This window comes from Anser anser (genome assembly GCF_964211835.1).
Source record: "Anser anser genome assembly, chromosome: 2".
Taxonomy (NCBI): Eukaryota; Metazoa; Chordata; class Aves; order Anseriformes; family Anatidae; genus Anser; species Anser anser.
Genome location: NC_139721.1, coordinates 34,721,204 through 34,780,616, shown reverse-complemented (window position 1 = coordinate 34,780,616; position 59,413 = coordinate 34,721,204). Strand labels below are relative to the sequence as shown.

Here is a 59,413-nt window from a genome sequence, read left to right as displayed (position 1 = left end):
TCTCCAGTGCTGCAAGGAACATGCAAAAGTATTACCTCAAATGGGTTCATTCATGGACAGGCAGTGATACCTGTTTATAACAAGTGCAAATAATTATAGATGACAAAAACAGAAGGGAAGGGTAAAAATCATTGAAAAATCATGTCCTATATTCGTTTTTTTCTTCTGAAGAGCTTTACTTGCAGATGGGCATTCCCAAGGAAGGCTGTGATGGTTTACAGCTAAAAAAATGCTCAGTTCACAGAATCACAGAATCACAGAATCGTCTAGGTTGGAAGAGACCTCCAAGATCATCTAGTTCAACCTCAGCCCTAACACTAACAAGTCCTACACTAAACCATATCGCTAAGGGCTACATCTACGTCTTTTAAAGACCTCCAGGGATGGTGACTCAACCACTTCCCTGGGCAGCCCATTCCAGTGCCTAACAACCCTTTCAGTAAAGAAGTTCTTCCTAACATCCAAACTAAACCTCCCCTGGCGCAAGTTTAGCCCATTCCCCCTCGTCCTGTCACCAGGCACGTGGGAGAATAGATCAACCCCCACCTCTCTACAGCCTCCTTTAAGGTACCTATAGAGAGCGATGAGGTCTCCCCTGAGCCTCCTCTTCTCGAGGCTAAACAACCCCAGCTCCCTCAGCCGCTCCTTGTAAGACTTGTTCTCCAGACCCCTCACCAGCTTCGTCGCCCTTCTCTGGACTCGCTCGAGCACGTCCATATCCTTCCTGTAGCGAGGGGCCCAAAACTGAACACAGTACTCGAGGTGCGGCCTCACCAGAGCCGAGTACAGGGGGACAATCACCTCCCTAGACCTGCTGGCCACACTGCTTCTTATGCAAGCCAGGATGCTGTTGGCCTTCTTGGCCACCTGAGCACACTGCTAGCTCATATTCAGCTGACTATCAACCAATACTCCCAGGTCCTTCTCGGCCAGGCAGCTTTCCAGCATCTCATCTCCCAGCCTGTAGCTCTGCTTGGGGTTGTTGCGCCCCAGGTGCAGGACCCGGCACTTGGCCTTGTTGAACTTCATGCAGTTGACCTCAGCCCATCGCTCCAGCCTATCCAGATCCTCCTGCAGAGCCTTCCTGCCCTCGAGCAGATCGACACACGCACTTAGCTTGGTGTCATCTGCAAACTTACTGCGGGTGCACTCGATCCCCTCATCCAGGTCATCGATAAAGATATTAAAGAGGACCGGCCCCAGCACTGAGCCCTGGGCTAATTCTTTGTTAGCTTTTTTGCATTTGATGAGATTTACAATATACTTACATGTAACATCAAAGAATGAGTCAGACCTTGCATTAAGCTTGTTCCCACACTTAAAATGAATACCTCTTGAAGAAAATTACATTTCCCTCCTGCCAAAAGATCCAACCCACTAAAACAGACATGACTCCACTGCAGATAAACATGTGGTCAAGACCCAGCACTGTTTTCCAATTAATCTACAGGGATTGTAAGTTCTAAACACCACTAGGTATTATCTATCCTCAGTATGTCCTGATTTCTTCTATGCTGAAATCCAAGTCAGTTGATCATCAGCTCAAGTGGAGGAAAGTCTCTGTCTCTGAGCATTCTTTTTTGGAGGAGGACAATGATAGAAAAATAAGGGAAGCTTTTAGGCTTTGTTCATTTTTTGGATGCTAACCATTTTTGTTTTTTTTTTTTTTTTTTTTTTGGTCATGTATTTCTGCAAGGACTGCAAAGCTGCTAGGAGTACTGAAAAGACATTTTAACAAGGGAAAATAAAATAACAAAAATGTAAACTGTAAATTGACCAACATTAAAGTTAAAGATGTACTTTATACAGAGTACTCAGTACTTTATACAAAGATTATAAATGACAAAAGTATATAAAAGTAGGTATTTACCTTATTTTCTGATTTCACTCTGTAATTTCCCCCCTAGCAGTCAATCAGAGCCTCAGGTCGTAAACTAGCAATATCTTAAATTCTCTGCTGATGCAACTGATAGAGCTTGCTCAATACTTTGCCACCCTCAGTTTACCCCGTCTGCCCTGTTCACATTATTTACGCTCCGAGCCAACACGCAGCTATAACCAAGCCACACAGCTACGTGAAAGCCCCAACTTCGCAGATCCCCCCTGATAACAGGAGCCCGTCCAAAGAGCTGTCCAAAACCATGGGGCTTTTACCAACCAGTTTGCCATTCAGGTCTGGCGCAGCGACGCAGGAGCTGCCAGCCCTCCGGCTCCCCCCCCAAAATCCATGCAGCGACTCGGAAAAGCTGCGGGGGGGCCCTTTACAACCTCTACGACCGCGGCGGGTCCCGCCGGCAGGTGGCGATGCCCCTACACGGAACCGGGGCGGAGCGGGGCACCGAGCCCCCGCCGGGCCCAACGGGCGAGCCCGTGCATCTATCATCTACCTTAAAGCGTTATTTATTACTATTTATTATCATTATTTCAAGAACGGATTTTGTGCTTTTGCAGCTTTTCGCATCTAAGAGCAGATCTCACAAAGTTGATGCAGCATTTTTTTTTTCTTTTGTGGAATGCATAGACATCACTTACGAAAAGCTCACTGCACAGAAGTGAAAAAATCTAAAAATATTTTTACAGAAATAATGCCTGGTGCAGCGACTTTTTCACAATTCTGGAAAAAAATCCTTTACAGTTTAAAATTAAATAATAATAATAATAATTCTGAGGTATCCCAACTTTCAGAATTCAGCTTCTTCTGAAAATGAAGCATGTAGTGTCTCGAACCGAGCACCCCAAACTACTGGTTACTTTTGGAAAACTAAGCCTAAGTACACTGTGCCTCTCACTGCCACTGTATTCGCTGATAAAAATACGGTAGCTCATATTGCCATCTGAAATATTTTGGCGTTCAGAGCAGACGCAATTATGCTGTCTCATGAGATCATAGCCAAGTCAGACGTATTTGTTCAAATCTTCTTTCTTTTTTTTTCTTTCCTTTTTTTTTTTTTTTCTGGACAAACCTCAAAAGATCTATGTGCAGGTTCAATCTGACAACCACCAAAACAGAAGAATGGCATAAGAAGCAGTGTTCAAACTTGGTTTCAGATTCAAATGCTTTCATTGCTCAAGGAGGAAAAAGAAAACAAAGGTGACTTGGGCATGTTTTTGGTTCACCCCTTTGTAAATATGGGGCCCACAAAGAATTTTGGATCTGGATCCAAGGGTCTGTGAAATGCAGGAGCTTTGGTTTGGTTTGGATCTACCTCTTGCTGCTTTGAACTGTTTGGGTGTTTACTTGAAACTTATCCAACCTGTCCACATTTTTGGAATTTGGAAAACTGAGCTGGAAATGTGACAACCTGCCTTTTTTTTTTTTTTTTTTTTTTTTTTTTTTGTGGTATTTACCAGTTTCAGTTCTGAACAGAAACTAGAAATGAAGCATGCCCATTTCAAAAATTCCAGCACTGCAGCTGACAATAAATGTTTGGTGTAATGAGGGCAAAGAAGCACAGATGCAAGTGTGCCTGTGTGGTTATGATGTCTCCTCGCTTCTTACACTCAGAGTATCAATAGAGTAGAAAGTTCTTACTTGAAAAATTATTTTAGAAGGGCAATGTTGAGACAGCACATTTCCATAGATGCCTCACTAAGAAACAGACTTTCCTACTGTTTGATTTGCAAATCATTTTCATTTTGAACAAGAAAGTCTGATGAGACTCACTAACAGAAAACTACTTTTATCATGAGTGCCTCTAGTTTTCTATAGTTCTAGGCACTTGAAATAAAAAATCCACTGACCTCAGAGAGTTTCATTTTCTTATATTTAATATTTCCTGAATTTTTAATGCATCATTTATCACTCTTTCACTTCTTTAAAAATGCAATTAAGTAAAAATAATCAGAGCATCCACACTGATCCTTGGCTTCAGGATGTTTCCATAACTACACATTATATTTATTTGAATTCTTGCACTATGTTAATTTTCTATCTGAGGTAGTGCTCACAATCAACAAAATGATTAATCAACAAAATGATATTTTAAAAATTAACTAATGATCTGGTATTATTTGAATATTCACTTAAAACTGAGCTGTATTCACTGTACCATTTCACATTTTACTTGCCATTTCACCTCCAAAATATTTTGAGTTATTCTAAGTTATTATAAGCTTATTTGTGTCCCCAGCTGTATGTAAATCTGCTTTCTAGAAATGAGAACTCACCAAGTTCCCTTAAAATCACACTGAAACAAATATTTGCACAACTGGAAAGTGAAGTATATGAAGCTTTTCCTCACATAATTTATGTAACAAGTTAGGGCCAAAATGTGAAAAATCGATGTTTATATTGAACTGGCAAAATTGCATCTATTAGATAAGTGTATAAAGCTGTCTCTGTGTGTGCAGGGGGACAATGATATTATATAAGCGTTACTAGTAGTCATGATGCTCAGTCATTTTTCAAGTACATATATATTCAACTTGGCAAATAAAGTATGAGAGAACTAATTTTAAAAAAGCCTCCTTGAATTCGACCTGTATAGCAAATCTCTGCAGACAGCAAAACTGCCATTTCTGATGTCAAAGAACAAGTATTTTAGTAACTTTCTTTTGGACTTGAAGAGTAAGTATTGAAAAGCTTTCTGGGAGCTTTACCATGACAAAAAGTGCTGTGTACATCCCACAAACTGCTTAAAGGATGACTGTAATAAGTCAAAGATAGTAGCTAGAAATGTAAGTAACAAGGTCATAGCTTATTTCTCTTCTAAAACAATATAAATTACTTGACGCTTCAGGGTGAAGAGCTTTAAATTTGCGTAGTGGATTTTCTTGAGCTGACAGACTTTGAAGAGTTTGACCTGTAACTTGTATGCTCCTGCTCCCCTGCCAGCCCAGCCCCATAACTCACCAAGAGGGAGAGTGACAGCCTCACCTATAAAATCATGTCTTCTCATCACCGGGGTTCGCAGGATTAGCCTCCTTGAAAACGTTAACAAAAGTCTGAACATATCATATCACTGCTCAGGACAGCAGCGGTGATGTTTGTGGAACCATTCACTGTCTCAGGGCTAATCTCCAGGATAATTTAGATTAACCTTACATATCTCTGGAAACCCCATTCCCCGTGATGGACTATCCCTATTACACCCATTCTCAATCTTAAAGGTTTAACCCAAGCTGACATCATGAAGTTATATCAAAAGCTTTAAACTGATATATATCTACATCGCCCTCAAACCCTCTTCAATTAGACTTTACCTTTTGCTTTAAAGTCTTTTCATCCCCTCACAAAAACACTATATCTACTGTGAATAATGCCAACCAGAGAAAGCAGGACATCTTGACATCTTCTTGTGTTTACTTTTTCACAAGACGGATCGCTGTAGCAAATAGATGTAAAGTATCAAAGAGCTGCCCCTCTCATGTTTGAGAAGGTTTTGAAATTGATCAGCGAGGGCTGGGGAGGGAACAAGGTTTTTCACCTTAGCAAAGGTACCTCCGGGGCAGGCTCTGTCTTCTGGCATGGGAAGCCAAATTATTCTCTGTTTGTAAAAGTATTTATAGCCATCATTACAACTTTGGCTGTGGAGTACATGGCCAAAGGCCACTAGAAGCATAGAGAGACTTCCACTGAAAGCACAATTCCAGTCTGAAGCTGAGAAAAATAAATAAATAAATAATCACGTCATGCAGAATTATTAAATAACAGCCTATCAAAAAAAAAAAAAAAAGATGCAAACAGCTTTTGTTTTGTTTTTGAAAAGGTGTTCTGCTGCAGGGAGGATGGTGGTTATGTCTCAGGGATCCTTGCACAGCAGCCAGAGGACATCTCATGAAGCAGAGCAGCAGGCTGTCACGATGTGCTGCCTGCCGAGATGGCTGCCACCATTACTCTGGCCAGCACGAGGCACGGCAGTGACGGAGGCCAGCAAGGTCTCAGCCTGTCCTGATCCTGCAGGATCTGGGATCAGGAGCCGCCTCTTACCCAGACACTCACTTCTAATGACTCTCCTGGCCTGACTTGCACCATGTGAGCCTTCCCTCTGCCCCTTGATTATTCACAGCCAACAGAGTCAGGACAAAGATGTCTGGGCAGTCACCCAGCTGCTTTCTGCTACCTATATCAAAAATGTCAGATTAACTAAAATTCTTGAGAGAGGTAGGAAGGTGACAAGGTGAGGGGTAATCATCTTTTTAGCCAGGTGAAAGAAGTGCCCCTCATTTTTCATGTTTTTTATTGCACTGAACCACACAATAGAAAAGACATAATCCCTCTGAAAACAAAAGATTACCCAGCTCGGTGGCCCTGTCAAGCTCTTTCTGCTACCACTGGGTCATAGCAGGTAAGTTTTTACTTTTTGATAGTTTTAAACAGGTTGAAGAACAGTTAGTGAATGCTGAAAAACGAAAAAGTGAACCTGAAAAAGGCAGGTCAACCTTCATTATTCTCCAGCAACTGTGGAAGTTTTTACTTCCAGCCTGCGTTTCAAGTGCTAGTGTCAATGATGGAGTAATAAAAGCAGCTGAAAAATAATGATGCAAAGAGGCCATGTGTCTTATGGTTTATGTACAAGTCAGAAGCTGACATAACATCGGAGGCTGTAACTGTCTGGGAGACACCAGCCTTTGGAGAACATTTTTTCGGTTTCCATGTTGGCTATGCTCTGGGGAGTACTTATGTGATTGTTTCTCTGGTCTCTATGATTTCACAATTATGCAATCTACCTCCAGGGATATGATCTCTTGACTCAAGAATAAAACAAAGGTCTTAATAAAAATGAATACAAAGGTACAATAGAAAGATGGATTTAAAGAGAAAGCATGGAAATTTCCAAATATTGCTACAAAGGCAGACTATACCACACATTTCTTCTGCTTAAACACAGAGCGAAATGTGAAGTAGACACTGATGCAACCCAGAGTCCATGTAAAGATATGAAGCGCTATACTGGTGGCACAACTCTTTTTGACCATTTCACAAGAACAGACAATCAATCCCATGGAGCACTGAACTGTGGTATGTCAGATCTGGGAGTCCTTAAAGTAGTGTAACTTCTCTGTGACCTTCTCCTTAGATATGCCTGTTGTGCCTGGCAGCATGCACCCACTGATACACCCACTAAATGTGGCTGATTCATCCTCCACTTTGCTCTGTCACTCTCTGTTCCCAGAAGCAAACCATCAATGAACATCTCTGTGTTCACCAGGATACTGTGCCTGCACTGGCATTAGCTCTAGCTGCCTTGCCTTCTGGTGCCAATGCAAACAGCTGACAAATTGCTCCGAGGGAATAGCTACAGATTCCTTCAGCTAAGGTGCTCTGAATTTTTGGCTTTTTGGCTTCTGACAGCTCATGATCTGGGGAGCAGGAAGTCAGGTCAGCCTGTGCTCTCAGCTCTTTCACTTAGCAGATGTTTTCAGGGGAAATGGAGATCCAAATTACTCCTCTGTCAAATATATGGACAACTAGTGTCTAATTAGATATCAGTGTATGAAGGACTGGGTGGCCTGCTCCTTTGTTCGGACACCAGGGACTCAATGGTCCTAAATAAAAGGCTCTTTAACCCTTAAAATCTCTTTTGTGCACACATTTTGTAGAGCTGCAGAACATTTTGAAAGCAATGAACAAACCAAACCATCTCTCCATATTCTTGGTCACACAGGAGTCAATAAGCTGAGCTACATGCTGGTTGCCTCTGCAGTTGGATAATTAAGTCAGCTGTTACATGGTGGTTGTGAGATGATTGAAATGATATGGGAAGAGATTAGAGGAGAGGGTTTTTTTTTTGTTTTTTGTTTTTTTTTTTGTTTTTTAAACTGAACATGCAGGTTTGTCCTAATGGTATGACATACAACTAGTAAAAATCAGGTGAAACCCCAGGATGTGTATAAGATGAATGACCTGAATGTATAATGAAGATGATTTCTCCTACTCTTATAAAAAAATAATCTTATTTGGGAAGTACCAACCACTTTTCTTTCCCCATATTTCACATTCAGCCCCTAAAAATACAGGTACTAAAATATAGCTAGCCACTTCAAAAAGCCTATTCAGTCTAGATATGGTTGTAAATAAAGTAATGGAATTGACAGTCAGCATAACTGACTGTTTTTAACTGCACTTACAAGCATCTTTCCCATCACCTGCCCCAGGGATCCTCTCTATGATACAAGTGATCTCACAACTATTTCCTTCCATCTGTAGGGTATTTGGCCAAAATTTCAAATACATTTGTGCATTTTTGTTCTGAAATCACTAATAATGAGTCAAAGAATCAATTCAAATGCCGTGATTTATGTGAGAGTTAAGTACTACTGAAAGGCAGGGTAGCTTGTTCTCAAGAATGATTTTTAGTGATTGTTACTGCAATTTTTGGTGTTTTTCTTAGAAGTTCCAGGGAGGGATTCATGAGAATCCAGTTACTTTAAATTTTAAAACCAAATGTCTCTAGACACACAAAAATTGTGAAGAAAATGTTAAAAGAGAGGCTTCTTAATGGCCTAGAAGGAAAAGAAAAAAAAAAAAAGACCTGTCACAGGGACAGTTAAGGAGGTAAGCTGAAGGAATGGGGTCAGTGGGGCTGTCAGGAAGAATGGCTTGGGGAGTGCTGCCACAAACCTCCATGGTGGGCTCATGGCCCACGTGGGCATCCTGGGGGCAAACAGTGGATGTTGTGGCTGCCAAGTGGGTGTTTGAGGTGGCCGTGATCCTGAAGGCAGTCTGTGGCATGGCTTACAGATGACCTAGGAGATTCATTGTCTACACTTACAGCAAACTACTATGGGCAGGAGACCCTCAAAATATTTCAAAGCCGTACACTCTGGAAGAACCAAAGCCAGCCAGAAAGGGGAAGGGACAGGCAACTCTAAGATGGACACTCTAATGCAAAGGAGCTGGGACTCCTGAGGAGCTATTTTGTACCTGGTGTGGCCAAAAGGAACTGTTTGGTTTGAGTTAGTTTCATAACAGAGACCCCAGGAGGGAAATTCCTGCATTGAATCACCTGATGTGTGGTGTGCAAGTACCTCTGGGGCTCATCATAGGGAAATCTACAGCACGGCAACAGATGCTGCCTGGGGCAGGAGTGAGGCCCTGTCAACACTCGTACACCAGCAGTTAGAGGTGCACCATTCTGCAACAGGGACTCTGTGTTTCTTGAACTTAAGCTGCCTGTGCAGCCTCTCTTCATCGGCTGGGAAGCAAAAAGGAGAAACAGCTCAGACCAACTGCAGTCAAGGCCGTGCATTTACTGTCTGTGATTAACAGATCAGAGTAAGTGTAAAGTTGTAAGAAACATGTTTTATATTTTGACCCAAGTCACACCTGATGGATATGGCTATAGAATATGAAATAGTCTAAGCTGAAGTGGTGAATCCAGCTAACTGTTATTTGCAGGTCATGTCACCCATGTGTTTTGAGTGCTCACAGAGCGTAAAAGGCTCTAACTCTCCAAACTAAAACATTTCACCATAATTGATTAATCTTTTGGCACAGACCTTCTTAAGTGTTTTATTCTCTGGGTGCTATTTTTCACATTTTGTCTCTTTATTAAAAACTGTAGTCATCCAATCAGCTCTCAGAAACAATGACCTATGACTCATGTAACCATTGACAGACTGTTTTGGAACAACTCACAAAAAGCTGAAATACATTAAACTATTCAGCTAATACATAAATAGAATACAGGGTCAGTTTGCAAGCCATTTGTTAATAGACTAAAGGGCTCCCTTCCCACAAAAATAATTTAAAACATAATTTATCCAGCTTCTTCCAGAACAATTCATTCTTTCCAGAGTCTCCTCAATGTGAGTTACAGATGTAAAGGCTCGCCTGGGTATGGCTGTCAAGGACAGCATTTTTGCAGGTTTTGGGTCATTTTCTGTTCTTTATATGTTGGCAAAATACTAGCTAGCAATGGTAGCCTGACCTGCATGATAAATTTCAAGAGACCCTTCTTTATTTTTTTCTATCAGTTCAACAGTGAAGCCCCCTGAATGTTGAAGCATTGTGCATTTTCTGTCTATACAGGAGTTTCTGAAGAGTTGTAATTATCCTGGTTGAGAAAGCTGAGAAAGCAGAGAGAAAGATCTTAGCCTGAAAAGCAAAGGGCCAAAATCTGAGGCAGTGAACAAGAAGTTGGCTGGAGGATTGGATCTGACTGGAAGAGGGTTGTAAATTACCTTCTTCACGTTTGGTCTTGTTGGAAAATCTTTTGTTGTTCTGAATACTTGGCAGTCTTCATTGTAGAAAGGTGGAAATGCCAACTAACCACAAAACTAGTTGCTACCCCCTTTTTCCCGCAAAGCAATTAAGAATGTATAGATAGCAATCTGTATTGCAGCAGATTAGAGTTGTCTAGTCCAGTATTCTGTTTTCAGTGTATTCAGTGGCAGATGCTTACAGAAATACAGAAGAATAGAGCAAATAGATAAGTCCAGTAAACTCTTCCAGTGTCTGCTGTTCACAGTCTTTCTCACCTAGACACAATATCTGCTTTTCTGATAGCCCTCAAAAGAGTTTTTTTCCAGTGAGTTTGTATAAATGGTCCTTAAAGCCCTGTAAACCCCCAACATCCATAAGTTTCCACACTTTTACTAGGGTTAGTGTTAAGCTTCTAGTAATTTTGAACATAATGCCAGGTGCTTTTAGTTGATGTCTCCTACTTTTAGTATACTGTGTGACAACGAACAAGTGAACAGTTGCTCTCTTGTCAACTTCATACCATGCAAGATTGACATCTTCACACCCTTCATTGTCTCTTCTCCAGACTAAGCATTTTAGTCTATTCTGAGGACATCAGATCAGCCGTCTATATCTTTACATCTTCAATGCTAATATAGATATTGTGTCTCATTACTGGTGCATGCAGCTGAATGTACCAAAAGACATTACTCTCTTTGTAAGTTTGAGTTATTGGGACTATCTGATAAAATTGTCTGCCAAACCAAAAACCTACTTGTCAGACTTCTGGATCTGCCTGTGGATCCTCAAGCCTGAAGCAATTCCAGACTTTCCACAGCAGCAGACTACCGAGGTCCAGCTCAGGCTGCTTCCCTGTGCTCCACTCTTCATTCACTACATGCAGCTCTTAATGGTCATATACATTGTGCTGGCACTCTCCTGCTCCTTCATTTACCTTCATTCGCTCTGCTGTAAATTTTAAGCCAAAATGGGAGCCAAAGCTAACTCTTCACCTGCCTGACTGCAGTATGCAAAATCCTTTTAACCATTATTGACCCCTCGTTGACTTCCCCTGGCACTTGCTTGGCTGGCAGGGAGCACAGCCTTTGGCAGCAGTCATGAACCACTTGCTGCCGAGAAAACCCGTGTTAAGCAGCAGGCTACGTTTTGGTCAGCTGTGCTTCTTTGTGGCTCCCCTTGGATCATTTCCATACTGGTGAGAGCCAGTGGGCTGCTGGCAGACACAGACTGGGGGCCATGGTTAATCCAAAGTGCAGATGTGGTTAGGTGCAAACTACAGCATGCTTTGTAGAGGACTGATTAAACTGGATGGGAGACTAAGCACGTGGCGTTATGTCACCGAATGCAGCTGGGCTGGTCTCGCTTCATGGTCATAAGTTTGCATATAACCATGTGAATTCTCTCTGGCCTTACAAGGCTTTTCTTTCAAAGGTCAGTCATGTTGTTCAGATATGTTTTTCTAATGTTTTAATATTTAATTATGATAATGCAAAGAACTATGAAAGGTCTACTACTAGAATTACCTACTAACATCCATCCTAAATGATCCATATTGTATAAAGCAATATATTTTGAAATGAAATATAAATCTAACAAAAGCAAACAGTTTTATAAACAAATGCATTAATTTTGTTTTAAAAAGTAAAGGAAGGTATAAAGATTCATTATTTTTCACACATGGTTTTGCTTTAAAAGGAATCAGATGGGCAGAGCTAAGTTTCACAGACAGTTTCAATTGCATTCTCTATAAGTCAAGCTTTTGTTTCTTTTCCTCTTCACAGGATCTGAAACAGTTGCTCCAAAGGGCTGCCTCTAGAATTTAAATTTTTCCAAACTGAGTAAAATAACATGTAAAAAGAGGGAGAACAGGTGAAAATTTGTTCCTTTGAAAATATGTCAAACAAAAGCAGAAGTTAGTGCTTTTCCTGTGAAATGAAAGCTATGAGCTTCCTGGGACCACGGGGAGAGTGACATTAGAAAGGCATTGGAGGTTACTTATGATTGCCTCTAAAGTTTAATTGATTAGACATACCGGTAAATATATGTATTGAATTCATGTATATTATGTTGTTGTGCTTTAATACCAATGGGCAGCTAAGCACCACACATCTGCTCTCTCTCTCCCCCTCCTCAAAAGAACAGAGGGAGAAATTATGATGAAAAGGCTCATAAGGGCAGGGAGATTGCTCACGGGCTATCAAAACAGACTCAATGTAGGGAAGATTAATTTATTTTGTTTTCAATTAAATACAGAATGGAGCAGTTAGAACTAAAAGCAACTGCCCCTTCCTCCCCTCCTCTACCTCCTTCATGCTAGAGGTGCAGGGGAACGGAGAATGGGGGCTGCAGTCAGTCCCCAACACTTTGTCTCCGCAGCCCCTTCACGGTCCCTCTCTGCCCCTGCTCCCCGTGGGGTCCCTCCCACGGGATGCCGTCCTTCCCGAACTGAGCCTGCGGGGGCTGCCCACAGGCAGCAGCTCCTCAAGAACTGCTCCCACACGGCTCCGTACCACGGGGTCCATCCCCCAGGAGCAAACTGCTCCAGCACGGGTCCCCCACGGGCGGCAGCTCCCCCCAGACCCCTGCTCCTGCGTGGGCTCCTCTCCACGGGCTGCAGCTCCGGCCCGGGGCCTGCTCCTGCGGGGGCTCTCCATGGGCCGCAGCCTCCTCCAGGCCACATCCACCTGCTCCACCGGGGGCTCCTCCACGGGCTGCAGCGTGGAGATCTGCTCCGTGTGGGACCCGTGGGCTGCAGGGGGACAGCCTGCTCCACCAGGGGCCTCTCCACAGGCCGCAGGGGAACTGCTGCTGCCTGCCTGGAGCACCTCCTGCCCTCCTGCTGCACTCACCTGGGGGGCTGCAGGGCTGGTTCTCTCACATTTTCTCACTCCTCTTTCCCAGCTGCTGTTGCACAGTCTAATAGATGGGCTTTCAGTTAATCCTCTATTTGAATCTTTGAGACATGATGCAAATCTCTTTCTAAACAGATTCTGAAAGGAAGAGTTGGGATACATCTGCCTTATGGGCAGGCTTTCGGACAAGCTAGAAAAAATGTCTCACGTCTTGTTTAGATACAGATGATCCTCCCCTGAGTGGGATGAAGGGGGCAGACTAAATACTGTCTCACAGTAATATCTGGCTCTAATTTCTAACTGTATGAGAAGAAAAGCCATGATGTGTTGGATAGTCTTCTATAAAGTCTGTCCGTCCCTCACCCAAACTGATAAAACAGTACAGAGAAGGCAGTATAGGTTACGTATGTCTGTAGAAATTTCTGTCAGTCTTTGCCATGGTATTACACTAATGTAGAAGGTGAAGTACTCTCACACACATTAATGCTGGTTTTAGTATTCCTTAACATGTAGAACCAAGAGATTTCTTATCACCAGTGTGCATTGGTCCCAAAAAAACTGAAGTGAAGTATCCTACATAATCATCAACAGAATTAGCTTGCATGCCATTTTTGACATCAGGGTGCAGTGGCAAGTCAGATGAGCAAAAGCACGGCAATCTGCAATGAATTCTGTTTTGATTTTACCAGTTTGAATAAGGACCCATGTCAGACTCTTCGAATTTTCTGTTTACTTCTGATGACGTAGGAAAACCAAGGCAGAAGCTTGTGATTTTATCTACCTATCTGCCTTTTTAGTTCATTAATTAATGAGAGAAGAAAATATTTCTGAGTCTGATCTAACCCACAAACTATACGCTCCATAACTTTCTTATGCCAGAACTTTCTTATGTACAGAAATTCTATAAGCATTTTCTGGAAACTGAATTTCCTGAAAGGATTCCCTGGCAGAAAGCAAGATTTTCATGGATCCCTTCACTGCAGGGCTATTTAGAAGATAGGGAACACCTGGGAACACCTGTTTGTGCAAGATCAGTGAGCAACAATGGAGTGGGTCAAATGGTGAAAATCGAATACTTAAATGACCTTCTTTTGTCTGGACTCTCAGAGAAGTTAATAAAAGTGCTGAAAGAAATATTCAGTGAATGGAGCAAATCATCAGCTGAACATGTTGTGGTCATATACATATAAAAGTATGTAATAAAAGATCAGTCACTTACTTGTTAGCCCTGTGATGATATTATTCTCAAGAAATGTTTCAAAATCAGTTAAAACTAGTTGAATCAATGATGATTGAAATGTGTCTAATAGCAAGCCATAATATTCACTATCATAAGGTAGACAGGGATCCAAACCAAATAATTATTGAAGAAATTAATGAAACATATACAACATTGGATATGTTTTGTATGAACAAGCCCTGCTCTGAGAAGGCACAATTTCCACTTGGAAACTTACTGTGAACAAAAATGGCTGTGTAGATACAAGTCCCATTTTATTGTTGCAAAAATAACCTGAAAGTTAAAATTAACAGAATACACAGATTTGTGACAGAATACCAAAGAAATCTGATATACTCAGGCTGGTGTCACCTGTTGGAACTAGGAAGAGAAGTACCCACCACAGCAGTCTGTGTCATTAGGTACAGTGTCATGTTTTGTGGGGGTTCATAATTAGGTGTAGATAATTGTGTTAATATTTTCTACAGGAAAAGAGAGAGAAGGTGGCTAATTTGTTAACTGATAGCATTATATGTAAAACAATGATATGGCCTAAGATATTACTATTATCTGTAAGGAAATCCGTAGCACGGTTTGTTGGAGCTAAGTAGACACAGAGGGAACGTGTTTAACACTGAAGTGAAGCAGCAGCAATTCCTTTATCTGCAAAAGCAATTAGATAGCAGTCTCATGAATGAATTGGTCGCTGAGTGCTGCTCACAGGAACTCACTGCTTTCTCTTCACACCTGCCCTGTGTGGCACATGACAAACAGTAGTGAGCTATTAGCAGTTATTGACATTTGTCAACTCTCTGGTTTTCTAGCAGGAAAACGGAAATGGCAGCAATCATGCCCAATTTAGGTTCTCATGATGTCAGGACTTTGTGGACTCATACACACATCAAGAAGCACCCAGAAAAGGTTTACAGATGTGCGGAAGGCAGTCAGCTATGACAGTGATGTTGCCAATGTTGCACATGGATCAACTAACGATTAAGATATCAAAAGCGATCACTGTAGCTTACTGACAGCGAGCTCAATTGTTTGCACCTGTTTCCCCTGCATTACACATGAGTCTGGAATGGATTACTCTGGCTTGTGCTAGACACATTTCACCTTTCCACACCATGATGTACTCCAGCAACATCTCTGCTAAAGATCATGCAACTCACTTTAACATAAGGACCAGAAAAGAGAATGAAACAATTTGCTGCCTGTTTTCCCTTTGGTGAAAGGCTTCAATTGCTACAGTGATACCTTTACACAAGAACTTAATGCATCTCCTCTGCAGAATTTGGGTACCGACTGAGAGCCATACAATCAGACATCACTCTGACTGCTAAAATCCGGAAACAGACTTGGATTTGGTCTCCCATGCCTGAAAATGATATTTGTGCAGGAACTCAGAATACTCTGTGGTCAGATATATAGTTGACTGAAGTAGCTGTGGTACCTGTAGAAGTAATCACACAGCAGCCCAGATCTCTTCAAGGGAAGCCCAGAACACTTGAAATTTCACAGCAGTACAATTTCCATGGACTTGGCTTCCAGGGTTACCCAAACTAGTTAAATCTAATTTGCCACAGGTACATTTGTCCAGACTGCCATCTGCCTCCAGTTGCAGTTTAGGTACAGCTCTCATATTGGACTGCAGGGAAACTGCTGTGATCAGGCAGCTGGTAACATGCACAAAATTTTTCAGGCAGTATAGTACAAAGGCTGATTTGTCCAGAAGTTATTATCAAAAGTACATTGTTAGTAAAGGGCTGGGGAGCAGACTGGGTTGAGTGGTCTAATTTATTGTTAAAGCCATTCAGAAAACAGGAATATTTCTTCAGAGAAAACCAGTGTCAATTCATAAATGGTTTGCTATGAAAACAGGCCAAATTTATAAAGAATGTCCAGAACAAATAGTCCTGCTCATTGTGTGTGTTATGTACCAAATGTGGAAGCTGAGATGTGCCAGTTAGTAATACAGCTTTTGCATGAAGTCAGAAATAAGATTTACACAAAGCCCAAAGCAAATCACAATTAATGAATCATGAGTATCACATTATTTTCCCGTAGATCGCCAAAGCAAATAACATAATGGAGTTTCTAATAATTCATTTTTTTCTACTGCATGATGTTTTCACTTACCATAGATTTGTACATGCATATAAGTAGTTATTGCTGCATTTTAGGAGATGTGATTTGCCTGAATGTAATAAAATAAAATTCCATCCTTAAAGCAATTAAAGTTTTGATGTATACAATGTATACAATTTAGCTTATTGTGATTAACACACCTTGCTCTTCCATTTCTTTACCTTGCAATGTTTTGTCCTCAGTTTCCATGTAAACTAATGCAGATTCTCAGTAAGAAATTATAGGACAGTATAGGCATTTTCCCCAAATGAGCCAAGTCAGTATATAGGCATATTTTACATATTATTATAGCCATATACATATTATACATATTATTATATACCAAAGACTAAAATTGTAAACATGTAAAAATTATAAGCAATATGCAAGTGATCAGGAATAATCTTGGCTATATGGGTAGCATATTTCAGCCTGTTGGGCTTATTTCATTATGTTAATTTTGTAAAGAAACTTAAAAAAAAACTAAATAAACAAATACTTTCAACAGCTCATGCTTAGACCCAACATTGGATCTGACTTTTTCTGAAGAAGTCTTTGCAATCAGAACTTGATCACGTTAGATGGAAAATTGTCTGCAGATCCCTCTGGAATAAATGACAGGACATTCAAATGAAAACCAAAGTATTTTTCACTTGTGCTCTTGCGGCTTTCTAGTGCATAAATATCAACACAGGCATTCTTTGAACATGTTGGGAATACAATATCAGCTTTGAAAACTTTGAAGCTTCTTTGTAGTCTAAGCTTCCCCTTTTCTTAGGCTATTATTATTATTTTTCATCATGCATGTTGTAAATATTATGGCTAGGAAACACCATTCTCTATTGCTCTGGCTTGTGTTCACATCAGTTTGGTCTGATGGACAAGGTATTGCCCTGGGACTCAGAGGAGTTGAATGTTATTTCTGACTATCCCGCAGGTCAGATGGTACTTTATCAGTACAGAGCACTGTTTTCCAACCTACAAATTGAAGATAAAACTATTAGTCTACTATGTAAGAGGGGAAGAACCAATGAAAAGCTTTACAAAGGTCTGTAATTATTTCTGTCAACATTTACAGAATCACAGAATAGTTGAGGTTGGAAGAGACTTCTGGAGGACATCTGGTCCAAACAAACTGCTTTTGAAGCTTTTGGCTTTTGAAAGTCTCCAAGGAGGGAGACTCCGCAGACTTTCTGGGAAACCTGTGCCAGTGCTAGGTCACTTTCACAGTCAGAAATTGTTTTCTCATGTTCAGATGGAATTTCATGTTTTTATAATTTGTACACGTTGTCTCTTGTTCTGTCAGTGGGCACTACTGAGGGGACTCTGTCTCCAGCTTCTTCATTCCGTCCTATCAGGTACTTGTATGCATTGAACCTTCTCCAGACTGAACAGGTCCATCCCTCTCAGCCTTTCTTCATAGAAGAGGTGCTCCAACCCCTTCATCATCTAGTAGCCTTTCACTGAACTTTCTCCAGTAGCTCCAAGTCTCTCAAACTGTGGAGACCAAAACTCAACACAGTACTCCAGGTGTGGCCTCACCAGTGCTGAGTAGAAGGGCCAGCTCCCTCAACCTTCTGGAAACTTTTTGTCTAATGCAGCCTAGGAGTCTTGAGGCAGCCTTTGCCAAAAGGATGTTTTTCTGTCATGTTCAGCTTGTTCTCCATGAGGACCACCATCCCTGCAAAGCTGCTTCCACACAGTCACTTCCAAAATGTGCTGGTGCCCAGTCCTGTTCTTCCCCAGGTGGAGAACTTCACAATTCTACATGTTCAACTTCACGAGGTTCCTGTCAGGCCAGTTTTCCAGCCTGTAGAAGTCCTTCTAAATGGTGACACAACCATCTGGCATATCAGCTACTCCTCACCATTTTGTATAATCTCTAAAGTTGCCGACAGTGTTCTCTGTCCCAACAGATGATTAATCATCATTAATGAAGATGTTAAACAGCATTGGCCCCAGTATTAACCCATAGGGTACACCACTTGTGACTGGACTCCAGCTTGACTGCCTGTCATTAATAGAACATTTTGGGCACAGCTGTTCAACTGGTTTTCAATTGACTTCACTCTCTGCTTATCTTTGTCATGCCACTTTGTCAGCTTGTTTATGATGATATTTTGCAAGACTGTCAAAAAACCTATTAAAGTTGTGGTAACACCCACTGCGCTTCCCTTGGCTTCCAAGCTAGCCACCTCATTGCAGAAGGGTATCAGGTTGGTCAAGCATGATTTCACCTTCACAAATCTATGCTTATTACTTCTGATCACCCTCTCATCCTTCATGTGTTTGGAAATGGTTTCCAGGAGGATTTACTAAAAATTTTAGAATATTAACTAACTTTTGTATTTTACTATTTATTCATCATTTTCAAAATGAACTCAAGACTTCTTTTCTGCTCCCTAGAATGAAAGTTTAAACAAATTACCAAATTAACAAAATTTAGCTGTTTTCATAGGTAGCCTATGTAACTACCTATTCAGATATACTTGTCATAGCATTTCCTGAGAAATTATTCCTGAAACATGAGAGAGTTATTAAACTAACCCTCTGTAATCAGTGGAGCACTGAAAATTTTTGGGAGTAGAGCAATAGCTAATTAAGGTCAAAGAATAATCTTTAGATCATGTTGATAGTCTAACATTTCCCTGAGATTATTTCAATTATTTCATTAAAATAATATACTTTTTTTTTTTTCTTCCCATATTAGAAATCACCAAGAATTAGGAAGAGGGACCTTAAAGAACCAAAAATACCCTGGTGTTTTAAGTTGCTCTGGATTGGAAAGGCAAAAGTCTCCACATGCCATCTTGAGAAATCAGCTACTGTGTCTGAGTGAGACAGAGGTATTTTACAAGATTCTTGGGCATGCATAAAAAGCATGAAGCAGATCAACTTAGCTCTTTTATTTTCCCTTTAAGGCAAGTCATTTGGATATCTTTTAAATAATAATAACAAGCATTAAATATTCAGCATTTCCCACACTTTCGTTATTGTTCTTATTTTTATTTAACGTAGAGGACGCTGGCCAGAGCCAAGCTTGTCTGAAAGACAGGCAACAGCTGGACTGAAACAGATTGCCAAGAAAGCCAACCATGTGTTCAGCATTTTGGGTTGTTTGTTCCAGGCACACATGAGTTAGAGAAACCATGGATGCCACATTGAAAACTGAAAAATACTCCCCTTGGTAGAAACATCAGAATGTACATTTTCTACAGCATGTAGAAAAAAGTAGTATAGTAGCCTTTTTGCTTTTTGCTTTTCTGTATTTTTCAAACAAATCAAATATATATATATTTGTGTGTGTGTGTGTGGATTTTTTGTATCTGTTTATTTTGGTTTTGTTTATTAAAACAAATCCCACATTTTAAAGAATAATGCAAACGATGCCATTTAAAGATCTCTCAAATCCAAAACAAACTCCTTTGGCATATGTGGTATCACAACATCCAGAGCTAGGACTTTAGGAAAAAAAATGCCAATACGAAACTTCTCTCTATATATATATTTAATTTCTATATTTAATTTCTATATATATTTAATTTCATGATATGCCACTGTTGCTGATAGTTACCTAAAGTCATTATTTTACAAACATAAGTAAAGTGGGTCACAGAAATGGGACAGACATTAACTGAAGTATGTGGTCAGATTACACAGATAAAGTGACATATAAGAAGGCCCCAGACTACTGGGCCATAGTTCTAGGAAATATTTTTTTTTACCATTTAGAAAGATGACCCCACTATTAGTGTATAAAGAATTCCCTTTATGCCATACCACAGGTAAAACAATGAAAAATGCACTATCCCAGTTGAAGTACGTTTATTTGTACTTTAGTTTTAGACTAGATCTGGCCTTCATACAGGCAAAGTTACTGGTTTGGTGAATTTAAAAAGCCTTAAGAGAGTAAAAGCTCACGTGTCAGTTTAACTAGTTGTTCAGAATTAAAATTGTGTGTGTGTACATACAAATATATATTTGTGCGTACATACATATTTACTGCGTATATGTATGTATATTAAAAAGATAATGGAAAATAGATTAGAGAAAGGAAAACACAGAGATTAGAATCAGAGAAAATAAAACACTAATACTCTCCCCTAGTGTTTTACAGAATATTTTCTAGCAGTTGTAATGCAGTGTAGCAGGTTTACATGGCAAAGTTTTGGTAGCAGGGGCCCACAGGGGTGCCTTCTGTGAGAAGAATCCAGAAGCTGCCCCATGTTAGATAAGGGCCCCACTGCTGGCCAGAGCAAAGCCAATAAGTGATGTTGTTTGCGTCTCTGTGAGTGCAGATTTAAGAAAGGGAAAAAACACTGCTGCTCAACAGCAGCTGGGAGAGACAGTGGAGCAAGAACCAGCCCTGGAGCCCCCCAGGTGAGTGCAGCAGGAGGGCAGGAGGTGCTCCAGGCAGGCAGCAGCAGTTCCCCTGCGGCCTGTGGAGAGGCCCCTGGTGGAGCAGGCTGTCCCCCTGCAGCCCACGGGTCCCACATGGAGCAGATCTCCACGCTGCAGCCCGTGGAGGAGCCCCCGGTGGAGCAGGTGGATGTGGCCTGGAGGAGGCTGCGGCCCATGGAGAGCCCCCGCAGGAGCAGGCCCCGGGCCGGAGCTGCAGCCCGTGGAGAGGAGCCCACGCAGGAGCAGGGGGTCTGGGGGGAGCTGCCGCCCGTGGGGGACCCGTGCTGGAGCAGTTTGCTCCTGGGGGATGGACCCCGTGGTACGGAGCCGTGTGGGAGCAGTTCTTGAGGAGCTGCTGCCTGTGGGCAGCCCCCGCAGGCTCAGTTCGGGAAGGACGGCATCCCGTGGGAGGGACCCCACGGGGAGCAGGGGCAGAGAGGGACCGTGAAGGAGCGGCGGAGACAAAGTGTTGGGGACTGACCGCAGCCCCCATTCCCTGTTCCCTTGTGCCCCTTGCATGGAGGAGGTGGAAGAGGGTGGGTGGGAGGAAGGTGTTTTTGGTTTCTTTCCTTTGTTTCTCACTTCTCTAGCTTGTTAGTAATAGGCAATAAATCTTACTATCTCCCTACTCTGAGTCTGTTTTGCCAGTCAGGATAATTGTTGAGCAATTTCCCTGTCCTTATCTCAAACCTTGAGCCCTTTGCATTGTATTTTCTCCTCCTTTCCTTTTGAGGAGGGGCAGTGAGAGAGCAGTTGTGGTGGAGCTCAGCTGCCCACCTGAGTAAAACCACCACATGCAGGGGAGAAATAATACAGATCTGAGAAGAACAAAATTTTTATTAAGAGATGATGTGGCCAGTTTTATAGATCAAAGCATAGTAATGCATAAAGCATTTATTGGTCTTTGATATTCAGAAAATACATGTCATTCAATATAATTTTTATTAATAATTAGCAGAATCAAGATCTCCCCCATTAATTTAATTTTTGAGGTACTGAAGAGGAGATACCAAATCCTGCAAGCAAACAGGTATAGCTTAGCAGTTCAGCTAAGACCTGAAGCACAGGTTGACATAATTACAGAAGACCAGGTGGAAAGGGAAAAGAAAACTAACAAACTGTTAGAAATATTTTGTCATATGTAGAGATCTGTGCAAGAGACCCTGAGGTTCAAGGACCTCACTTAAATCCTGTGTAAGCTCTACCTTTACGTTTGGTAGAATGGATTTCCAAAGTTTAGTTACTTGTTGTGTGTGGACATATACTTACCTTTTGTCTGCTTTAAACCTGCCACCTACTGCTTTCATCTGATGCCTCTTAGGGGGAGACAACGAGCAGTTGATCTGTATCTGTTGTGCTACTTTTAATTTTCCAGACCTCTCTCACAACCTCCCTTAGATGTCTTTTCCAGGCTGACAAACCCTTGCCTACTTAGCTGTTTCCTGCCTGAATGCTGTTCTGTCCTTTTGATCATCCCCATTGCTTTTCTGCAAATCTTTTTCCATTCTGCCTCATCCGTTGTAAGAAGGGGGATCTGCACTGCACAAGATCCAATACGTGGGCAGACTCTCAGTGCAGCTATACGATGACTAGCAGACCTCAAGTACACAGCTGACACCTGTCTTGGTACAGGCTGCTGGGAATACCCCAGTGATCTTCTTTGTTGTGCAAGTGACTTTTCAGCCCTAATTCTGCTTCTGTTACTATTCTTGATTATGCAAATTCTTGATCACTCATCTGGAATACTACCATAATTTTTTGAGCCATGACTTCCCTTTACAAAAGCTTTGCTCACTGTTCTCCAGTACATCTCAGCCCAGGATTTTGGACGCTGATTGAGCACAGAAACAACAGGTGACGCCTCCCGGGAATGTACCCACAAGCATCCTGGCACAGATGCAGAATATTTACATCATAGACAAACAAAGCTAGAGACAGCTTTTAGCTCTCTACTAGGACTTCTAGACTACTAAGACAAACTTTCAAAAAATGGCTATTGCCAAATTTACTCTATAAAGACATTTACTTTATATAACTTGCACTTTAGATATATAGTTGCTGTAACACTCACACACATTTGTTTATATATACACACTGTATAAACAATATATAAAAAAAATTGTCAACCTGGTCTACAAAACCCATGTGTAACAAGTAGTTGTGGAAGTTTGGTTGACACCATAGTCCTGCAAAATATATACTTTCCTTTTGAACCCTAAAACCTTCATTTTTATATCTGTTTCCGTTTATTCTTTGTAAAGTTCTCTAAAATTAAATTCAGAATATATGAAGTTTCGCTTGCTATGTCTGAATATCTATTTCATACACAGGGAACTGTGGCAGAAAAAGAGCAAATGAATTGCTGAAGTTCACATGGGCCAGGTACAGCAGCAGGTGTGGAAATGAGTGCACATTTCCAGGCTCAGGTTAATGCTAGGGATGAGACCATGCCACCTCCTTAGGTTAGGGCTAATTTCATCTACAATATCAGTAACAAAGGGAAGAAAGAAATTTCAAAAGGGTGATTATTTCTCTCTAATCCTATTTAAACTAGCTTTGTGAGTACAGTCTCTTGATTGTGAACACTCACAGTGCTTCACGGCTTCTATGGAAAAAAAAATGTTGTTTGCCTGAGGGCTATTTGAGCAGAAAATGTCTCACTGTGTTAGGAAACAGTCTATCTTAATCAAATGAATCACTCATACACAGCCATAAGCAGTACAGATGCGTTGTAATCACTGCTTAATAATTGCTTTCAGATCAAATAATGTTCAAGAGATTACCACATCTGTAAGATGCTCAAAATAAAAGTTCGGGACATTTTGTACAGACTGATTTAGAGAAGCAAGCTGTTATTTATAGGGACAGCAACTTTGTGTTATATTACTGATGCACAGTGAGGCAGAGTCTACATTTTAAGCACAACAGGAATATAAATAATCTCAGAGCTCTCATGATTATAATCTTATTTAGCCAAACCTTCCTTCAACATAGTCTTTGATTTAGAAAGCACCTGTAAAGCTGTTTGTGCCTTTTGTGGATTTCCCCCCGTCCTTTCCTCCTGTATGGTGTTTATTATTCTGCACGTGTGCTATGAGCACTGGTTGAATTATATCCCCTGATTCTCTGAAGCATCTCATCATTGTCCAGGATCAAATTAAGCATGCTGCATACATTCGCTTCTTTGAGACTCATGTTGAGTTCGGGGTCTAACCAGCTACAAAAGCATCCACTCAATAACCAGAGGATCAGCAGATTTCCACTCTGTGACGGTTAGGTTAGGTTAGGTTAGGTTAGGTTAGGTTAGGTTAGGTTAGGTTAGGTTAGGTTAGGTTTATTTTTTTTTTTCTCTTCCCTCCCCCTGCTCTTTAGAAACAGGTGGTATTTCTCTAAGCAGCCTGTACTGGGCAGCTGGCTGATGGGTCCCTCCAGCTGGACATCTTCTCTACATTTAGTTCAACCACACCTGCTTCAGATAACAAACAAGTGTTTTTATCTTCTGTATCTGGAAGAAAAGGGGGGCTATGTGAGATGAGGTGAGGGGCAGAGGAGGAGGAGGATGAAAAATCTAGGACCAATCACACCTCTTTTGTCTGTAATATTTCACATTAGCAGGTCCCATCTGGTCTTGTACCAGAGGGGGTAAAAAAAAAAAAAGAAAAAAAAAAGAAAAAAGAAGTTCAAGTTTTTTTTTCTTCCTTTTGCTCTGTTACACTACTCTCTTTAACACAGTTATTTCATTATCTCTCGCTATCATTTGATCAGATTTATCTTCCATTAAAACTTCCTTTCCCTTGAAGTAGACAGTGACATGAGAATGCATGCCTTTCCAAGCTTTTATTGTTCTGAATTAAGAAATGGTAGAATAGCCTCATGAAAGATTAATGACTTCCCGTAAGCATCTTTGTACCTGAGGACAAGCAATTACAAAAATATGTCCAAAAGAAAACAAGAAAGGATATTAGAGTGTATTGGACAGGTATTTCTTGGCAGACAGCAAGCTTAGCTTGTTACACTGCCAGCATATTTAGAGCTAAGGCAACTTCTGTCTTGACCTCATGTATCATATTTTGTTTTGTACATGAGTAGTAATATTGTCCTTGTAAGAAAAACTGACACTCTGCAGGCATTTTTGATGCTTCATTGTACTTAAGTTCACGTTTATGAGCTCATACCTGTTTCTCAGTAGTAGCTCTCTGTTCAAAATGAACAGTTAGAGACTTAGTACAACGTTTATAATATTTCAGCAGATATTTAATGCTGATGATTCTTTTTTTTTCCCCTAGCTTATTTATTTATTTATTTATTTATTTTATTGTGCAGAGATTTTTCATAAGGTTTCCTTTGGGCTCACAAAACCAGTAAAAGCAAGAATTTTTAAGATTGTCTAAATAGTAAACATCCTCTGCTTTAATAGCCTAAATACTAAAGTGAACATTCATCATTTGACAGGCTTTCTGTCACAGTCTTTGAGAGAAACTGGAAACCAAAGGACTTCCAGTTTCTCTAAAAAGTGTACCAACACTGCAGTGTTGACTGGTGGTGACTTCTCTGTTTATCCCACTGGTATATTCCAATTAAAGGGAAATACTGATGATAAAATATGGGATGAGACTGGGTTTAACCATGATGCACTTGGTTTCCCTGTCTACATCCTTAACAGGATGGTCATTTTAACATAGATGGGTTATCTTTGTAAAATTACTGCATTTCAATCTTTTTTCCCAGTAAAGCCAGTAAATCATTGTTTACTGATAAGTACATTTCATGGGGAACCATATTTCATTATTCTGAGGTTCTTCAGTGGACTGTACTATGAAATCTCGTCTTTGAAAAAGGTGCTATTTCATGTCTGTAGATAGCCTACATAATCCCTTTTTTGGTGAATGAATAAGAATATACCGTTCATATAGGACCAGTATAGTAGCCTATTTTGACATCAAGCACAAGATAGATACGAAGAGACTGGTACACAGGAAAGAGTAAAGGTGTGCTGTGATCACCTTTGAATATTGGCATAACAAACCAAGATGAGTAAAAACATTGCAAGGAAAAATGAATTATTAATTTTTATTCAACTACAGTTCCTTAAGTAAAAACATAATTTGTACATAATGTACTCTAGAGGAACAAGCAACATTTTTAGCAGAACTATCTTTTGTTTCAGTGGATGTTTTTAGTTTGAGCCAATTACCCTGCAGTTGCACTGCTAAAATCTGAGACTGAAGAGTATGTATCTTTGAAAATACAGCAGGCACGTTGGGATATATCATCTTTTTAAATCACAAGGAAGTAATTACTACTCTAAGTAAGTTATAAGGAACATAAGTATCCTTAAGAAGAGGATACTTAACGCTTGTTTAGGAATTTCTTTCTTAGGAGATTTTCTCCTGACCTGTGAATGCTACATTGGATGGGCATGTTAAAAAAAAAAAAATCGTAAATTTATTCCTACGAGTGAGACCTTAACTCATACTTCTAAACCTGCTTAAAGGAGAAGAACTTCTCTCACCACCAGTTTTCCACAATGATATTATGTGAATAGGAACCTTTTTTCTTGAGAAAGAGATTATGCAGTCACCGCCCACGTGTGTCAGCCCAGTCAGGTAGACATGCAGGAGACTACAAAATTAAGAGAGGCAAGCAGAGAATGAAATAGTCAAGGCAGAAGCAATCCATACAGTCACACATTCAGATGAGAGAGCAACTGCAGGATTTGAGACCTTAGCTAGCCTAGAGAATACATCTTTATATAATGGTACAGTGATTTCAGCATGCTGGATTTGCAGTCAGTGGTCTAACCTTATCTTGGTGGTCTCTGAAACACAGTGAGGGCTTACAGACTGTCAACTGCCCCAAGAGAATGGGAGTGCTGCTGAAAGACATTCCTACTTCTATAACATAATATCGTGGGTTTGTAAAATACGGATGGATGGAGTTCCCACTCATCTTAGTTTCTGAAGCAAAAAGGCAGACATTATTAAATGACATTGTAGGTGAATGTCCCAGTTTTCAAGACTCTGAGAAAACTCGTAGATACTCTGTTATTATTTAGTGCTTTTCTTCTGATGTTATGGTATTGCCTTCTGTTTTATTCTCAACTCCAGATAATCTGCTTATTGTATTTTCTTTGGCAGTGTCAAATCTGGTTTGTTTATTGTTACCTGTTCCTCATTACAGTTATCATAATTTTCTTTTAAATATTTGTTACTAACAGCAAAAACACTAAGCCAAATCAATTCTGTTCCTCCTAAGTTCAAATTTTATTGCCTGAAGAACTATAATGCTACTGGGTAGGATAATTTTCCACATGGCTTTTGGTGTATTGAAAATCATCTGTGAAAGTGCGTGCAGAAGTGAACTGTAGTATGTGCAGAAAACACAAGGAATGCTCTCCTCTATGCAAGATCATTCCAAGAAAGCTGAGACAAGCCTGAGCCAGTTATTGTCCTGTTCATTTTGATGTCAGGTGAAAGGAAGATTAGCATGAACATAAATAGATTAAGAATGTTTAAAATTACTCTTTGCAGAGAAAACAGGAAAGAAAGTGTCTTCAGCTTCTAATTTCTACATGCGTCGTTTCTGTAGTGGAAGTGTGGCATGCTCCACTCAGTGGCCCTGATTGACTGAAATGCTCATATTGAGCTTTGACTGGCTTCACAGAGGTCTTTCAACAATGGGATTTAACATTCTGACCTAACATTTAATGTATTAATCCTAATTTTATGCTGATGCTAAGACTCTCTGCTGTATTAAATCAACCTAGGTTAATTCCGAATTAGGTCTCTCCCACCCACTATCAATGGGGCCACTGTTTGGTTCCCCAGAACTGACCACCCACTTTTATGAGAATCTGCAGCGAATTAGAAAATCTGTCATTGCTGGAGGAGCTGGACAGCTAGGATATGGCCTGTCATTCCTTCCATACAATACACACCCTTTGTCTGCTATCTCTTAAACTAACCTGACATAACTTAGCCTCCTGGTCAATGGTATCTTTATTCTCTGCAAAGGAATGTTTCATTTGCCAGCATTATTAAGAAATTTCTGGACAATGTTTAGTGGCTGCGCAATCATCCAAGGTTCTATTAAAAAGCCATCTGGGTAATTAATAGCACATTTGTTCTCAGCCTCCTCCCAATTTGTCCATTAGTGGAATAAAAGCACAGGACAAAGGGTAATGTGGTTCGCTTATATTTTACAAGAATTCTTCAGGAAGTTGAAAACACATGATAGTTTTCCAAAGATGCATATGTTTATGGCCACTCTATGAGAGTGGCAAAATTGCACAACCCAGGCGCTCTTAATCAGGCTTTTCTCCTGACGACAGTGAGTTGCCCATTGCCTCCTCACAGTGACACTGTCCAGTCTGCTATGAGGAGGGTGTGTGAGTTGTCTCATTCATCCCAATTCAACTACAGCTGATAAAACCGATTCCAAGATCCACGTCAGGGCACCACATCAAAACCAGCACAAATTGCTTTTATACTCTTTCACCTGATAGAATTTGAAGGCTTTTCTGAGGTTTCTTTTTAATGTCTCCTCTTGAAAGCAGGATTACAGCCTCAGGCTGAATTCTCTGAGGTTGTTTTATTCTTTCCCTTTCATTTACTTTTTTTTTTTCTCCCTTGAAAGCACCTGAAGAAGAGACACTTTGAGATTTTAGAAATTTGTTTTTTAAAACTAAGAAGTACTCCACTTGAATTTTTAGTCCTTTTATCCTTTTGTTAACTCCTGTAAGGAAGACAGTTACTATTACTTTATGTCTGTTGGCATAGAGAGAAGCCAAGTCTGCATCTTCTAAATTACTGTGAAATGAACTATTGCTAAATAGCTATGCTTCAGCAGCAGGGTTCTCTCTTGTACCACAGACAATTAAAACTAATGTTTGCATGTACTCAGTTATAATTGGGTGTAGGGCCAGAGCTGGTGTAATCTCAGTAATGAACTCAATAGATCTGTGATGATTTACACCATGTGTGGATCTGGCCTCATGAGAAAATGAGCCTGAAATTCATGAGCCAGTCAGATCTTTCGTATAAACTACTTTGATGAAAAGTTGGATTGTGGATGAAACGTGATTTTTCATTAAAAAAGCATCTGCTTTCTGTGGAAATTTTTGTTTCTTGGGGTTGAAAAACGGAATTTCGGAAAGCCAAGACTTATGTATTTGCCTATATTGCCTCAGAGACTCATGGGGATTATATTTCTGTTGTTTTATTTGTCTTCATGGACTGTGCTCTGCAGGGAAAAATGCAATACTCAATGAATCATGAGATGACATTGTCATGGTTCACCATCTCACGGAGATTGCAGCACAGATTCAGAGAGCCCGTCTAGACAGCATCTTGTGTTCATGCTCTACACATGCAGTCTGGCATACAGAGCACCGTGGCAGTGACAACTGCCAACCTCTACTTTTTGGAGAAATATCCTTTAGTTTTCATGGGGTGAGGGTGCTTATTTATTTATTTCAGCTTTTGTTTGAGCATATTTCCCAGTAGGTATTGCCTCTTGGTGTTATTTGAGCTTTCTTGGAATGTGCTTTCTTTTCTTATTTATTTTTATTTAATTTTAATTTTAATTTTATATTTTTATTTTTATTTTTATTTTTTATTTTTTCCCCATGCTGGCAGTGCGGAAGTGTTTAGAGGCTCCTTTGTCTTCCATTTTAACAGACAATTATGGATCAATAACAAGCAGTCTATGAAATTAACATTTTTACTATCTCTGCTGAATTGTCACAGCTAATAGAATTTCCACCTGGGTGACAAGGGCTCACTCTGAGCTTATTATTAATATGATTTTGTTAGCAAAACAATTTCCCACTGGAAAATAGTAATAATAATAATAACTACTACTAATAATAATAATAATAATAATGCAAAAAAAAACCAAAAACCACATGTTCCTGTTTTCTGTTCAGCTCTAGTCTAGGAGACAAAAGTCTAAGTCCCACAGACAACTTTTTAACACCTTACTGGAGCGTGTTGGGATTCCAGTTTGGACTTTAGCCAAAACAAAGAGAGTGTAGAGCAGAGAAGCAACGCAACACGCACAGTGGGTTTTTAATTTACTTTGCACTCCAGAGCTTCCCCCAACACTTGTGTGAAGGAGCTCTTTCCACAGCAGTATAAATATTTGTTGACACTTCACAGCCTCAAGTGCCTGTAAGAACACCGCGATTATAAAGTAAGTGTTGTGTAAATACTCGAGGGGCTTAAGGCCGCTGTGTCTAACTGTGCAGCACCCATACTTACATTTTGTTTGCATGGTGTAGGCCTGCTGACATGAGTGGTGCTCTCAACAATGGCTGCTTAAGATCTCCAAAGCTCTTAAAGCTTAACCTTCATTCTGAGTGTAACCACATTAAAATTAGCAAAGCACTTCTAATACCACTGATTCTGGTGGCCTTGTAGCTGCCTTGTTGGTGCCACATTAGCCAGCAGACTTGTGATTCGTCATTGGCATGGCACAGCTTCTCTTACACAAAGTGGTCCTTAGCGTCTCGATGGAGTATGACACCAATATATTCCTTGGTGCTGTATTGTTCCAGCTTCTCTGGGTAATATTTCTTGTGTCCGTGGTGTAGAAAGCACAGCACTTTTTACCCTGTACCTGAGAATGTTCTTTTGTGTGAAGGCAGAAATCTGGCTTGGCCCTTTTGAAGAGCACATGCACACTTCTTCCTACATCTTCAATGAAAAGGGGCAAAAAGACTACAGGGAGGAAAAAAAGGACAACGGTAACAACAAAAATAAGTCTAAAAAGTCTGTGTTAAAAGTCTAAAATCACTTAGGTGGAAGACACCTGCTGCAGAAAAACAGTTCAGAAAGGTTTCACCACAGCTCCCAGCTTCCACATATCCCAGCCATCACATTTACAGCCCCAGAATCCTTCTGGGAAATTACTCCAGAGCTGTCCATAACACTACACTGTCAGTTGCACATGCTTCTCTTTTATGTCCAGGTTAAACCACACAAGAGCAGCCTGTCACCTTAGAATGTTTTCCTCTACATTCATGCATGCTGTTGGTGTAAAAATCCCCTGGATCTCTGAGTCTGAAATGATGATTTTATCTGGTGCAAAATCATTGAGCCCATTTTGTCTGAAGTTTTATATGCTGTTATTTTTCTTTGCACTTTCCCTTAATGTTTTACTTCTTCAGGGGCTCATATGAAGGCTTCTCTCCAAGAGATTTACAGATTTTTTTTTTTTTTTGTCATAAGGCTCAACTGAGCTGCAAAACACAATTTTAAAACTGTGCTTTTGGTTTGGACCCTTGTGTAGTGATAATTAAAGGTTAGGTAGCTTCTCTAGATTGTTGTGCAAGCTCAAAGAGAAGACTTTTTAGAGAAACCAGAATTTGTCTGTGTCAGAGATGAGGCATACTGTAATTTAGCGAGGAGAGTGGGGTATTTCTTCGAATGTCTTGGCTGAACTGCTTTGAAGAAATTGGCTCACGTGCACCTGAAGTTTTCAAATGAACCCAGAAACTTTTGATGGTATTGGTGTTTATCCAGGTCCAAGACAAAAATGATTAATTTTGCAGGTCACTTAGCAAGATGTTTTCATTCAATGCCAGTTGTGTTTTAGTCGCACCATCCTCTATAATCTTTTTCTTTCTTTCTTCCTTTCTTTCTTCTCTTTCTTTTTCTTCCTTCCTTCCTTCTTTCTTTCTTTCTTTCTTTCTTTCTTTCTTTCTTTCTTTTTGGTTCATTGGTTTTGTTTGTGAAACTATCTGTGTGCTGGAGGAAGACCAACTGACTGTAAACTACTTATGTAGGATATTTTTGTCCCATTGACTTTCTGACAAATGAAGGGTGCCTTCTATAAAACTTAAAAGCAGTGCAAGCTGAACTGTTTCTGACCTGTACTTGACCTATTCAGTCTCATCTACTCCTGACAGACTTTTCAACAGTGAGCTCACAAAACTCTTTTTTTTTTGCATTACTCGTGGATAAAGCCATTAGTCAGGCTTTTTTTTTTTTTTCCCTTTCACTGTTTTAGTTTTATTGAGCTTTGTGTAGTACCATTTCTGTTCACTCTTTACTCTGCAGGTTCAACTTGTAAGAAAAGCACGAGGTACATTTTATTTACTACTGGTAGCAGAATGCGTTTCCAAAGGGTGCATGCTGAGAGCATTTTTCCCATGGAAGAATAGGACAATTTAGGAAAAAGCCTCCCAGCCATTTCATATTCCAGCAGAATGCATGCACAGAAATCTGTATATCGTGAGTTTAAAGTGTTCTCTGGAGTTCTCAGTCATACATTAGAGGAGGTAGAACTGAGATGGGAAAAAATCCACCTCTCCCGTGCTTTTCTCTTTATATCTCTCAAAGCAAAATTTCATAGTCAACATTTCATTTTAAGATGTTCCACTTTTCGTATTTTGAGTCCAGTTCTTTGACATATTAAGTATACCCTGTGAGGTGCTGAATATATACCAAGGAACAGAAGTTAAACACTAAGCATTTCCTGGAAAGCTTTCCAGTGTCAGAAAAGGTATAAATAATGCTAAAGCCTTTTTTTCTCCATTGTGTTCTTTGCCAGAAAAAGATTCATGTTAAGATGAGATGCTTAAGCTACTATTTTGGTTCATTTTCCATTGATTTTCAGTTCATGGGGTGAAAAATAATTCACTTTTATCGATAAGAAGTGTCTTTTCAGTAGAAAAATATGAAGGGTAACATACTGATTTCTGCTTTATACAGGTAGTTAGAAATTATGCCAAATAAATTATATGAAGTCATTGAAGGAAATCCTGTACACCTCAGAACACTTTCATTTTCACAAAAAGATAGTAGCAAAAATCACCATGCTGTACCAGACCACTGTAATAACTTCTTTCACTGATTAAAGACAAAAATCCTCTATGTAGAAATCAACATGGTCTGTCCCTATTAAGGTAAGGTCATTAGAAAGCCCAGAATAGAAACATATGGACCACATTCAGGCAAACAGATTATGGGCTAAATTAACCTTGTAGATTTACATTGCCTTGTTCTGTACTCATGAACTTCAGTGTTTGAATGTGATACACAAAGAAATCAAGAGCTCTCTGCATCTACCGCCTCAAGGAATTTCACCAGTTCTGATGAAGTCCATTGCTCTGCATTTCCTGCTTGTGCTTTACATGTTTTTCCTACTCTCTGTGGTAGAGCTGGTCTCATCACAGGCACTAAAATTGTATCAAAGTAACAGTCTTAAAGAATTTCCTACAAAGGAGGGAGGAAAAAAGAAGGCCAGTGCTTGCTTTGCTGCTCTTTTGTGCTGCCTGGGACAGTAAAACATGTACTGGTATGTCCAGAGAAAGAGTGTGAATCCATTCTGAACACAAAGACCTTTTTTTTTTTCTTTTTTTTTTTTTCCCTTGGAATAACTGATAAATTTGATAATATAATTTCTAATCTATCTTCATTGTTTTCCTTGGGGTACCATACCTCACCTCACAATACCTCCCTCACACGGTGACTCTACAATCACCAGTTCAATGAATATTATGCTGAAATACACTGTAAGCACCGTTTTTATCCCTGATGATGCTGTCAAGGAGGTTTCGCTAAGCATAGTGTGGGGTTTTCAGTTGTGTGTGGAAACAAAATATATTACTGCTGTGTCCTATCCCAAGCCAAAGCTTTCAATTCTTTTTTCCCCTATGTTCCATTTTCTATGTTCCAGCAATCTTTATTGCTGGCAGAAGAGGAAGGAGTACAGGGAGACCTGGATTTCTGGATTCTGAGATGATAACTGAATTAGATTTGTAAATAGCAAACAGATGATGATGAAAAAAAATTCTGTTGACTGATAATGAAAGCCAACTGAAAAGTGCAAAGATTAAATAATAACGTGTCTGGAAGTCATACATTGTAATTAATCTTCTTGTCCTGTTCATTCAGACTCCTTCTGTTGAAGGGCCTTTACCAGAACGTAGTAATCAAGAAGGGGACATAGCTAATTCCCCATATTCTTACAGATTGATTTCCTGATTAAAAGTTTACATTTTCAAGCTGACCTCTTCTTGGGCCAGGTTGTTAAAAACACTTTACAGCACTAGTTAATTCTGTTTTACTATGCACTACATTTATAATGTCACTGGTTCACTCGTTAAAAAAACATCAAGCATGTTATACTCAAACAAGTTATATGAATAGTAGTAAAAATATTAAGACATTTTTCTGGTTTTGGGCTTTCCTATGTAGTCTTATTCTTGATTTTGTTTTTCCAAGTCTGAAGAATTCAGACCGCAGTGCATATATCAAAACATGTGCCTCCTGTATGACTGCTTTCTACAGTCTTCATTTTCTCATCCAAATACTCTGGGGTGAGGACACTCTCCACCCTTGCTCTACTGATGTGTCTGTATCTTCCTCTGCTTCTCTTCACATCCTTCCTTGTTATAACAGCCTTCTGCTTCCATCCGATCTCTGTTCGACCCAGCCCTCACATTTCCTTTCACAGTTCCTACTCTCTCTCCCATTGTCTTTTCAATGTATCACTCACCGGTCCCTATGGTTTTCCTCTGATTGTATCCTTACATTCCCTTCAGTAATTTCCTATCTCAGCACTGTTATATCTCATGGATTTTTTTTTAATATTAAATAATTTAACATACATTCAAAGAGAGAAAAAAAAACAAACAACAAACACCTTTCTTATTACTGTAAATATGAGATCATGGTTCTATGTATGATTTTAAATTATTTTCAATTTCCCTCTTGCCATTCAGGATTTTTATTAGCTCAAAAGCATAACATGGATGATATATGACTTCTGTGTGAGTGACACTCATACTTTCTGCCTCAGTTTATAATTATTTTAGGTGACTGTTCATAGGCGAATCTATTTATACATCCAGAAAAATCGAAGAATCAGAATTTTGTTCCTGTGCATGTAACTGGTATGGAGAAGGCTGCCTGACTGGGAAGTGTGCAATCCATTTCAGGTCTGGAGTTCACCAAAGCAAGTAGATTCCCAAAATCCCATATGTCCTCCTGGAAAAAGGTAAATACTTCTTACATTTGGTTTATTATCCTGGGGCTCTGGTAGTATAGGAAAGGAAACGTACAACTACTTGTTCACATGTTGTTCCTTTTTTTTTTTTTTTTTAATCATGAAGTATCCTGGAGGTCGAGCTGCTCTGTTCCGCATTCTTCCTTTAACCCATGATGTACTGAAATGTACATAGCTTTTCTAGCAGTGTAGATGGCAGATTTAATGCTGATGTGAATGAGGAGCTTCTGGAAGAACTTCGCTTTCTGATCTGCCACAAAATAATTTCTTCGAGAGAACTAAACACAAAAGGAATAAGTAATCTGAAAGATACTTTCGCATTATGTTCCTCATAATCTACATGTTGTCATAGAGTTCCTTCAAGCTTACTTGTTTCCACAGATTCATTTGGGAAGGCAGAGGGAAAGGATGGTTAAGTGCTAAGGTATTTCGAGAGGTGCGATTATAGTTTTGGATGTCACTCTTGTGTGTAAGGTTTCTCTTAATAGTTCGTATAAGCTCTGGATAAACCACTTTGAACGAAAAAGTATGTTGGGTCTCAGGAACTGCCGAAGTCAGCCACAGCTATGTGTATGTGCAATTATAGCAGAGGTTTCAAAGAAAAAAATAAGATTGCAGCCAGGAAAGTAAAAGGACATTTTGCATATCTGAGCAAGTATATCTTCTGTAGCTGAAGGACTTCAGGAAATTTGTTATAGCTAGAATATGGAATTGAGTAGTCTTAATATGAAAGCAGTTATAAATCATGGGGTAGAAATCCTCATTTTCTTCTGTGTCCTTAAAAGTATACCTGTTTGAAGCATCAGCACTGACTGCCATCATATATTGAACTGCTTTTAATGTAACTCAGTAACATAACATAAATCACTGAAGTAATGTGTCTGGTCATGCTTATCGCTAATAAATTCAGCCAGAAAGATTTCACTGGACTAAATGGACACTTTATGTATGACTTTTGAGAAAATTATGAATCAGTTAAGCTTAACCTTAGGGCCCCAAGAAGATACAGAAACACCTCTTACACACACAAAAAAATGCAAGCAATAAAGTAATGAGAAACATTAATAAAAAAATAATAAATAATAAAACGATGAGAAGCAGTCAGAACAGACTGCCAAAACCAGACTGAGCCAAAGCTAGCTCCAAATCTAATTTTCTTCCTTGCTGAATAAGTAGTGTGATGGATAGGCAGGAAACAATAATAGTGACATATTTTGCCTCTAGGAAAGTTTTTTCAAAAATACACCCTCTATGTGCCATATCCATAAAGAAGGAGAAGATAGTATTTTAACTATCTTGGGTCAAACCTAGGTCAAGGTCATTAGAATTGCCTGAAAACCTGTACCTAAGCACTAGTTATTTAGTAGTTATGCATATAAGTAGGATTCTGCAATGACATCTTCAGCCAGTATTATTTGACATTTTCCATATAGACTTGGATACTAGAACAGCAAATATGTTTGCAAAATATGCAAGCAGCAAAAAATCTCTGAAGGGTTACTAAATGATGAGAAGAAAGAATCAGCATTAAAAATTACTTTGAAAGGTTGAGAAAGTCAGAAATCAATTAATTGGATTAAGAGCATTCTACAGAGAAAAATGCAAAGGAAGTAAAAAGATACGGCATTTTCAAGGTTCAGACTAATTGGTGGGGGTAGTAATAAATAAGTAAACACAATAAGAGCCAAAGGGAAATGTGGTTCTAGTTTCTAATGTTAAGAACATTCTATCTAGAACTTAAGAAAAAAATATTTTATTTGGCTTTTATTAGGCTTTATCTGGACCAACATTTTCATATTGGAATATATCAAAATAAGTACCTCCTTTCAAAAAAGATAAAGATCAATTAGAGACTGTTCAAAAGGACAGTAGCAAAAATAGCTTTGTGAAATGTGGCCCACAGGAGACATAAAGTTAATTAATAAAGATATCTAAGAGATAGGAAAAAGATTAATTTTCTTTACTCAGCTATGGAAGCTTGAACATCATCTGCTGGGGAGTGCCTAGGGGTAAACTTGAACCTGCCGAGAGGTTGGCCTAGATGACATTATGAGGTCCTTCCATTTCTGTTTTATGCAGTTATGGAGATGGTTCAATTTAAAGCAGCATTTGTCATGTTTTCTTTCTTCATGCTTTCTGAGCTGGAGATTCAGGGAGCTCGGGACAGGTCCAGGCATGCATTAGAATTAATGGATGTTTACCCAAGGAGCAATGTCTTTGCACTTGAGGTATTCAAAACCAGATGAAATTGGAAAAAGGGCCCCAGTGGTGCTAAGGGAATTTGGATGCAGGTCTGTAAAAGTAGCCAGATCTTCCCTGACAATCCAGTGCTATCTGCTAGGTCTTAGACTTTAATTAGACTTATGCCAGTCTGCTATGTGCTGAAGGTGTTACTGTGCACACACTGCCGCAAGCAGATAAGAAAAGTTGAAGCATGCAAACCCCAACATTTCCAGCATGTTGCTGTGTTTCTGTTCTCTGTGCTGTGTGCATATGGACCTCTGGTACAATGAACCAGATCTTTTTTTTTTTTTTTTTGAGAATGAAGGAAGGTATTTGTTGAGTACTGGGACTGACATTTGTCTTGGCGTCCTCAGGGCAGTCTTGGGACAATCTTTTCTGAATTATGGGTTATGGGATGAAGACCATTTAACTCCTTAATACCTCATTTGTGATGGTAGAGAACACAGGCTAAACAGCACAAAAGAAAAACAGAACTGTGACCTGATTCTTAAACTGATCACTGTGTCTGTTGTCACTGCATATCCTGATGGATGGACAAAAGCAGCCTTGTCCAGCTGGGTCCTGATAAAGGAAATATACAATATAGCATTTGTGTGTGGCTGCAGGAAAAACAGGCTTTGATTTCTAATTTTAGTTAGATAGATACCTTTAAAAAAAAACATAGCACTCCCCTCCACCCCCCACCCCCCAAAAAAAATTATCCACAACAACCAGAAAGATATGTATGTGGCATTTTAATTTAATAGCGATAATGTTTTTTCAGTTAAGTTAGTCATTTCACTCATGATGAAAATAGTCACCAGCGCTCATTAGGTAAGTAGGCAGATCAAAGGATCATTTGGATAATGAACGTGAATGCATGTTAATTTTCAAGCAAAAGTTTACATCTCCCCTCTAGCTTTTTCAGACTGTAAAGTAATGAATGGCTAAGGACAAAAGTTTTGATTGGGGTAGTTATTTGTCTCTCAATTCATTTTGATTCAAAAATGAAAATTGAAATGTCTCTTCACATTAGATAGTAGTACTGTTTATCATTAACTTTCCACTTGTGCTGGGATTACCTAATGCCAGCTACCTACCCCATGACCTTATTGTATTCATGTGTCACAGAAGAGAACAAAAAAGGACAGATCAGGTCTTTTGCAATACCTTAAAAAGTTTCCATCGCTTTGGCTCTGATTCTTTCCTTTTTTATGCTGGAGTCCAGGTGTCCTAGACCCAAGCAGCCACAGATAGCTGTTCAGTGCAGGCGTCTGGCTCACACTCACCCTGCTGTCTACATGTTCCTGTCACAGCCCCCTCCCCTCCCACATACAGTCCCTATGCTCATTTTGCAAATGTAAACCCTCTAGTACAAAAAATCCCAGAGCTTTATAAGCTTTAAAAATTTCAATGCACTCTTGGAAGAGATCAGGAGTCACTAAGAGTGCTGTCAATGTACCAGGCTGTTCTTACTGGAAAGGAATTTGTTCGATGAAGTTATCTGTGAAGATCATTTCCTAGGATAATTCCTCAGAGCCACCCCCATTTCCAGAGAAACACAAACTCCCTTTCCCCTGCAAAATCCTCAGCAGTCTCTGCCAATCTTATTTGGGCAAAAGGTCTTTAAAACTTAGTCACAGAGTCTTACTTGGCCCCTTTCCAAAGATTTTTTTTCTTGTACCAAGTACTGCCTCTGCTATTAATGATTAATTTTATTAATGTAACACTATCACAGTTGTATTCTGAAGTCCTTTTTTCACTCTATGTGCAGGCTTAAGCATTTAACCATATACAGTAGTTGTCTGCATTAATTTACACTGGTCAGAATCCTTTAATGCAGTGTTAGACTCCTATGACACATTACAACTTACTCTGATAAAAATGATAACATAATAAAGATTTGTGAACAAAATAATGAGTAATTTGCAGGACAATGCCACAGTGTACATACACCTGATTTAGAAATCATCATCATTTACCCTAGGCTGATCTTGGCTTTCAGTGTCTTTCAAGATTTACCTTTTACTTACAATTTCCAGATGGATTCCTACAGTCACTCCAAGTCTCCAAAATCATGCTTCTTAAGTCTTCCACATCCCAATCCTTAAAATGGTAAGTGTGTTTTTGCATAAAACAGATGCTTCCCTTTAAAAAGTATTTTTTTAAAAAAAAAAAAAAAAAAAAACAGAATAGACTCCAGGATCAAGGGAATTAGGTAAGCTGTGCAATTACCAGAAAATACATGCTCCAATGCAACTGGAAAGCACCATCTGGGACATTTCAGACTGTAACAGTTCTGCAAAAATCTACTTGTTGAAAGAAACAGACACTGCAAGGGCATTTAATCATCTCACTTTCTTATATAAAAGGAAATCCCTGAACTCCTTTAGAATATCAGCTTTGGATATAATTAGCCTGGTGATGATAATGTGCTTCACAAAGAGTGGTGGTTTTTCTGAAAGATTTCAAGTATCCGAGAAACGCATTTAGCAGCAGATGTTATCTCTTACCAGCATCACCCAGTGTTTTCAGCAAAATGGAACTGCAGAGACAATTTCACCTTAGCTACCTTGAAAGTTATCAAAGACAAACCACAAGGACAATCAAGAGTCTTTAACATGCATCAGAAAGTTTAGCCTGAGCCCCACTTCTGATTTTGGACCATGTTGCTTACCTCCAAGCCCTCCCGATCACCTAGCATAACCACAGGCTACAGGACCTTCTGCTCTAGAACACAGCATGAACTTCAGCAGAGGTATGTTCAGCAACTAGTAGAAACAGCTAGATACACTCATATCTTCAGAATAAAAAGGCACCTCATCACACACTGATCACGTCAGTCCAGTTTTCCCTTGCACCTTTTCAAAGGAAAATTCATTACTTTTTTTTTTTTTTTTTAATGTGGTTGAAAAAACAGTCAATCAGTAAGACTGCATCACAAGCTGCTGCTGATGTTGGGATTTGCTCAAGCCAGGAAACTTTTGTACAACTTGACTTTTCTTCTGATGCAAACAGAAATACCAGCAAAGTTTATCTCTGTCTTTGTTACTGAATCAGAAACCTGGTACATTCATTTTATCCTTCCCATTTCTTTCTCCCTTGGGTAGAAAACATTAGCTTGAAATTCTTATTTACCAGTGAGGCCTGCTTCTCCATTTTACAACTAGAAGAAGACACTCTGATGGACTAATTATTCCTAAGACCTGGAGCCCCACACAAAGCCTAGGTACTAAGACAGTACTGTTTACTTTAGCTGCCATGTAGCACATAGCAGGGGCTGAGTATGCACAGAGGCTTTACAGTCTGACTTGTAGCACCGGAGATGCACAGAAAATAGTGAGGCTGATATAATGTATATCCCTGCAGCATACTGAAGGCAGGCATGATCTAATGCTGGTTCAGAAGTTGTATGATTGTCAGACTCTCCTAGCACGTCCATATACACGTTATTAAATGGAATTTGGCACTGTGCTAACAGGGTCCTGTGGTAAGCTCATCTTTGCCCATTATATCCTGCACATATCTATATTACTAGGCTGGCTTTAGCCAACTTTAATTTTTTACTCCCATACTATCAACAGCCTTCCTGAAAAAGCTGAAGTTTCCTCAGCTGTCAAAAAATGCTTCATGGAATAAGTTGTAATCTTTCCATTCATGTCTCATGTTTTTGGGCATTCAGATGCTGTGCAGGTACAACAGTTGGCCCTGTTTGAAATCAAGATTTAAGAACCTTCCAAACCTGATCTATGATGGCTCAACCTAACTGGTGACAAACCTACCCTAACCAGTACCTAACTGGCACCTGAGGAAGCCTCCTCCAGAGGCACAGACTTGTTGACAGGCACATTATTTTATTCCTCAGAACAAACTACCAGACCAGTCCAGGAATGCATGAGGACCTGTTTGAGATGGGTGAAGGATATCTACATACATTTCTGCCCTCTCTGGCATCTCTGCTCTAACACCTCATTTGACACAGAATTTGCTCTAACACGACTGCAGTTGTTTATGATGTAGTTACCAGGACAATTACATCCGCATTAGGAGCAGCTTGTATACCAGCAAGGAAATCCCAACCTACTCATTACCTAAAGCATACTTACCCAATCTAACCTGAAGTTTAAAATTTCTATTACATTTTTGTGTGGTAAGCACAGTAGATAGCATGCCTACTAATATCTTTTAGTGGCTGAACATAAAAGGGAATTTACACAACTGGTGTAGGCTGCCTGGGTCCCCCTTTTCAGGTGTGAAATGTGAAATGTGAGCACATGAGCAGCTACAGCAATGGCAGCTTGTTACACAATGTCTGTCTTTGTTACAAGAGCAAGTCAGTCTTACTGGAACCTGAAATTTTGCCATCTATATGACATTAATCAAACCAACAGATGTTAATCAGCTGGCATTGCTTTGTTCAGATGGGGTGTTATGCACTGCTTCTGTGGAAAAGGACTTAAAAGAGAAAGCAAAGCACAGATGTCCTAAGCTCTAAACCCTGGGACCAGATGATGAACTAAACTGGAGCTGCTTGTGTGTATATCCCCTACAAAATGTTCAGAAATGAATGTGTTTCCCTTCTGCTTCTCATACAAGCTGTGCTGTTGTGTGACTACTCTTATAGCAACATCTCACCCCAAACTCAATTCTTTGTCCAAAATGTACTCTTTTGTTTCTAATCAGGACTTTTATTTTATTTTATTTTATTTTATTTTATTTTATTTTATTTTATTTTATTTTATTTTATTTTATGTTATTTATTTTATTTTATTTTATTTTATTTTATTTATTTATTTTTATTACCAGTGTGGCTTCTTTGGAAGCCAGTAAATATTATTTTAAGTCAAGGGAGTAATGCTGCTTGACCTCTCCTATTCATTAAAACTCTATTCCTACAGTGGGGTTTAGAAAACGAAACAAAGACCCTCCCTCCCCCCCCCCCAACAACAAAAATTAGCTACACAACATCACTGAAGCTAATATAATATTTGTTAATATTTTTGTCTTGTTTTGGAAAAAGGGAAAATATGTCTCAGAATGAGAGATCACAGGACAGTCCTTTTTAGCAATAGTGATCATTTGCTTTGGCAAAATATGATCTTTTTCTGCTACTTCTTTATTTCTGTTTTTGAATTTCGCATGTCATTACTTATTGTTATATAAGAAGAGAAAAGAGAGTTGAGTTTGACATGATTAAAGAGTCCTGACTCAGCACAGCGCATGCAAGCCATTTCAGTTCAAGTGTTCAGACTCATTAATTATCTCAGGACTAGACTAGTCCACTCCTTGCTCACAAACAAGAGAAAAAATAGGAGGAATCATGGATATAAAGGTGACATCAATTAAAAATGTATTTGCAGCAAGGGACATCGCTCATTTGACAGTTCCTGTGAGAGAACGGAGAATGGTTGGGTGTGTCAGCTGAGATCATGGTTTCAGTTAAAGAATGGTATCCTTGGCTTTTTACTGATTCAGCTGTAGTGATGGTATCTGGCAGGCTTCAGCATTAGCAGTTACGTTGACACAGCCTCCAGCTTTCCTTCTAATTGAGATCTGCAATTGGTTCTGACCGGGAAACACCACATGGTTTCTGGAGAAAATATCTTGTCTTGGGGTATTCCAGGCTCCTTTGCGCAAGGAGGACAGATGGGAAGCAAACATCCACAAACCAGGATATAGTAGGCAAAACCGTTTGCAGTGCTGAACCCACTGGGTCATGACCATGACCGAACTCACAGGACCATGTTAAAACCCTGTCAAACTCAATCTAAATAGCTGTATGAAGATGTAAGAAATATTATGAGAGTGTGTGAGAAATATTATGAGAGTCTGGCAAACATGTAACTTCAATCAGTGCTGATCATCACATCACCCCATGTGTTTCAGCACAATTATAACCAAATCTGAATCAGATTGCTTAGATTAATTCAGGTATACTGTCTCTTGAGAATTCCTGATAAATCATCAAACTAGACGGTTTATCAGCAAACCATCTTTGCTTAGGAACACTGAATTAAATTTGATTATTACCCTGCAACTTCTGTGTAATCATAGATTTCACAAGAGCACCCTATTTCTAGATTCTTTATGCCATAAAACAGAAAGCATCCCTTCTGAATGCCATTTCACCATAGCATCTTTACAAGTCTGACTGGCTTGTCTGGAGATAATCTCTTACACACTGGTAGGAAAACCTGACACAAGAAAAGGGAACAAATATTCAGTGTAGATGGAGTGGCAATCCTTACTTAATTTATCTCTGTCTAAATTGAGGTACGTAACTGGTAAATCTAAGTTAGTATTCTGTTCTCCTAAATCTTGCTATACAACCATTGGGGAAAGATTTCCAGTGTCTGTTCTTCCATTCACACTATGGGCAACCCGATGCTTTAGATGCATAATGTTAAGTAGCTTAAACCTCCTCTTTTGTCTCCCAGGAATATCTGGTACGTCTGATCTTTTATTATGCTTTTCTTTTATTCACACACACAGACACACACACACACATATATATATATTTTTTTTTCAAAAGCATTCATTAATTTTCTTAAGAATGGAGAAAGTAGAAATATGGGTAAATATTTTTCTCAAACTCAACACAGTCATGTTGAATATCATGAATGGCGATTCTTTAACAAAGCTAGTTTAGTAGAAAGAAGTCTTATTTAACTGGGTCAAAGTGTGAGTTTTTGAGCTTTGTATGTTTTTTACAGGATACTTAGAGAGCAAACAGTTAGCTGATCTGTCATGCTGAGTTTGCTCTTCTGGGCTTAACATACTGTCCTGAGTTCTGAAGCACCACTGATTAGCAAGTATGCTCAGCATTGTTGGGATGTCTAACACTGACATTCCATGACTTGATTAGTAATTACACCAGCGGAATTAAAGGATGGGATGTTGCCAGGGGGCATTCTTTTGATCTAGACTCGAGACAAAAAAGTTGTGGCTATACAGGCACAGCTATTTTTGGAGGTTGCCATTCTTACTAGATTGTCCAACAACCACAAGAGCACATGAATCAAGTTCTTTTGTCTGCATATTTACAGTTTAATATCATTTATGGTATCAAAGTATTTGACTTGTCAAACTAACTTCATGGAAAATTCACAGGGGTTCCAGCTCTTCCTGTGGTTCTGCCTGTACAGTATGAACAACTTGGTGCAAACCACGGCAAACCACCACTAGTCACATCTCATTATAGAGAGCAGACATTCAAGATGCAAAAATCCTACATCTTGTGGTGCTGTCTGGAAAGCAGAGACTGTGATTTGTGGGACAATCCTGACAAAAACTGAAAACTGTGGGATCTGCCACTGTGTATATTACTTGAGAGTTAGTTCAGGAGAAGAGTGAAAGACTGAGAAGATTACAGCTCTCCAACCCCTAAATCTATCTCTCCTTCTCTGTCATATATCAAAAAAAGAAAGAGAAGAGAAGAGAAGAGAAGAGAAGAGAAGAGAAGAGAAGAGAAGAGAAGAGAAGAGAAGAGAAGAGAAGAGAAGAGAAGAGAAGAGAAGAGAAGTATTCTAATGAATATTTTTGTTTCTTCCTGAGCAATGTTTTAATTAAAACGTCCTATTTTCCTTGCCATTTATATGCATTCATTTTGACCAATTTTAAAATAAAAGCAATTATTAGAACTATTGTAAAATTCTCCTTAAATGAAATATGATCTTTAGATAGGTAAACTGATTGTTTCCTTTCTTTGTGATATGCAAAGGAGACCTGAGGATTTTGTTAGAAATACCTTACCTTTCCTCCATTATTTTCACATTAGTAGTTTAGACCCAGTCCTATTTTTCCTGAAAGTCTACAAGAAACCTGGCAGACATTTTGACATCTTTAAACAGACCTGGATAACAAGATAAATGGAAAGCAGAGGGTATTTTTATCACAATGATACAAAGAAATTTCAATTTTGAATTGATGATTTGAATTGGGGAGGGTAAGGGGAAGAAAAATTTGCAAGAAAGAAAACTTTCCTTAAAAATTCCTTACTTTTTCAGTTCAGTACTGAAAAGATTAGCCATAATAATCATAAGCACACTTCAGTGAATTAGAAATGCATTTTGATTCATAATACTTGAATGTCTTTTTTACTCACTTTTCATACTTAATTTTGTAACTACCCTAGTTCACACTAACGTCCATGGAAAATTAATTTTCAGTCCATGCCAAAATTAGTGAAGTAAATCAAGTACAACAATCTCTGGAGCAACAGAATTTTTGTCCAAATTTCTAGTTAGCGTTAAGATGACTTTCAAGTGATTCTGGCAACTAAAGGCATGACTGAGTTAGCATAGGTCATTTGGTTGAATTGTCTTCAGCTCAGCTGCATTTTTTTTGTTTGTTTTTAACAGATCTTTTTCTTGTTTGGTTCTCTTTTTTCTTCATTGTGTGGGCTGATGCCTAGAGACCCAATGGGAAAGATCCGACAGTGGTCTGACCCTTCTTTCCCACAAAGACCATGCACATTCATATGCTACAATAGTAATTTCTTTTTCACAATGAATTCTGCTGAAGGAGAGATAAAGAAAGACAAAAAGGAAAATTAAAAACAATATCCCATACAGTAATCATGATAATGATTCACTAGGGGAATTAGAAACAAACAGATTTTGCAGAATCAACCTAGATACTGGAAATTTGAAAAGGCAAATGAGATATTCACATGCAGAGCAGAGAAGGTGAGCTGCAGTGCAGTGAGATTTTAGGAGAGTTGGAATGATCTAATCCAGAGCCGTTCCTATGGCAATTGTGAATATGTAACAAATCTTTGTAGCCAGTTGCACAGTGAATCAACAGCTGGTGATGGATTAATGGAATATTTTCTCAACAGTTATTTCAAGCCATTTCATTTCTTTCTTTGCAAACTGGAAACTAACACATTCAGATAACCCATATATTGTCCACACACATACACACACACTGCCCCTCCATCCTACGGTGAAAAACACATCCTACACGTAGAGTATTAAGCAAAACTGTTAGCAAAAAGCTATCTTACCATTCCTGTAATTTCATAGCCTCCCTCCTAATAGTAACGTGTGTGTGTAGGGTGAAATTACATCTACCTGTGAATGGACTGAAGTTCCTCAGCAATTTCCTCATTCACATGCTATTCAGTTTACTATTCTGAAACCTGACATATCACGGATTGGAAATTTAGTTTTATTTTTCTACACGAAGTCTTTCTGTTGTTCTGGGGCTATCCTGGCAGCAGCCTGCTTCATGCTGGAATAGCTTTCCTAACCAATATTAGGAACTGCCTCAATTTTCCACCATTAGGGTGAAAAAATCTCAGACCTCAGATGATTCATTGCCTTCTTTTTGAGGAAAGTGTGGCTTCAGAAACAAGAGGAGCAGTTGGGTAGCCCTCCTTGACATCTACCTAGAGCAGTACACAAATGTCAGTTCTAGATTTACAATGGTGGGTATTTGGGCTGGGAAAGACGATGGTGGGAAGACTTTTCTTCTAACCACATCTAAGCAAGCTATGCCAAAATTAAATTGAGAAGGAAAAAAAGCATCTGGAAAATTGCAGCAATTTAAGGCACAGTATTTTAGTGCAAGTCCAGGGGGATAGCTGGAGTGTAGTGACATTTATCAATAGCTACAACATAGTGTTCCAACAAAAAGAAAAGGAACAATCTGCTCTCTGCCCTTGGCATGATAATTTGCCTTTTACCTTCTGCATTTTCATATATTAGTTTGAAAAGCAGAGGACCAAAACAATCAGCAACAGATGTTCCATACAATCAGTGTGGTACATGAATTCAGTTAGCATGCAAATTGTCATCCCTGGGCTATTCATGTGGACTGCTGGGAAAACAGGCAGCCTGCTTTGCAAAAATAGATAGAAGTGGTATGATTAAAATGTCTGGATTTAATCACATGTTTAATCACCATCCCCTTTTTTATCTCAGCTACAGTGGCTGGTAGCTATTATGACAAAAATTTGAAAATGTGCATGGCACACAGTGGCACTCAGGAGCCTGATAGGTGGTCTGTGCTTGATCAAAGTGATCAAAGCTTTGTCCTGTGTTTCCCTCTGTTCCACCTCACCACAATAACTTTAAATGCATAAAATATGATTTATAGGTGGTTGTTGCTCTATACTCTGCATCGTAAGCTAGAGTGTTAGAAACTACATCTCAATTTTTCAGTGAAATCAGTAAATTATGAATTCTCACTCCTTAAAAATAACAACAGATGACAATTCTGTCAGAAATTGGTAATGAGGGATAAAAGAGGAAAAGAAATCTACAGATACTTTGTCACAAGTCCCCCCTAACAACACATGAATGACAGGTGAATCCTAATAAAAATGTTGTTGTGTTCCAAAAAAAAGTTTATTCAAATAATTCTGAAACTTAAGGGTCAGATAGCAGACATCCTTGCATTATTTTGGCACTTTCTAGTTGTGGATGGGTGCCAGAAGGGCAGAGAAAAGTAGTAGGAAAAATTACAATCTCAAATTCTTTATTTTAGAAGCTAAGAGGTGGTTCAATTAGAATTTTTGGCAAGGATATTTATTATTTATTCAATGAATTGATGTGCCAAAAAAGAGCAGACTCTGAGGGGTAGTTTTTGGAAATTTTACTTACTCTGATAAGTGCATGCTTATGTGAAGAGTTCTGCTGGTTTCAGAGGGACTATTTTTGTGAGTTGAATAATCTAGCTCAAAATTAACCCAAAATGTCTTGAAGAGGAAAATTGTTAAATGGACTGAAGATGGTTTGCAGGACATTTTAAACTGGGGATTACCATAAATGGGAAAATATCAAGTAAGGGGAAATTCTCTGATGGGGTAATCTGAGGATCAGATACAGTACAATAAGGTAATGATAAAGAAATAGAAGTAAGATGAACTTGAATGGAAATTTCAGGATGCTACTAAACTGAGAAGATGTACAAATATAGACAAGATAGCAGAATTTCATAGAATCGCAGAATCATTAAGGTTGGAAAAGACCTCTAAGATCACCTAGTCCAACCATCCGCCTACCGCCAATATCACCCACTAAACCATGTCCCTAAGCACCGTGTCCAACCTTTCCTTAAACACCCCCAGGGATGATGACTCCACCACCTCCGTGGGGCAGCCTGTTCCAATGCCTAACTACTACTCCTTTTTCTGAAGAGAAGAAAGAAATCTTTCTTAATATCCAACCTGAACCTCCCTTGGAGCAACTTGAGACCATTCCCTCTAGTCTTGTCACTAGTCATCTTCAAGAAGAGGCTGACCCTCAGCTCCCCACAACTTCCTTTCAGGTACCTGTAGAGAGCAATAAGGTCTCCCCTGAGCCTCCTCTTCTCCAGACTAAACAACTCCAGTTCCCTCAGCTGCTCTTCACAGGACTTGAGTTCCACGTCCTTCACCAGCTTCATAGCCCTTCTCTGGACATGTTCCAGGGCCTCGATGTCCTTCTTGTAGTGAGGGTCCCAAAGCTGAACACAGTACTCGAGGTACAGCCTCACCAGAGCAGAGTACAGGGGGACGATCACCTCCCTGGTCCTGCTGGCCACACTATTCCTGATACAAGCCAGGATGCCATTAGCTTTCTTGGCCCCCTGGGCACACTGCTGGCTCATGTTCAGGTGAGCATCAATCAGCACCCCCAGATGCTTTTCCTCTGCACAGCTTTCCAGACACTCTGCCTCAAGCCTGTAGTGTTGCATGTTGTTGTGACCAAAGTGCAGGACTCGGCACTTAGCCATGTTGAACCTCATCCCATTTGACTCTGTCCATTGATCCAACCTGTCCAGGTCCCTCTTCAGGGCCTTCCTACACTCTGGCAGACCAGCACTTCCCACCAGCTAGGGAACACCACTTGTGACCAGTTGCCAGCTAGATTCAAATCCGTTCACCCATTCACCACCAAATTTCTGTAAGTCTGGAGAAAATTTTAGCTCCATTCATCACTAAATTTCTCTAAGTCTAGAAAAATTAGAAACCTGGAAAAAAAAAGAATAAAATAATATCTGATTTGGGAATATGCACGCTATGAAAGCAGAGGAGAAAACAGTCTGAAACACACAATCAACAGCAGAAACCTGGGCAGCAGATATGCTAAGAAGCAGAAATGAAGAGAGAGACGTCTCACCACTGGTGGCTCCTTCTGCTAAAGTGTGCACAGGTGAACATGAGGTCATGACAGACCATGTCTAGAAATTTGCACAGAAAAGAAGAGGAGTGAGGACTCACAGTTTTGAGAGATAAATGGAATCTGAGATTATCACCCTTTATTGGAGTTGTGTGCTGGTCTTAATCTATTTGCTCTGACCTTTACTGAAACTCTCTTCCATAGGCAAAGGGCCAGGTGAGGTACAGTGAGCTTAACTTTCCGAGGAACATGCTAGGTGGATGGTTTTGTAGAGTTAAGCCTTTCAGCCTGAGACAAATAGTACATCCAGTTCCTATGTCCTTTCAGTGTGCCTCGAGCTATGGCAACTGAGCCTCTCTTCAGAGTACCAAAACAATACCATTCCATTACAGAACATAAGTGACAGAAAATTTCAAATACTAAGAAAATAAGAGAGATGGAAAGTTAATAAATAAAGAACCATGGCACCGCCTGTTTTACAGCTCATATGTTATAAAAAGACAGCATTCACTCCAGTCTCATAACAGCTCTGCTGGCAGTGGGAGGCTTGTGTTGTTTCTTAGAAAGGAAAGGCTGTATCTGAGCCATTTACACTGAGAAGAAAGACTGAGTGCCATAACAACAAAGGTAGCATATGCCAGTGGATCAGATGCAATTTGTATATTTTAACATTGAAACATTCTGTCCTGATTAAAGCTTAATTGGCCAAAACACTGTCTCCACAGACTTCTTGGCTACAATGAACACAAATACTTAAAATGCACAGTTCTTGATTAAAACAGTCACTGTGCACCACGACTAACAACACTAATATTTAAAAAAAAAGGAAAACAATGAAAATATAAAATGTTCCTAAGTTACCCAAAGAGAACTGCTGTGGTAGTGACTCTGAGGCTGGTCACTTTAAGTTATAAAATTAATTTTTATTCTTTATTAAGGACAAGGAGAAATTAAACCGTCCTTTTTGGTTTTAAATTGGGCTTGGTCATCCAGCTGGCCTTATTGGTTTTGAAAACAACCTCTAAAATTATTTTTCATTCCTTTATTTGTGAGGCAATTTCTAGTTTAAATTTTTAAAAAGGGTAGAAAGGAGAACCTGGGGAACTACGGTCTGGTGAGCCTCACTTCTGTGCCTGGAAAGATCAGGGAAAAGATCCTCCTGGAAGCAATGTCAAGGCATATGCAACACAAAGAGGTTACCTGAGACAGTCAGCACAGCTTTACTAAGGGCAAATCGTGCCTGACCAATCTGGTGGCCATCTATGATGGATTGACTGCATCAGTTGACAAGGGAAGTCCAACCGATGTCATTTACCTGGACTTTTACAAAGCCTTTGACACGGTCCCACATGACATCCTGATCTACGTATTGGAGAGATATGGATTTGAAGGGTAGACCATTCAGTGGATAATGAGTTGGCTTGAAGATCGCACCCAGAGTGGTGGTCAATGGCTCTATGTCCAGGTGGAGGCTGGTGATGAGTGGTGTTCCTCAGGAGTCTGTCGTGGGACCAGTACTGTTTAATAGCTTTATCAGTGACATGGACAGTGGGATCGAGTGGATCCTCAGCAAGTTTGCAGATGACACCGAGCTGAGTGGTGCAGTCAGTACAACAGAAGAATAAACAGATGTTTAGATGACATCTAAAGGGACCTGGACAAGCTTGAGAAGTCGGCCCATATGAACTGCATGAGGTTCAACAAGTCTAAGTGCAAGGTGCTTTACCTGGGTTGAGGCAGTCCCAGACATGAGTACAGGCTGGGAGAAGAACTCATTGAGAGCAGCCCTGCAGAGAAGGACTTGGGGGTTCTGGTGGACAAAAAGCTCGACATGAGCCAGCAGTGCGCGCTTGTAGCCCAGAAGTCCAACCGCATCCTGGGCTGCATCAACAGACTAGTGGCTATAAGGTTGAGGGAGGTGACTGTCCCCCTCTGCTCTGCCCTCCTGGAGTACTACATCCAGGTTTGAGGCCCCCAGCACAAGAAGGATGTGGATCAGTTAGAGTGGGTCCAGAGGAGGGCCATGAAGATGATCAGAAGGCTGGAGCAGCTCTCCTATGAAGAAAGGCTGAGAGAGCTGGGGATGTTCATCCTGAAGAAGAGAAGGCTCTGGGGTGACCTTATTGCAGCCTTTCAATACTTAAAGGGGGTTTATAAAAAAGATGGAGAGCAACTTTTTTGCTCAGTCAGATAATGACAGGATGAGGGGAATGTTTTAAACTAAAAGAAGGGAGATTGAGATTAGAGATTAGAAGGAAATTCTTCACTCAGAGGGTGGTGAGGCACTGGAACAGATTGCCCAGAGATGCTGTGGATGCCCAGCCCCTGGAGGTGTTCAAGACCAGGTTGGAAGAGGCCCTGGGCAACCTGATCTAGTGGATGGCATCCCTGCCCATGGCAGAGGGGTTGGAACCAAATGTTCTTTAAGCTCTCTTCCAACCTGAGCCACAATATGATTTTCTGAGTTCTCCAGAACTGGAGGGCACTGAGCTGAAGAACAAAGCTGAAAAAGGAAATTTCAGTTGCTGCTGGTAAAAAGACCTGGAGAAGAAGGCTCATTTACATGTCTGTTATCTACTCCAAGCATAGCTTTTAAAAGTTTTATATTGTTCATTTACCCACATGAACAATGACTTATTAGTCCTGATTTTGGTAGGGAGCATTTTGGACTACATGGTGGAAGATGGAGACAGGAGCCTAGCAGAGAAGCAGATAGCTATCACATACAAGAACTGATACAGTTTTCAAGTTTTTCCATCCATTTCCATCAAGGTGTATGTTATCAGCTTTCTCCCCAGAAGTCTTATGGCTGGACAGGCAATTCCTCCTGCAGGCCTAGAAAATTATGGAATATACATTCTAATTTGAGGCCCATTTGCAAAAATCAGTAGTGGTATTAATTTCAGATGATGTGTGAAATTTCCCATGCTCCTTTTTCCAGAAAAATTACTCATTTAATGGGTGTAGGTCTCATGTTCTAGCAGCTCCTTGCTGTGCAGAGCTTGTGACTGCTGGATCTGAAGTGTCAAAGCCCCTGGACTAGCTCTCTTAAGACTACAACTAAAAAGTGAGCTTGTGTAGTCACAAATGTAATAGACGAAAGGCAAAAGTTGTTGCCTAGGTATTTCACGAAAAAGACCTAGTAGTGGAGAGTCATTGATCCTACTGAACATTGTAGCCTACTGAGCATTGCAGCCTACTAAGTCTAAGGCACCAGGTCTTTATTACAGTTGTTAATCCTTTGATTTGGTTACATTTGATTTGCTCACAGAACCCAAGACACATACAATAGCAGTCAAACTATGGAAAAAGAAAACAATTCTTCTCTCTGCTGGGTCAAGAAGTCTTGCTGCCAGTTTCATGAAGTACTTTGTCCAGTCACACATTATTGTAAGTAGTGTTTTCAAGTCTGGGTAGAAGAAAAGAGGGAATTAAATACTCATTAACGCATAAGGAAGATCTGAAAGCAGGTGAAAAGTCTACACAGCGATGAATTTGCATATGCCTTTTAAAATAGATGTAAAAAAAATAAAAGTAAAATAAAATCTTCCACCAAAGCCTAATTCTGCCATTTACATTGTTCAGAAGATTTTTTTTTTTAAAAAGAAAAATGTTAACATGTACTCCATTGTGACATTATAATGGGAACAACTCATTTTCAAAGCAGTGAGTTTCTAATGGGACTTAAATATTGCTCAAGACTTGTAAAGCTTTTGAGTAACCATTTCATCTACAAAAATACAACCCCCAAATCCCAAATCTTTGCAGACAGTATCTTTCTGTAAAAGTCATATTTGACTACTGAAAAAAAGGAGAGGAGAGGAGAGGAGAGGAGAGGAGAGGAGAGGAGAGGAGAGGAGAGGAGAGGAGAGGAGAGGAGAGGAGAGGAGAGGAGAGGAGAGGAGAGGAGAGGAGAGGAGAGGAGAGGAGAGGAGAAAGGAAAATTGTTACATATCTGTATATCATACATGTCTTCTAGGAATAATTTTGGACTAACTGTCAACAGAGCTTATTGAATCCAGGTTTGAGGCCAAATTCTCTGCTAGAGTAAATGAATGAAACTTAATTGATGCTGCTAGAGCACTAATCACTTCAGTCATCAGAGGGAACATGTCTTTATCCTATGGGATTCTTTTAACAAGTCCCATGTGACATGGACTGATAAAGGGAATTAAAATTCTTAAAGACAGCAGCCATTTTAATTCATGCCCTCAGAATATTTAAGATCATATGAAGTGGGTCCCATGGAGAAATAGGACTATTACTGTGTCCCTGTTTAATCTTGTATGCTAAGAGGTGTTCAGAAGAGGGTATGAGCACTGAGTTGTGATTTATTTACTGGAAGATATATCTCTTTAATATGACTTTTGCAAAGAGCCTTCTGCCAACAGCTCTATATACTAGTTAGAGGTTCTTAGTGGCGTTGTGTCACATTTCAAAATTATCTCACATTTCCTACTCTTTCCTTGCTTTAGGCCACCAAATCCTAAATAGCAAGATGTTTTACTGTAGAAGCGTAATGATGTTAGAAAGGAGGCATGGCACAGAGCCCAAGCTAATATTCTTTGCTGTGTTTATTAGCATGGGCTCTGTTCCAGCACTGCTGGGGTGGTTGGTGTAGGAGGGTTGAGGAAGAGGAAAAGGGAAACAAACTGACATTGGCTATCGTGTTGGAATAGGGCAAGAGAAGAGGTGTGTGATGCAGGGTGGAGGGGAGTCCAAGCAGGTGAGAGAGACATAGTGACTTCAAAGACATAGTGAGGTCAACATAACAACTCTGAACATTTGGATAGAATTGGATGCAGTGTAAATCAGAGGGTATTGTTCCTATACAAGCAATTGTGAAACAACTTTGAAAGCAATGAAGCTCTTCCCCTTACAGAGTAGACAGTTATCTATAGTCATTTTGGCATCTGAATTGAAGAGGTAAGAAAATGAAGCAATGCAATGGCACTTTGAACTTCTTTGTAGTGTGTAAATGAGCACTTGCATTTTTAAATTAAAGCAGATCAGAGTTCTTTGGCAAAAACCTGTATCTTGACTGTGAAGAAATTATGACAGGTCTGGATTGCTGTGCTTCTGGATGAGAAGTCAGGGCAGTTAAAAATATATAGTAGAATACCTAACATATATGTTAAAATAATACACCATTTCTGGATACAAGATGGAAAACCATAAAAAACATAGCAAATTAATAAAGTAACAGACTTGCTGAAGAAACATATCTTAAAGAGACAGGGGAAGCTAAAGTAGAAGGCTGGCTCATGTCACTGGAAGTGGTAAAGATGGTCATGGAAGTGACGAGGATCCTAACAGAGGGGGTCTGTGATGTCTGTGGAAGTGTCTTGCTCCTAGGGGCTGACACTGTTTGCTCTGTGGTAAGCTATTACACTTCTGGCATCGCGTGTGACCCATCTGTCCTACCACAGCAGAACATCCAGCACTCCAGAACCAGCAGAATAGATGTCTAGAAGCCGTGCAGGGCTTTTCTCCCACAGTGCTAATTCCCTTTGTGTTGTCAGTAGGTGGTGGGAATTACAGTGGATCAGATTTTCTGCTGGAGAAAAGGGCTGGCACACAGCAACTGCAAATAAAAAGAATACAAATGTTATTAGTGCAACCTCTTTGAGGCCTTCTTAAAGTGCACTTTTCAGCTGCAGATGTTGACTTGGGCCTTGACTTTTATTGTTGCCTATTCTGCAGTTACTCTTGCATCCAACAGCTGGAGAAGCCATAAGCAAACACACAGCATGGGGTGAGAGCTAATGTCAGCAGATGAAAACCATTGCTGGGGATCAGATCAACTGACATCTCATCTCCCTGCTCTTCTCCGCAGTCACTTCCTCGCCGTTTGCAGGAGCAAGTCTGCCCTATCCTTGAAGACCCAAATACATGCTGGGTCTTTACTCTCCAATGCAATGTGTAGAGACCCCTACATTCTCAACGTCTCAGTACAGACCACATTATTTTAATTGCTGTCATAGCAAAAGAAGAGGAAAGGAACATTTACATTTTTCTTTCCTTGTGTTGTTCACCAGAATAATTAGAGAATCACTATGCTTGATGAGGTAAAGAGGCTTTGACATTCATCTGCTGTCATAGTACCAAAGTTTATCTTTATACTTGCACAAGTCAGATTTATGTTTGCTGTATCTGTCAAATATGTCTCATCAGCATCATGTATGCTACATTGTTCCTTGTCATGATTCTGGCTGGGACGGAGTTAATTTTATTTATTTATTTATTTATTTATTTTTCCATAGAGGCTCACACAATGCTGTGTTTTGGATTTTTTGATGAGAACAGAGGTCATAACACACTGATGCTTTTAGTTGTTTCAGAGCAGCATTTACATAGAGGCAAGGACTTTTCTGCTCTGCCAAGGAAGAGACTGGGGGTGCACAAAGAGCTGGGAGGGGACACAGCCAGGACAGGTGACCACAGTGACCAAAGGGATGTCCCATTTGATGTCATACTCAGCAATAAAAGCTGGGGTAAAGAAGGAGGAAGGGGGAGGATGGTTGGTGTGATTGCGTTTGTCTTCCCAAAAAACTGTTACATATGCTGAACCCTGCTCTCCTAGAAGTGGCTGAACACCTGCCTGCTGATGGATGCCTGGTTTGGCTTTGCTTGCATGTGTGGCTTTTGTTTTGCCTAGTAAACTGTCCTTATCTCAACCCATGAGTTCCTGCACACTTACTTTTCTCATTCTCTCCCCCATTCCACCTGGGGAGAGTGAGCAGGCGGCTGGGTGGTACTCAGCTGTCAGCTGAGGCTAAATCACAGCACTCCTGTTGTGCATCATGTTGTGTATCATCTTTCTCTTTTGCTTCCTAGCTGTATTGAAGACTCTTGGGCAGGCTTCTTTTAGCACTGGTAATATGTTAACAATGCAGAATTGTTTGAAAACAGAGCTCCCTCAAACTATGTATCTATTATACCAAATCCAGAAAACATCATGTAATTAGACCTTCCAGGTCTTGCTTATCCTCCTGGGTTGATCCTCACATACATTACCACCTCCTATCACCAACTTTAAATCCTAGTTGTGTATACGATCTTTGGCCAATATATTTCTTATGTGACATGAGGTCCTCTGAATCCAACACAAGGTTCTTCAAGATCCACTACACAATGTTATCATTAACCAAACAAGGTTAACTTAGTGGCTGGTATTTTAGACTGGGTATTTCTGTTTTAGATATATTTATAAAAATATTACCAACTCCAAAGTGTTGGAAAATCCTGGCTTCCCTCAGAGTCAAATGGATATGATGGCAAGCATTCAAAATTTGTGATGCAAAATCCCGCAAGATTTATAAATAAATTACTTAAAATTCTTTCATCTGTTTGCTTCTGATCTTGTAGAGTTATACTAGGATACATCTATGAGACGGTCTTCAAACCCAGAAAGTCTTAAAAGTGACTGTGTCTTTTAAATGAAAGTTGGGAGTCTCAAATATTTGTCTGACCAACGAGCACTGTATAAAAAAAAAAAAAAAAAAGACATAAAAGACATGCAGTCAAGAAACAAGGAAAAAATGCAAAAGTTGGCAATGACATAGCAAATCAAAACATTAGGTTAATTGTTTTTGAATAGGGAAGAAGTTGATTAACCCAATTATCAGCTTTCATTCATTAGTAGTTGAGTATTTCTGCAGTTAGTATATTCTTACTTTGAGTATCAGTAGCTTAAATAATGATTATTGCTATTCAGTTAGTTGGAGACTGTGACTAAATGTTTCTTCCAGTACATAAAGCCTGTGTTTTTTGGTGATGTTCTAATATTAGGGAGCTCTTTCCTCTCTTGTCATGAACTGAAATGTATGTTGAAAGTTTGTATCATCCATGTAAAAATTTCTGCAAAATAGGTATTTTTAATTACAGATCTTCAAGAATCACAAAGAAAAAAATCATTGACTTTTTGTATTTCAATTAAGTAATAAAATACTGTTCAGGGAAACAATTTGATACCATTTCATCTGGTCACTTGTTTCATTTCTGTAATTGTCCATCTATTCACCAAGGGGAAGTCATGCTTGACCAACCTCGTTGCCTTCTATGATGGCATCACCAGCTGGGTAGATGGGGGAGAGCAGTGGATGTCGTCTACCTTGACTTTAGCAAGGCTTTTGATACTGTCTCCCATGACATCCTGATAGCAAAGCTGAGAAAGTGTGGGATAGAGGAGTGGACAGTAAGGTGGGTTGAGAACTGGCTGACTGGCTGAGCTCAGAGGGTGGTGATCAGTGGCGCAGAGTCCGGCTGGAGACCTGTGACTAGCGGTGTTCCCCAGGGGTCGGTGCTGGGTCTGGTCTTGTTCTATATCTTCATCGACAACCTTGATGAGGGAATAGTGTCTGCCCTCAGCAAGTACGCCGATGATACAAAGCTGGGAGGAGTGGCTGACACGCCAGAAGGCTGTGCTGCCATTCAGCAAGACCTAGACAGGCTGGAGAGCTGGGCAGGAAGAAACCAGATGAGGTTTAATAAGAGCAAGTGTAGAGTCCTGCACGTGGGAAGGAACAACCGGATGTATCAGTACAGGCTGAGGGACGACCTGCTGGAGAGGAGCTCTGAGGAGAAGGACCTGGGGGTCCTGGTGGATGACAGGTTGACCATGAGCCAGCAGTGTGCCCTCATGGCCAAGAGGGCCAATGGGATCCTGGCGTGCATTAAAAGGAGCGTGGCCTGCAGGTCAAGGGAGGTGATCCTCCCCCTCTACTCTGCCCTGGTCGGGCCTCACCTGGAGTACTGTGTCCAGTTCTGGGCTCCCTGGTACAAAAAAGACAGGGATCTCCTGGAAAGAGTCCAATGGAGGGCCACAAAGATGATACGGGGCCTGGAGCATCTTCCCTATGAAGAAAGGCTGAGAGACCTGGGTCTGTTCAGCCTGGAGAAGAGAAGACTGAGAGGGGATCTTATCAGTGTGTATAAATACCTGAGGTGTGGGAGACAGAGGGATTTGGCCAACTTCTTTTCAGTGGTTTGTGGGGACAGGACAAGGGGCAATGGCCACAAGATAGAGCACAGGAAGTTCCGCACCAACATGCGAAAAGAACTTCTTCACGATGAGGGTGACAGAGTACTGGAACAGGCTGCCCAGGGAGGCTGTGGAGTCTCCTTCTCTGGAGATATTCAAGGTCCGTCTGGACGCCTACCTGGGCAGCCTGCTCTAAGGAGCCTGCTTTGGCAGGGGGGTTGGACCCGATGATCTTTCCAGGTCCCTTCCAACCCCTACAATTCTGTGATTCTGTGATTCTGTGATCTCTTTGCATTGTATGTCCTCAATCACTTATCTTGTTTACAGTGCAGTCAAAAGAACTGCACCTCTTCTTTTTGAATGTTTTAAAATATGTGAGGAAATGTTCCAAACGGAGTGTTAAGTAGAAAACATTCACTAATTGATCTCTTACAAGCTTCTTCCTCAACTCTTCTTAGTCTGGAGACAAGGGCAGAGTGCACCTTAAAGAGCTGCATTTTATGATGTACAAAATCAGCATTTGGTAAATGTGGCTCTTACTCTGTGCCTGCAACATGGAATGACCCCAGTATTGTGCTGCTGATGATTTACATCACGTCTTTGTAGACGGCAACAACTTCTTACCACAAAACAGGACTCTGATCTTTGCTTGATGTTCCAAAAATCTGTCTCATCTGGATTCCCATGGGTCAATCAGTTTCCCTTTTTGCTGGTTCTTCTAATTTAGGCACAGTTTTATTTGCCCAGTTTGTGCATGTAGCAGAATGAGAGTTTACAGTAAACCCAACCTGCCAGTGAGCAAATAGATATAGAAATACAGATTCACATGGATACATGCTTCTCACCAGATCCTTTCAACTCATCATGGCTTCTCAGGGACAGACAGAGAAACCTGCAGAGAAATGGCTTAGCACATGCACACACTTTTCCAGACACACAATGAGCAATGACCAGAGGACATCACTTTTACCAGCACTCACGAGTTACGTATAGTACTATAGTTATTGGACAATTCATGAAGTGCAGACAATATGCTTAGTGATGGACCCACTTTGGTTATTAGGCTGGAAAAACATCTGCTTCTAACATCCCAACCCTTTTGTTTCATGGTTACCAAGGCACCTTGCACAGAAGACAATAGCAGGCTGGCCACCTCTGCCCAGCTTCCCCAGCAGCCTGCACAGTGCATCACCACATCTGACTGGGACATGGACAGGAGAGGTGATGTGACAAACAAAGCTCCTTTCAGCATCTTATGTTTAGTCTCTGCTAGGAATGTCTTATTGATATCCATACTGTCATTACCTCTGAGTGTGGACATAGTTATACGGGGATAAATGC

At 40.1% G+C, this 59,413-nt stretch overlaps 1 long non-coding RNA gene across 1 annotated transcript; it reads left to right on the top strand.

The window, feature by feature from the left end:
• The first annotated feature begins 19,903 nt into the window (after positions 1 to 19,903).
• On the top strand, positions 19,904 to 44,707 carry LOC310895245. The gene is made up of 4 exons (XR_014580572.1): positions 19,904 to 20,725; positions 34,553 to 34,750; positions 39,025 to 39,097; positions 44,093 to 44,707. It is a non-coding gene; the product is annotated as an uncharacterized lncRNA (long non-coding RNA).
• Positions 44,708 to 59,413: the final 14,706 nt, after the last annotated feature.